Here is a 72,089-nt window from a genome sequence, read left to right on the forward strand (position 1 = left end):
TTAGATGCTCCATAACCAGTTGGTTAAACTCAGGGTTGCTTTAACTAATAGTTGCTTACTGTCCTGAAACTAATAACTCAGATTTAAAACCAGGGTTGCTTTAACTCAGACAATCCTCAGTTTGCATGTACTGCTCTTCATGAAAGTTTCTCTTTAAAATAGTTTCAATAATTTGTCAGTCAAGCAAATAATTAGTCTTTTTAATATTAAAAATATGTTTACTTCTCCCCTTCTTTATTGCCACAAAAACAGATTGTTGCAGGTGCATTTTCTCTCTGTTATATAACCATCCATCCATCTTCTGCCACTTACCTGGGTCGGGTCGCGGGGGCAGCAGCCTAAGCAGGGAAGCCCAGACTTCCCTCTCCCCAGCCACATTTGCCAACTTTGCGGGGGGGATCCCGAGGCGTTCCCACGCCAGCTAAGAGATATAGTTCCTCCAGCGTGTCCTGGGTCTTCCTTAGGGTCTCCTCCCCGAGGGACGTGCCTGGAACACCTCACCAGGGAGGTCCAGGAGGCATCCTGACCAGATGCCCGAGCCTCTCGATGCAGAGGAGCAGCGGCTCTACTCTGATCCCCTCCTGGATGACAGACCTCCTCACCCTATCTCTCAGGGAGAGCCCGGTCACCCTGCAGAGGAAACTCATTTCAGCCGGTGGTATTCGAGATCTCATTCTTTCGGTCACAACACACAGCTCATGACCATATAGGTCATGGTCTGGTAAATAACATTTTAAAATAAACAGTCTCTGTATTGAGGTATTTTGGTGAATCACTCATGTTTCCTCAGAGACACTAAAGCTGACAGATTGTGAACAATAAAAGTGAATGAATGATATCATGTTGATAAATCTTTTGTTGTCTGATGTGCGTTTTATGCTCAGTTTTCTTTCCCGTACAGCAGCGTAGGAGGCATTCTTTTCTTTTCCCTGTAATATGGTTGGTCTCCCTGACCACCTTATCAAGCCACTGCTTGAGTCACTTCATGTTTTCACAAAACCGTTAGTAAAAAAAAAACGCTTTTTGAATATCACTCACCTGTAACTAACCGCCACACGGCAGAGTTTGGGAAAAGCCCTGGCAGAGGCTGAGCTGTTGTGTATGTAACAGATACAGAAATAAATCATCAACTTTTTCCTTCATGTCACATAGATGAGTGCAGAGATGACATCACATTATGAAATAGGCACAGTTGGTGATCTAATTGCCAATGGAGATGCGACTTGGTGTGATACGCACAACCTCAGATGCTCATCAACTTCCAGTTATCATAAGCGATTTGGTTGGTGAAAAAGTTCAGGGTGCCCAATTCTATCTGAGCGATGACCTGACCCCCACTGCTGCTGTGGTCAGAAAAGCTGTCATGCGCTTATGGAAGAAGGCTTCCCGCTGAAGAAGGAATCATAATCCGAGGGTTTATTTCACAACTGGAGGAATCAGTAACTGGATACGGCGACGGACTGGTCACTGCTGAGGAGGAAGGAGTTGGTTTCAAAGGCAGGTGCTGGTAATTGTGAGCAGGTGTGTTCATTACAGTTAACAGATAGATAGATAGATAGATAGATAGATAGATATAGATATAGATATATAAAATGTATGTATATAATTTTGTTTGGGGGTGGGGGGGGTGGCAGGCAGAATTAACTGGATCCACATATATATAGTGGGCATGGGAAGCCATGTAGACCGGTTATAACTATAAATATATATATATATATATATATATATATATATATATATATATATATATATATATATATATATATATGTATATATGTATATATATATATATATATATATATATATATATCTATGAAACTATATATATATATATATATATATATATATATATATATATATATATATATATATATATATATACATATATATATATATATATATATATATATATATATATATATATATATATATATATATATATATATATATATATATACATATATATATATATATATATATATATATATATATACATATATATATATATATATATATATATATATATATATATATATATATATATATATATATATATATATATATATATTTATAGTTATAACCGGTCTACATGGCTATATATATATATATATATATATATATATATATATATATATATATATATATATATATATATATATATATATATATGTATATATATATATGTATATATATATATGTATATATATATATATATATATATATATATATATATATATATATATATATATATATATATATATATATATATATAGTTATATATATAGTTATATAGTTATATATATAGTTATATATAGTTATAGCCGGTCTACATGGCTTCCCATGCCCACTTGGTCTACCTGCACCCTGAATTGGGCCCTTGAAGCCCACATGAGCTTCATATATGGGGTCCATTTAACTGAAACCACATGGGACCTAGAAAATTTGTGTAGTTTGAGCCCATGTCCACTCAGTATGCAAAAAGCCCAAAAGGAACCTTTATGGAACCCAAATGGGTATGTTGGCGGGGGTATGGGGTTACATGGGAACTGTACAACTCTCCAAGTTGGCTCCCGGTCAAAACCAGTCAGAACCAATTTTAAACCCATATGAGCAAACGCAGGTGAGGCTATTATGAAAACTGGAGATAAATCTGCAACCTAAATTTAACCCTAATTGCCCCCACATGGACATGCTACCTGGGAGTCATTAATAATGTCCATCTGAGAACATTTTTTAAAACCATAAATTCTGAATGTTGCCCAGTCATTGCAGTCTTTTTACATTTTCTACAAGTTTATGCAAAATTATTTTACACCAAGGACCCTTGGTGCATCGAAAATGGGATGACTAAAAGAATAATTATCCACAACCAAAGTAAAAATCAGTCCCAGCCAAAGGAGGAGGTTCATCTTATTTGTCATCCACACTTTTTCATACATGTACCTAATCACAAATCTGATGATTCTGGTTAAATGAAGTCACTGTGTTGTGATTTGTTATCTCACCTGCTTGCTGCAGATAAAATGCAGCTTCAGCAGATGTTTTCTGGAAGGCAGATCCTGCAGCAGTGTTGTAGCACATGAGTCCACCTTGTGTTCCAGCTGTCACACAGAAACACGCTGACATGATCAGAAAAGCAGAAGAACGCTGTGCACGGTCACAAACGCCTGAACTCCGAGCCACTAAAACGAAACACTGCATATAGGAGGTCTTTATACATTCAGTCCCTGCGATCGTATAAGCAGGATGCTGTGGTGAATGTGATGATTCCTCCAGACCGTCAGTCTGTCAGCAGCCTAGCATGGAGATAACACTGTGTGCTGTCATTGGTGAGTGCACCAGTTTCTTCACTCTGTCACCCAGTTTTATTCTAAAACTTGATTTTTTTTGTTTATGAGATATTTCTTTCAGTTTGTTTGTGTTTGTGACTGAAAACTGGATGTTCAGCAGGTGTTATTTAATCGGTCTTCTGAAATAAACTGTGAAGCCAACACAACAAAGCTAAACTGGCAGTTTTTATATTAAGATACACAGGAAGAGCTTCTGCACCAGCAATGACCTCCTTATCACCAAGTAACATAATAAAACCCAAACAGGTCATGATAAAAGTTTAATCTTCCCGCAAAACTGCACAAGAAAGTACCTCATTGTATGTGAGACGTAGCCTTATTAGTTGTTGTGTCTTCACACTGATAGCGGTTGTTTTCTTTAGAATCACAAGAGGAAAATATAAAAATCTGAAGCATGACACGGACGTGCTGAGTGTGAAGACAACAAGTTCTGCTTTCTGGTTGCATCTTTGTTCAAATTGATATTAAAACGTCACATTTCTGGTTTTTTCTTGCAGCCTCTCTGAGCGTCGTTCCCAACAGATCCCAGTTCTTCCAGTATGAGTCTGTTTCTCTGAGCTGCGAGCAGCATGGAAGCCCATCTGAGTGGAAAGTTAAAAGGAACACTTCCAAAAACAATGATGAAGAATGTCCTTCAGCCTGGAAAGAAGGAAATAAATCCTACTGCTTCATCAATAATATATTTCCAACAGATGCTGGAGTTTACTGGTGTGAGTCTGGAGCAGGAGCATGCAGCAACACAGCTAACATCACTGTGACAAGTGAGTTTAAACACATCACATCAACATATTTACATCAGCTAACTGATTCATCATTCAGAGAATAATGTCTGGATCTATCCATGGCAAACATCTACATGTATGACATTAGAGCTACTTGTAAACAGAGCAGAAAAAATTATGCAGGCCGTGGCCACGATGCCCACAAGACCACAGCTATTTTCAGAGAGGAAAATATAAAGCTTATTGTGTTTAAAGAGGTCAAAGCCCATGAAATATGAGGTTTTTGTTTTGTCTTTCAGTTGGTATGTTGATCCTGGAGAGTCCTGCTCTTCCTGTAAATGAGGGAGAAGCCGTAACTCTGCGCTGCAGACAGAAGCCACCTTCTTCCTCCAATCTGACCCATTTCTATAAAGACGGGCGTCTCATTGGGAGCAGCCAGACAGGAAACCTGACCATTGGAAGTGTCTCCAGATCTGATGAAGGACTCTACAAGTGCAGCATCTCTGGAGCGGGAGAATCCCTTCAGAGCTGGCTGGCTGTCAGAGGTGACACTGGTAAAGATCTTCCTTTTATCTGTGGTTTCCCATGCAAGTTGATTTTAAAGCAGTGCAATACATACTAATACATAAAACCGTCTTCCCTCACCCACCTCCCCTCGCCAGTGGGTGGACTGGGGACAGTTCATCTCCAGCTTAGTTCCTCTACCAGAGTCCTGGTGGAGGGTCCTACACAGTATCTTAGCTGTTCCAAGGACCGATTCCATCTGGACAGAGATGCCAAATGTTCTCCAGGTTATCTGTCGGAGCCACTTCTCCAGTATGGGGGACACGCCCCCCATTACTCAAATGGCTACCAGTACACCAGGCTGGCTACTTGCTTGTGGCGTTCCATGTATTCTTTGCCTGCCAGTATCTTCGGATGCTTTTAGGTGCTGCATTGTTTCAGTCTGCACCTGGAGTCTTGCCTGGTGTGGTGGAGCTGGACCTTGATTGTCCTGGTATTCAAGTCTTGCTTTTGTTGCCATGATTAGTGCCCAGCCCCAGTCCAACCCTCTCTAGTCATTAATAGGACCATTGGTAGCCATTGGTGGCCACTTCGGCGATGTGTTGATGGTACATCTCTCCTGCATGGGCTTTGCAGGAAGAGAATCGTCTTTCAACTGGAAAGTTGGGAGATCGATTCCAGACTTCCTCTGACTACGTGCTGAATGGTCATTGGGCAAGACACAGAACCCCAAGTTGCCCCCAGATGTGCCAGTCGGGATTGGTGTGCGTGTGAATGGGTGAATGTGCCACGAAGTGTAAAACGCTTTGAGGGGTCAATATGACTGGAAAAGCGCCATATAAGTACAAGTTAATTTACTTTTACCTCACATGATGGTTCCTCTATCATGATGGTTCCTCCATTTTGACTTCCTCCAGGTTCCAGTGCCTGAGACATTCAGTAAGTGCTTCGTCCCTCAGGGCCCTTTTCCTGATGTTTTCATGGAGTTTGGATGTTTCATCTTGGATAGTAGCCCTGATGCTAACTCGTCCTCGCCTTTCCTCTCTGCACTTAGTGTCTAGTCACTGGACACTGGACTTGGGGTGGAACCCTCCATGCATGGTGAACAGCTTCCATGTTTTAACATCTGTGGTCTGAACCTCCTCCTTTGTCCAGCTTATTATCCCAGCAAGGCACCTGCTCACTGGCAGGGCTTGGCTGTAAATAGCCTGGACCTGGTTCTTGACATTGAGCTGACTTCTCCGTGCTTGCCTCACTTGTTGCAGATTTTGACGACACAATTCCTTGTGTCATCTTTGTGGTTGCCATTTGCTTGTGGTATCCCAAGTTCTCACTGTTTAATCTAAAAGTCTTATGTCAACCATCATATACTTTTTCATTGCAGAATCTGCGTGACATTTTTGCTTTTTACTAAACTTCAGAGCAGCAGGATGTTAGCCGCACTGCCTGCTAACCTTGTTGGTGGGGCTCTCATTTTGTTTTTAGGCCAACCTGTGGTCTTTCTGTTTTCAAACAGACCATCCTGAAGTGCCGACCTCTCAACTTGCTCACATACTACTTCCTGTGGTGGGCGTCTGCCTTGTGCTGATGCTGCTGATGCTGCTGTGCCTCTGGAGAACCCACAAAGGTCAGCCTGTTTTAAAGTAAACAGAAAACAGTTTCGCATCCTGCCCTTTTCTTTGCTAAAGGTTGGAGATACAAGGTGCAACTTCTTGAACTTGAAAACATATGTCTAAAGTAAAGACAGCAATTCCTGACAAGTCTGCAAACTACCTGAGGTGATTGGGTTGGTTTTCTCTCAGAAATGGGCAATTTTTTCAGAAGCCGGCAAAGATGCACCCTGTAAGCTCATTGTGATTTCAATATTTCCTGCAAACTGCACAATGAACATATTGTTAAAACCAAGTGATGATACTACAAACAGGTGAGTCCACCTACACAACTATGTCTGCAGTTTTAAAATAAACACTGTGACATCTACGAAGATCTTTTATCAGGTCATGAATAGTGAAACAAAAGGAGCTTTGTTTTGTTGCTGTCTGATACTGTCTATTTTCATCGAGGTTGAATACCGCAAGATTGTAACGTCACAAGTTCACTATTGTGATGTTTCTAGTTTGTTATAAATAGATGTAAGATTTACTGATCAGAGACGAAACATTTTAGGTCAAAGCTGGTAAGAGACAGCAAGTAAAACATGAACTGTCAAAAAATGCTTGTTGCAGCTCAGAAGAATTAAGGTTAGTTCATTATTATCATAATTTCCTTTCATACAATAATCAAATAGGGTTTTCTTTAAACTCCATTTTATTTACTGGTAAGCTTGACAAACACATTAACTGCCCATTTTTATGGAAGACACACGATTTTTCCAGCTTAAAACACATGTGTCATCTACATTTCTGGAGTCACTGCGATCCAGCAGCGTCCCAACGCTAAAAGACCAGACTATACAACTTTTCCTTCCAAGACGGCGCATGAAATTGCAGCCAGGTTTGCTTTACATGCCGGATCAACAGCTTATAAACACACAGGTGAATGGCAAAAGTGCTTCTTTAAACATAGTGTCTCAGTTTAAATGTAACTATTTAACGAAAACAACATTACAGTTAAAACGCTTTTAATGACATTAAAACAGGATATTTAAACAGGATATTTAATCCAAAGTTGAAACACATAAGCATCTCACTGCACCACTATTACTAGTTTTTACAGGAACTCAGAAGGGACAATATAAATGCTAACTTTAGATATATGATTGATTTGAGTGAATTAGACTAAATCATGTGGTTCTGATTTGGATTAATTTGGTTATTTATACTGGATCAGATTAAAATGAACTGGTTGAAATCAGATCATAATGACCTGGTCTGTTTAATTTTTCCTACGATAGTTTTGGAGTGGAAGTTACGATATAAACAAATCAAAACCTGAAACTTAACACAAAAAGTAAGGACAATTGTGTTTATTACTTCTTAATTACGCCTGATTATCATGTATCTGTGTTTCGCTTTTTTAAGTTAAGCTGCTAACACCAGCAAGCTCTGTTTTTCAGGGAAACTGGACCCTGCTGTTTCATACACGGATGTCACCATCACACAGGATATCGCACCTCAGAGGCTCAGAGGTAAAAAAGAAACAACACTAAGTTCAAGCTCATCGGCCAAAAACACTCAAAACGCTGCAGAAGTGAGATGAGAGTGTGTGTGTGTGTGTGTGTGTGTGTGTGTGTGTGTGTGTGTGTGTGTGTGTGTGTGTGTGTGTGTGTGTGTGTGTGTGTGTGTGTGATAGGAAGGGATGGGTGATGTTCATGTGTGCCCATGTGTCTGATGTGACTACTTAACACTGTAAAACATTTGGCTCTTGGTGTCTGACTGGTCGGCCTTCCCAGAAGTAGGTTTTATAGCTTTATTAACAGAAAAACACAAAAACATAAACAATTAACAGGCCAAATGATTAAGTTTATACACATTTTACTGCCACAGATCATCAACAGGGTGTTAAATGTGTTGCTGAAAATATTACCGGCAGTTTTATCTGACTTCCTTGTGATCATATGCCAACTTTACAGGACTTTATTTTTCCTGAAAAGATCAAAGTCTGAGTGTCAGTACTTTATCAGACGATATTCTTCCTGATCAAAATGTTCAATAATTTGAGCACAAACAAAAATATAAAAATGGTGTTGTGTTGTTTACCTTCCTCTAAATGAGTCACTGTCAGTGAAATCACCAGACAGATGTTCCAGACGTGATTTTCCTGAAGTATCATCCTCATTACATCCTCTGGATGTAACGGTACTTTAATGGGGATTAACTCTCACGTGGCTCTCTCGTTGTCCTGCAAACAGCCTCATACTCTGGTTTTCCTCCCAACATTTCCTCCTTCCTGCTTTCTACTGAGGTTACTCTGTGCTTTATCAGTTTGTTCCATTTAATCTCAGTAAATTGCCTAATTCCCATAAGGAAAAACCATCTGGAACACCTGCTGAGGCCCAACAAGACCATCATGGAGCTGGTTTAAACCCAACATGGCTGCCCAATCTGCAGCGATATGCTCATTGTTTAGCTGATGATGTCATCAGCTTGTTATGACTATGACAACCAGCTTTAACATGTAGAAAGCTCGCATGTGATTCCCCACACAGAGTTTGAGCCTCTAAGGCATAAAAAAAATAAAAACAACACCCAGATGGAAACATAAATACCGATCTGTATCGGGGAAATGACTGAAACTAAATATCTGACTCAGTCTTGCAGGGAAAACACCTTAAAAGTCGTGACTTTGGATGATTTTATTCTAATATAAAACCCTCCTTTGTTCAAATGAAAGGTTTTTAATCATTTTGACCTGAATTATGACAAAGATGCAGCTGATTCAGAGTTTTTGTGCTTATTTTCACAGAGATGGGAGCTGAACCCACCTTCTACTCGACACTCAAACTGGACATGAGCTGACCAAACACGAGTTTTAATGCACATTTACATGATGTGAAGTTATAAAAGAAGAATGTACAGCATTTTGTTTCCACAGCTGCTTACTGGAAATCCATAGAAATGTCTTTTCTTAGTTATTCTCTTAAATAATACCAGCTGGTGTTGGATCATGAATGATTGGAAAGCCTGATTAGCTAAACATGGAGGTATAACTTGTAAAAATGTTGGATTTGTGGAATGAGCCACTCAGCTAAACATGGCAGTAGTTCCACCATAAAATGTGAATATTGTAAAGTATTTTGCCTCATTTTTTGGGGTGCTATCCACACGTTTAGCTGAGTCCCTCATTCCACAGCGGCATGATCTTTACAAGTTTCACTTTGCTGTAAAGCCGACTTTTCAATCTTTCCAACAATGTATAAAACAACAGCAACTGGGATGAAGGAAAAGAGATGATCAATTAAACAAAAACTTTATTGTGTGTTATGTTTTTATTTTATGTTGTTATGTCTGTAGTCATCTTGATTCTTTGTGTAATACTGAGGTTTTTGTGGATTTCTGAGACCCTTTAGGAGATCATTTCAATCTGTCCTGTTATATTTTGAGTGTTCATGATGGATTTGAATAGTTTTTTCTGAATCATGTGTGTCTGCTTTTAGGTGATGTTTTATTATTTGAACAGTCACTTATTAAGTCTGCTTTGAGCTGTTCCTCTAATAAAATGAATGGTCTGCTTTGTTAAAGAGGTCACGCTATCATGAGTCAGAGTTTTCCTGAAAGCCATCTGATCTGGCTGAAGTAAAGAAAACAAGTTCCTGAAACATGAGACATATTCGGGCTGCATGGTGACATAGTGGTCTCACAGCTAGAAGGTCGTCGGTTCGATCCTCAGCTAGAGGTTTGGACAGTGGCCTTTCTGTGTGGAGTTTACATGTTCTCCCCGTGTATGCGTGGGTTTTCTCCGGGCACTCAAGCTTCCTCCTACTGTCCAAAGACATGCATGTTAGGTTAATTGGTAACTCTACGTGTGAGGAGTGTGAGCGGTGAGTGATTGTCTCTGTGTGGCCCTGCGATGGACTGGTGAACTGTTCCCAAAGACTGCCGGGATAGGCTCCAGCTTCCCCGCGACCCTTAATCCGACTGATCGGTTAGATAATGGACATGATGGTGGATGAGACATATTAATGTAAGGCAGCAGCAGTGAATAAAACAAAAATGAACTTTCTTGGGAGTGGATTTTATTTGAATTGCTGACGTTTCTGTGCAGATGTTAGAAAATGACGAGTTCAGTGATTTTGTTTGTATGTAAACAAAAGCTTTAACGAGGAAATGCTCAAAGGGGAACTCTCCATCTGAGTCACATGAACAGGAGCCTTTCTGTGTGGAGTTTATACGTTTACTCCGACTTCCTCCCACCAACCAAACACACGTTAGGTTAATCAGTCACTGAAATTCTCCACCATGTTGGCCCTGGTAACTTGTCCAGGATGTGCCGAGGCAGGCCGTTGATTGCTGCGATAGGCTCCAGTTTCCCTGAAACTGTACTAATAAATAATATTTCCAGACATGTGTAATACAGATGAAGGACAAATCTGTGGAAACAGCAACATATATGACCAACGACTTAGAGGAAAAAGTGATGACGTGAACCCCTGCATCATGGTCAACGCTGCCTTGTAGGTCAGATCAGCTGTTTGCCTTGTTGTTGCTACGAGGTGCTCCTGGTGTTTCCAACAGGTCAGTCATGTGTTGGCATGTTGCTGCCAACGGTTGCTTCTCAGGCAGACAAAACAAAGCTAACAGACCGACGCTGACCCGACCTGCTGATCCGGGACGTTCGGTTGACACCAGTTATCTGTAGGTCTACCCTGGTTGGTCAACCAGAACTTTTTCTTTAAAGTCAACAAAGACACCAGTCATAGTTATATTGTCCTGTCAAATTCATCTAAATTCAGTTAAATTATAAGGTGAAATTAAGCAAATTTGTAATGATTAAAACTACTTTAGCCATCTGGAGGTTATTTTAAACTACCGTTTAAAGGTAGAGTATGTAAAATTTTCAATATTTTCAAAATAAATTAACTAATAAAATAACTACAATCATAATTAGGTAGTTTTTTTGAACATGTAGGTTCCAGTCTGTCCATATTTGATGTGTTATTAAATTACAGGTTTAATTAATGACAAATGACAAAAAGCACTTTTTTTCTACTGGTAGGCAAACATTCAAAAAGGGTCTTTGTCATTAATTAAACTTGTAATTTAATAACACATCAAATATGGACAGACTGGAACCTACATGTTTTTAAAAAACTATCTAATTATGATTGTAGTTATTTTATTAGTTAATTTGTTTAGAAAATATTGAAAATCTTACATACTCCACCTTTAAAGAGTTAAAATCATTTCAATAATTTCACATTTTGTATTTTTAAACAGGACTGAAGTAAATTAAGTGGTTTGAGCAAAAGAATTGGAAAAGGATTTCTTTTTCTTTTTTTTTATAGCGATTTATGGAAAATGTTTTTGACCTCTAAAAGGTAGAAAGGCAGAAAAATATAATATTTTTTACATGAAGGACTGATCTTTAAATAAATTTCATACCACTATAATTACATAAGACGTATTCAGGACGTCTTCAGCAGCACACGTGGAATGAGGACTCTAAATGTTGCTGCTTTAGCGTCAACACAAGGCTGTAAATAATATCCTGTTTATCTTGTGAAATCCAGTCATTTTCCTTGTTCCTCTGGAGATCCTTTTGTACAAAGTAAAATGATCCATGTTCCCGTCTTTATGGAAACTTCTGTTGCATCACAGCAGCTAGAAGGAAGAACTTTCTGCCTGGGGAGGCTCTTCCTGCCTGAACGGATCCGTTTCCTCCTCCAGTTTTCCCGGTGTCTCATAGCCATGTCCTCATGATGAAACCTTTTCATAAGAGCTTCTTATCCAGACCGCATCACATTTCCTTTCATACTCCACCAGATAATCTGCTGACTGGAAATTTAGTGCTCTGGAAAATCCCTGCATGTCTCTTATTTCTCTGTTATGTCAGAAGTCATGCCTTACAGTGATTCAGGAGGTTGATTTGAATCAGGTGTGTCGGTGCTCCAACACACCTGATCCAGATCAAATGGATCCAATAGCTTCTTGTCGACCTGTTCATTCATTTCAGTCAGGGTTGTTGGAGCATGGAGACAACAAAAAACCTGCAGGATTCTGGCCCTCGAGGACTGGAGTTTAATACCCCCAATCTAGATTATAGGAGGCTTAGAGAAATGAAGATGCCTCACAGCAAGAAGGTCGCTGGCTCCATCCTTGGGGTGAGGTTTGGAGAGCGGTCTTTCTGTGTGGAGTTTGCGGGTCCTCCGGCTTCCTCCCACCGTCCAAAGCTATGTTAGGTTAATTGGTGACTGTAGATTGCCCATAGGAGTGAGTGTGAGAGGGAGTGGTTGTTTGTCTCTGTGCGAGCTGTCCAGGGTGTGCCCCGCCTTTCGCCCAAAGACAGCTGGGATAGGCTCCAGCTTCCCCGTGACCCTTCATCAGATTAAGCAGGTAGGATAATGAATGAATACTTCTAGTTAGAGTCTAACTGCATCAGGTTAGTCAAGTTGAAATTCATGAAGAGTATATGTAGAATAACTTGGAACACAGTGCCCCCACCCCCGCACTTGTCTCCATGGCAACTTATAAATAAAAATGCTTGTCTCCATATTTTCAGTTTACCTGCAATAAAACTAGTTTTACTGTTTTCCAAGTGAAAACTTTTTGTTGATGTTATAAGATTGTAATTTACAGGGATAAAAGTTCTGGACAGTGAATATCACAGAGAAGCGAAACATAAAACCTCAAAGAGCTGCACAGTTAAAAGAGCATTTACAGTTGTTTACAGTATATTTACCACCATTTCAATTTAAAAACAAAAGATGGTGAAGAATTACAAATTACCTGAAAGATTAAAACGTATTATAAATTAATAAATATATACATATATATAAATATATAGTTCACCACTACCTTCCAATGATGTCTACTGTTTGATTTGGTGCTTGTGTTGTTCTCACTCTCATGTTTAAGTTGCTTTGGATAAAAGTATTAACTAGGTGACTGTAGAGTAGAATAGAATAGAATAGAATAGGAACAGAACGTTGCCATGACAACAAAAACATCTGTGTGATGGTTGGAAAATGTAATTCCTACTTCCAGCTGGTGTCACCTCATTCCTCGATAGAATTCCATGTTGCTATTTATGTTCATACACACACTCAAGACACACCTTTTTACACACATAGATGTAAAAAAGAAAATAGTCAGACAGCATGACAGCTGTGTTTGCCTTTTCACACACTTCAGCCACTATGATTATGGTATTCAGGACGTCTTCAGCAGCACACGTGGAATGAGGACTCTAAATGTTGCTGCTTTAGCGTCAACACAAGGCTGTAAATAATATCCTGTTTATCTTGTGAAATCCAGTCATTTTCCTTGTTCCTCTGGAGATCCTTTTGTACAAAGTAAAATGATCCATGTTCCCGTCTTTATGGAAACTTCTGTTGCATCACAGCAGCTAGAAGGAAGAACTTTCTGCCTGGGGAGGCTCTTCCTGCCTGAACGGATCCGTTTCCTCCTCCAGTTTTCCCGGTGTCTCATAGCCATGTCCTCATGATGAAACCTTTTCATAATGCAGATATTTTATCTCATTCATCTTCTCCAAACATCTTAATGAAGTGTTTAATGTACACATGATACCTCCAAGCTGGTGTCACCGCATTCCTTGAGGGAATTCCCTGTTGCTAACTCACACACTAAATACACACCTTTCTACACACATGGCTGTAAAAGGAAAACAATCAGCATGAATGAACTGGGTTTGCCTTCTGACACACTTCTGCCACTATATTTATATAACATGTATTTATGACGTTTGCAGACGTGGAATGAGGACACTCTAATGTTACTAGTTTGATATCAACATGAGGCTATAAATAATATCCTGTTTATCTTGTGAAATCCAGTCATTTTCTTTGTTCCGATGTAGATCCTTCTCTACAAAACAAAATGATTCATGTTCCCGTCTTTATGAAAACTTCTGTTGCATCACAGCAGCAGAAGAAGAACTTTCTGCCTGGGGAGGCTCTTGTGTCGGTGCTCCAACACACTTGATCCACATCAAATGGATCCAACAGCTTCTTGTCGACCTGTTCATTCATTTCAGTCAGGTGTGTTGGAGCATGGAGACAACAACCTGCAGGATACTGGCCCCTGAGGACTGGAGTTTGACACCCCAGTTCCAGATTAAACAAGGCTTTGCTGCCTTTATGCAGAAACTTCGATAGAAGATGTTTGTAGCCTGACTTTATCAGGTTAGTCTCTCAGCATCAGTCCATGGAAAAGCCAGCAGCTTATTCATGTTGTTGGTATTCAGCAGCTGATGATACATCAGAAAACTATCAGAAAGCTGCAGCAGAAACATCTGGAGAACATCTCAAAGCCACAATGCACAGAGTAAAGAGAAAAGAATGCAAGTTGACTTAAAGTAAATGATGTGAAGACTTAAAGTCTGGAAACTTGCAAGAACAAAAAGAGCTTTTTTTTTTTCATCATTGCTTGTGTCATAAAAAAACTGATTTTCCAACATAACCGATTATCATTCAAGATTCCTAAAATAATGTATTCGCATAGACTTCAAGTATAAATTCATTTAGAATATATGTAGAATAACTTGGAACACAAAACCTGACAACCCCCAAATACAACAAATTCTTTCTGACATGATAAAATGGTGCAAAAGGAGTTTTCAGCTTGCAGTGAAACACAACAAGCCTTGTTCCTGCTGCAGCAGCAAGCATCCCTGTAGTAAACTGTAGGCTCTGGTGGTCGACGCTTACCTGGAAGTGCTGAGTGACAATACCAAAACAGAGTGAAATGCAGAAAATCTGTGCCTTCGCAGACAGCAAAGAACGTCTGACTGCAGTGATGCAAGCTGTGACTTCACCTACAGACGCCTGCGGTCTGCTGTGGAAGATTTTTTCTGAAAGGAAGTTTCATAGAAACAAAAGCAAAACAATAACAAGAATGCTGCCAGGCTAAACCTGTTCAAGTTTTATTTATAGAGCATTTTCCCTACATGGAAAAGCAACTCAAAGTGCAGCTCCGCCCCATCCTGACTCATCAAGTCTCCCAGACCGGAAACCTACACACTGAAACTCACGTTTACATAAAAAACATCGTCCTAAATCTCACCAACTAGATCAGGGAAACTGCAACCCTGCAAATCTAATAAAAGATGTTGAGGTGAGATGAAAATAAAAATAAAGAAGTCGAGAAAAATATTTAATTAAAAGCTTAAAAAGGTCAGACTCAGAAATAAACACTCCAGCTGCTTTCGGGTCGTCTGGAAGGTTGCTCTACAGACAGGGAGCATAAAAACTGTCATTTTCTAACCTAACATGACATATCCACCTGTAAAACTACAAGTAGAAACTTTTTGTCCTCATTATTAGACTGTAATCCACAGTTTAAAAGTTCTGGACAATTAATATCACATAAAACCTTTAAAGAGCTGCAAGGTTAAAGGAACGTTTACAGCATGTTTAGTATATTTACCACCGTTTCAGGTTACAAACAACAGATGCATAAAGAGTTACGAATTACCTGGAAGAATAAAACATACTATATTATTCTCAGCCTGGAGGCACACACTCCGAGAGGCAAATTAAAATGACCAGGTCACATGACATGCATGTATTCGGACAGTGAGACATACACAGTGCTGACCACTGCTGGTCCTTACACTGCCATTTAAATGGTTAAAATCATTTACATTTTTACATTTATCATGAGCAGAAGAAGTGGTAAAAAATCTCTTTTTCTTTACAGCTGGTTTTGGGACAAGTTGGTTTTGTCTTCCAAAGGTGAGAAAAGGAGATAAATTGACTTTCAAATAAAACATAATATTTTTTCACATTAAAAACTGACCTTTAAATAAATTTCCAAGCCACCCAAAATCTATAACGCAGATATTTTATGTTTTTCTTTTAATTAAACGGTGACATTACATAAATAAATAGGTATTTAAAGGATTAAAACAAGTAGAATAATTCCAGTTTTGGTCGTTTAGATGAAGAAGTGAACAACCAAAAGGTGTCAAAATATATTCCATCATGTTTTACTGCAGTTTGGGGGAGATGTCATTTTACCCGTCAATAACCTGAAAGACCATAAATTCTAATGAAGGGTTCAGACTCATACTCATTCATCGTCTAGACTTCTTGATGAAGGGTTTTACAAACATGTTGCCATGACAACAGATACAGAAAACCTCCAAGCTGGTGCCACGCCATTCCTCGAGAGATTTCCCTCTTGCTACTTATGTTCCCACACACTAAATACAAACCTTTCTACACACGTATGTAAAAGGAAAACAATCAGCATGAATGAACTGGGTTTGCCTTCTGACACACTTCAGACACTATAATTATATAACACCTATTTATGACGTTTGTAGATGCAGATGTGGAATGAGGACACTCTAATGTTACTGTAGTATCAACACAAATAATATTATGGTGTTTATCTTCTGAAATACAACAATTTCCTTGTTCCTTGCTGTTCTGGAGATCCTTGCAAAACCTCTGTTGCATCGCAGCAGCAGCAGAAGAAGAACTTTCTGCCTGGGAAGAGTCTTCCTGTCTGAACGGACCAGTTTCATCCACAGGTTTCCCTGATGTGCTTGATGATGATGACATCATTATGACACCTTTTCATAAGAGCTTCTTATCCAGAGCGCATCATATTTCTGTTCATACTCCACCAGATAATCTCTGACGTCACCGTGAGGGAGGACAACAGGATGGACTGTTCCACGTCACGGTTGTTTAATTCTTACTTCACTCAGACGGAATTATCTTAAAGACCTAAAAATAACAACAAAACAAATAAAAAAGATAACAGTCCCGCCTTAGCCTTCATTTGCATTTTATTTTTCATGAAGAATAGCCGGTACAGTAAATAGAAAACATAGTAAAAAAATAAATAAAAAAAAAAGATACATACACACATATAAACACACAAAGACTTATCTGAAAGTTGACTGATCGTGTGTGTGTGTGTGTGTGTGTGTGTGTGTGTGTGTGTGTGTGTGTGTGTGTGTGTAGATACCAGACAAACCTGTTGACTTGGGTCGGAAGCTTGAGGTTTAGTTGTACTGACATCTAGTGGAGATGTTGCAAACTGCAGCACCATAAATGTCCTCATCTTTCCCATCTGAGCTGACAGACTACAGCAAAATCATCTGAAAACCACTGAAGTTTACACACATGAGGTCAGTACATTACAGTTCAACCATAACAATCAGAAAACCAGTGAAACATCCTGAAGGAGCAAGTTACAAGCAAGAAGTTGGTGTGCAGAACGGAAGGTAACATCTGAACAAACAGGGAGGCGACCTGTACAAAGTAAAACAGCGAGTGAGCAGAACTAAAATATGAGCTGAACTAGAACAGAATAAAATAAAGATAAACTAGAATGAACTAAACAGGCGAAAATTAAGCAGAAGACTGAAATACAACCACAGATTACGGCCTTGAAACAGAAATCCTGAAACCAAAAAGGTGAACAGAAAGAAGAACTGAAAACACAAAGACAGCGATGGGATGTCCCAACATGACGTCAGAGTCATTTCTAATGGAGATCTCAGTGTAATTTCCTTTTGCTTGCAATGTAAGCAGGTACAGAACCGACACTGAGACTGCAAAGCATACTAATGTACAAAACAGTCTGAAATATAAAATATTTCCACGTTACTTTGTGACCAATTAGGTTTTATTGAGAAAAAAAATCACTATGTGCAACTTTACGTGCATGTAAAAGGCAAGCAGGCAAAGGTAGTGAAAATAAAGTGTTTAAATGATGGTGACCATACATAACTACTGCTATTTCCAGAATTTTCTCTTCAACTTTTAAGTTTAAAACATTTTAAGCTGCAAACTATCAGAAAAACATGGAAATGGAAAATATTAGGTTTAGATATTCCTGTGATTCTAACATGTAAAGACCATAAAACCCACACGCAGGTCATGTGGTTCACACGTAAATCACGTGTTTGGGTGAGTCACATGTGAACTATATGTAATCTAGTGTGGTTGTCATGTGTAAATATACCAGAAACAAAATATTGGTAAAATGAGGGACTTAAAAACATTGGCTGTGTCGGAATACCCACCCTGATCCCTCATCTCCAATTTACTACATATTATATAGTGAGTTGGCGATTCAGACACAAAGCTGACTGTTTTCTCCTCGTCGTAGATCATGTGACTAGCGGCTGTCACCATAGCAACTACGTCGCGTCATTCCAGATCGAATCCAAACACGTAAAAAAAATTGTATTTTATTCTTTCTTTGTTGCATATTTATTCAACATATAAAGGTATAAAATGAATTATGGTCTTTTTCTGGACCTGCTTTGACATTCGTGTCACTTGCACCACTTTGAGCTCCTGTTTGCAATGCATTGTGGTCTATATTGACCCATCCAGTGACCATTGATGCTCACTACTTTTCGAGAAGCATTGTGAGTGATTTTGAGTGCACTACATTTTTCTCTTTAGACATTCGGACACCCGTAGAAAATGGCATGAGCGCTATATCGGGCACTATGTAGGGAACAGGGTGGTATGATCAGACAAGATGGCTGCTGAGGAGGAGAAGAAAGTAGAAAGTTTGTAATGGATGAATGTGAGGACCCAGAAATTCAGCCACAAAAAAGGAGTCATTAAACAAAAAATTAAAAAAATAATTGAAAGTGGGAGTTCAGAGATGAGGGTAAAGGCAAATAAAGCGGCTTAGAGAGTCCAGATTCCAGAAACAAGGCAAGAGGTCAAAAATACTGAGAGAGCGGAGGTACTTGGCATGGATGATGGGCGGGACAAAGCAAAAAGCAAAGGGAGGGTCCGTATTCAGTATACTGAAGGACAAGAAGAGACAATGCAGGGGAGGGAACATGGCAGAGGCTATTAGGAAGCTCCAGGTAGGCTGAGTTCCCCTGATAAGATAAGATAAACTTTATTTATATAGCCCTTTTCATAGACACAAGGTCACAAAGTGCTTGACAACAATAAAACATAAAAAACCTGCAACGTGTGGAAAAATAAAGAAATAAAAACAGTATAAAGAGGTGTAGAAGTAGAAGTAGAAGTCCTGTCCAGCAGCTGTTCCAACCAGTCTTTAAACCAGCTGAATTTAATTAGCTCAGCTCTACTGCAAGGTGTTAGTGAGAACTCCTGTGTTACGACCCAGCGGTCTAGGGGTAAGAGCTGCAACTTAAAACAAATGTGCACGACCAAAAAGTGTATCGGGCAACTTTATTGTCCCACCGAAAAATAAACAGAAATCAATACAGGCCCAATTGGAATAGCAGGGCAACCAAAATATAGAACAGAGGTGGTTCTAAACACAAACAATCAAACACCTGTAAACTCAAGTCACTAAATAGTGAAAACAGCAAAGATCAAAAGCTTCACAAAAACCAACAAAATGGTAGACAAGGCTGTAAAACCAGCAACCGAAAAACCCAGTCTCAAAGGGGGCAAGCTGCAACCACCACACAGCTGCCCCAGAATGAAGAACTTGGCGCTCTTTTATCCTGATTGGAGAGGTGTTGAATCCTCACTGGAGCAGAGGTCAGCCACTCAGAGATGCCGACGAGACCAGATGATGTGGAGGATCCAATCCAAGCCAAAGGGAGGCCAGATGGTTTCCAGGCTGAATGAAAATGGGTTGATGGGCAATTGGGGGCAGCTGGAACATCCTGTTCTAAATGCTTCGGTAGAACCAAAAACATGGCAGAACTTCTACTTTACTTCTACTTTACACAATTCTGACTTCAAAGGTTCGATGTGGAACAAGCTCCGTCTTTTATCATGTCGATCTTTTCCACTTAAAAAGCAAAAAGTGAAACACAGCGAGAAGAGACTGTTGTTATGATTCAGACTTCACAGAAACAGGAAATGAAGCGACCGCATGCAGACACCGAGACCTCGCCTTCACATGGACGATGTACACCATCCACTGACACAAACAGGTCATGGTTGCATTTCTAACCAGTTCAGGTTGTTTAAAGCCTTCAGCATCCGCAACACAGCTGCTGCAGAGACTAAGCACCCTCTCAACATGGTGGTTTTCATGTTTTCATGTTTGGATTGTGTTTTATTTTTTCGTTATTATTGTGATATACAATACAATACAATACAACTTTATTTATAAGGCACTTTAAAAACAACAATGTTGACCAAAGTGCCACATTGTGGGGGGTTAAAAAAAAAAACAAACAGAATAAATAACATACATTAGGACAACTTAAAAAAATTCAGACATCTAAAAACAATTAAAAAAATAAAAGCAATCAAATTAAAACAATCAAAATAAAAATCAGATCTAAAAAGTCAACTTATTGTGTGGAAAGCCAGCTTCAACAAACAGGTCTTCAGATTTAAAAGCAGATACAGTGAAGGCCTGTCAAACCTGGAAAGGAAGCTCATTCCACAGTTTAGGTGCTGCCACCGGAAAGGCCCGGTCCCCTCTGAGCTTCCGTTTTGTCCTCGGTACTGACAGAAGTAGTCGGTCAGCTGACCTGAGAGACCGAGAGGGTGTGTAAGGATGCAGGAGCTCAGAGAGGTACAGCGGGGCAGCACCCTTCAGACATGTAAAATCAAATAAAAGCAGCTTAAAATGGATGCTAAAGTGCACGGGCAGCTGGTGAAGAGATGATAAATCCAGGGTAATGTGCTCATATTTGCGTGTGCCAGTTAAAAGACGTGCAGCTGCATTTTGTACCAGCTGCAGTCGTATGCATCCTGCGTGGGTTCACATCATATACTATTTACAGTATATAGTCTGTAAAAAAGCCCTGCGATGGACTGGCGAGCTGTCCAGGGCGTACCCTGCCTTTCACCCATAGACTGCTGGGATAGGCTCCAGCTTCCCTGCAACCCTTCATTGGACTAAGGAGTTGGGAAATGGATGAATGAATATGTCAAACAAATAAAAAGTACAATAATAATCTACCTTTGTAAAAAGAAATTATGTTCTTCATAGCTACATGTGTCTTTGTTTCTGTGGGATTGGGCCGATATGCAACAGATTTGTGCTTTCCAGGGATAACTGAACCCACATGTTTTAATAAAGTTAAATCTTCCAACTTCCACATGGACTGAAGCAGCAGTTTTCTCCCATGATGCATCTCTCCTCAGCAGCTCCTCTTCATGCTGCCTGCAGGCTTCTGGAAGAACCTCTCGCTCCGGTTGGGTAAGATAACTGGCTTCATGTCAGTGGTTGCCATGGTGAATCCAGTGACTGCTGCTCCATGGACAATGATCCCAGCTTTGGGGGATACTCAGAGTTGACTGAACCAACTCAAAACAGCTGTTTCTGGAGCCGAACTGCTCAGAGTTGCTCAGAGTTCATGAACCCAGAGTTTCTGACGAGACTCAGAGTTAGTTGAACCGCCTTGCTGGAAAACTTTTCCTCTTCATATTTTCACTTTGCTTGTTCCCAACTTCACCGTGATGGTCCACCTGCACCCACGCATGTGTGTTTACGCCTCTAGTACTTCAGTGAATCTGGGAGTACTGGTTTCTCTCTATAAACTGGCTTGAATTGATGTGTGTTTACTGTCACAAATAATATGTTTTGAAATGCATTTCACATGACAATAATGTGAAAATTTATGAGGAAAAAACACACTAAGTAGAAGAAACAGCTTTTATTGGTAAAATCTTTGAGCCTGAACTTGGTAGAAAAGTCCTGTCGACTGTCAGCGTGAAATCATTGCTACTGTTTCTCTATGTAGTTGTTTCATTTCCTGTAAAGCCTCCATCATAAACATGACCTTCTCATGCTGACTGCTTCTCTGCTTTTCAGCACTAACACAGAAACATCTGCGTACGAAAATAAAAGAAGGAACTTTAATCACTTTTAATAACTTTTGACGGCGTTTTTGGGACATAAGCAGGAGCACAGGTTATATAAGTTTATTAAAAGATCAAAACTTTATTTTTTAAATTTCACCACCAGTTGTGATGATTTCCTGTGTGTGGTAAAGGTGTAATAGTTTGTTATAAGACAAGGGAAGACAGCAGTAGACCAGCATGGCGGTAACATCCTTCTGCCTCCTGATCTGTAAGTAAAGTCACTGTTTCACAATATTCTGCTTCCTTCTGCTCGGCATGTTCAACTCCATCCTTCTTCCTCTCTGTTCTTTTTTAACAAGTTTTCTCTGATCAGATGTGAAGAGACCAAAAGTTCTTTTGTGTGTCGGAAACAGTTTTGTTGTTTTATGAGTCTTTCTATCAAATGATGAAATTTTCTTTTTTCTTTTTTTTTTTTTTTAAACCAGATGTTTAGATGAATTTATTTGGATACCAGGTTGTGATAATTTTCCATTTCCACCATTTTCCAACTGCTTATATCTCCATCCATCAAAATAGGTTGAAACTCGTGCTTTTACTTTGGTTTACAAAGACTCAATTAAATTAAAATAAGTTTGTAATTTGTGTTTTGATTAGTTATTCAGATTTTATTTTCATTCTTTTCTTACTAGTTCAGCTCATATACACATAGTTAGTCTCAATTCTTGTTTTATTTGGTAGCGGTACTCCCTTTGTTTATCCCGCTGTCTACATGTCCTGTTACTGTGTCCGAACTGCACCGTGCTTGTCTTTTCTCCATAGTGACTATAAATATATTTTCCAGGTTTACTTTTGTCAGCTTTTCTCATTCAGAATTTCTCTTTTAGTCCCTGTGAGTCATAGCTGTCGGACCTGTGCTATCCTCACCTCTAGTTACCACGGTAACCACAGAGTCATAACATATAAAAAGTTTCTCCTTCACCAGTCATCTGTAAACATTAAACATTTAAAAGTTAATAAAAACTGTGACAGCAGGGAAGCGCTTCGCAACGAGTGTTATTTCCTTTTTCAACTTTCATTCTTTTCTTTTTTTTTTTTTAAATCCCTCTGAAGACCAAGTTAGTTTTCTCTCCTCTGTGAACCACATCCTGAGTGGGTTGGTTTCCTCTCAGCAGCATCTCTTCAGAGAAAGGCTCTTTAAAAAAAAAAAAGAAAGAAAAACAAAAGGCACCCATCAGCTGAATGTAATGAGATTAAAAATACAGATCAGGTCTGAAAAAGAAGAGAAAAAAAAAAGCAGTTGTTTATGTCAGAGTTAGAGGAGAATGGGCAGACTGGTTGGAGATGATGGAAAACCAATAGGAAGTCAAACAAGCACTGGTTCCAGCCAAGACATGCAGAGCATCATGTTTGAACCCACGACACGTCCAGCCTGGAAGCAGATGGTCTCCAGCAGCAGAAGACCACAGCGGGTTCCCTCCTGTCAGTAAGAACAGGAAACAGTTCACACAGACTCACCAGAACTGGACAATAGAAGATGGAGAAACTGGTCTGATGAGCCTCCAGTTCAGCTCCACATTCACATGGTAGGATCAGAATCTGCTGGAAACATCATGACAACATGGATCCATCCTGATTGGATCAATGCTTCAGGCTGCTGCTGGTCCACGTTGGGCTCCTCATGGTTTAACCAGCACAGCCTACCTGAGTCCTGCTGCTGACCATGTCCATCCCTTTCTGAGCACAGTGTAGCATCTTCTGATGGAAACTTCCAGCAGGATGATGCACCATGTCACAAAGCTCACATCATCTCCACCATGACGATGAGTTCACTGTCCTCCAATGGCCTCCACAGTCACCAGATCCACATCCAGCAGAGCAGCTTTGGGATGTGGTGGAACGGGAGATTTTCATCATGATGTGCAGCAACTGTGAAAATCAGAAAATCTCTGAGGAATGTTTCCAACACCTTGTTGAACTCATTAAATGAACTATTGAGACAGTTCTGAAGGAAAAAGGGTCCAACCTGGTACTTGCAAGTTGAATAATGAGCCTCTGAGTGTGTGAACATACATACAACACCGGCTGTCATTGTTTCGGTTTGTGAAAAAATAACATTTCTGTTTTGTTTTGTTTAATTATAGATTTAATCACAGATTGTATCTATTAATCATCCAGACATCTAAATCCTGACTGAAATATTCCCTCTCAGGCGGCTTCGTTGCAGCCGTTGCTTCCGTGCAGATGATCGTTACTCCAGACCGTTCTCAGTTCTTCAGATATGACCGCATCCAGTTTAAGTGTGTGGGGAACTCCATTGGATGGACAGTAAGGAGGAACACGATGCAGCAGACTGCTCAGGAGTGCAAGTTTGGCTGGGCAACCCCACGCGAGTCCTCCTGCATCGTTGACAACGCTTACCCAGAAGATACTGGAGTGTACTGGTGTGAATCTCCAGAAGGAAAGAGCAACACCATCAACATCACAGTGACCGGTAATGCTGCATGTACATGCATGTTCATGCCTATTGTAATGAGATAAAATCATGTGAATTCTTTCCTAAAATGTACATTTTAGCTAACAAGGTGACCGTCAAGAGCCCAATGTATCCTGTGGCGGAGGGAGATGATGTGAGACTTCACTGCTTCTACAAGGAAGGCGACGATATCGATGCTACATCCAACTTCTCTGCAAGTTTCTTCATAAACAATTCTTTCATTGGGACTGAAAATGAAGGAGTGATGGTTCTAAAAGAAGTGTCCAAGTCTAAGCACGAAGGTTTCTACAAGTGTAAGCATCCTTCTGGAGATTCACCACCGGCATGGTTGGCAATAAGAGGTAAGGCCCTGATTGTCATAGAGGTTGTTTTTCAACCCTTTTTTAAGCCAAGGCACTTTTTTCCACTGACAAATGACAACGCACACCACAAACCATAATGTTTTGTTTTTTTTTTGAGAAAAAAGTTTATATTATTCATACAAAGTCCATCTCGTCAAAGCCTCTTGATTAGAAATCATATAAACACAAAGAAGAAGGCATTTTATTATCTTTCACTGGGGCTGTTTGGATGAACACAGAGATGCTTTTTAGACCAATTACGTGAAATTGGGTAATTTCTCAGAGCACACCTGATAATCTCTCACTGCACACTAGTGTGCCATGGCACAGTGGTTGAAAAACCCTAGTGTAGAGTGTAAAGTGTCAATGGAGGCTTAAAGGGGTCCTATTATGGTATTTCAAGTTTTCTGAGCTTTCTACAGTGTTACAGTGTTGAATCCTCATCAGACATGTGAATGACACTGTTTTTTATCACCTAAACACATGTTTGAGTTTGAGTTTGAATTGCAGCACTCTCTCCGTTCGGTTTCCATGGCAACAAAAAACTTGTCGTTTTAGAGAGTTTTTTTCTACTTGGAAATCCTTGTGACGTCTCGGGGGATAAGGTTCGGTGATTGGTTACCTTCTACTGGTTAACAAGGGCATGTACAAATACATCAGGCGGGTGGAAAACGTGGGATAAAGTTATTTCCAACGATGGCTGGTGAGTTTACCAAAGAGAGACATCCTGCTGCATTCGTTGCTGTGGGTTGCTGTTTTCCACTTCGTTTTCAGGCTCTGATTCAGGTTCCAACATGTAGGGCTGTATGCTGTGTGTTGACATTGTATTTTGTTTTTTTATTGAGTTCATATGAGCCTAATCCTTCTGTTTATGAGATGTTACAATGACGGTGAAAGCAGGTGCGGTGAGCGCTCCCGATGTAGTGCAGTGGCGGGAGGCGGGGCTTAATGTGGAAGAGTCTCAATCCACTCGTTTTGGCCGCAGGCTGATCTGACAGCCTACGGAGAGGGTCGGTCTGAAGTAAATAAAGGAATTTGTGGCAATAACTCCATCAATCCCAGCCCTTCTGGGCTCAGAAATAAAAATAAATTAGCCTGAAATGCATATAATAGTTCCACTTTAACTTTGCATAGGCTCCTCCCCCTCTCTCTTGCGGTGCATCAGATTTACTGCACAGCCAAAATAATGCTTGGTATGTGGTTTTGCACATGTGACACCAGTGTTTTGCACATGGGAAACACATGGAAATTTCATGTGAGACCCACATAAGCACACGTTAAACCTACCAAACTACATGGGAACCAATGTATGGTCATGATTCAAGTCATTTTAACCAGTAAACTGTGATCGTATAAACATAAAACCACATAGGTTCCACACACATGTGGTTAAATGAGTTTCCTCCTGTTATTCATGTGTTTTCACTGTGTCCACATGTGCTCTGGAGTCAATGCTGTGGAATATTCTATGCTATTGATGCTACAGAGTGGACACGGCAGCCGATGATGGCAAGGAGATTACATTTATTACAGACTGACACAGATTTAGAATGGACATGGGGAAGGCCTCTCTTCAGGAGAAACTCTCTGCTTATATTCGATCATCCCTGCAGCAATACTTCTTCACATGGGAAGGCATGCCACAAGTTGCTAATCGTACACTGTCCAAGCTGACTGCTGGTGTTGAGAGAGTTGCTATGTTACTTCAACAGATATCATTGTTTACCAGGTGCAGAAGTTGACCTTGGATCAAATCTAACTTTCACATCGTGTTTTTAGTGTTATTTTGCGTTATACTCTGAACGATGGTAAACCGTTGCTATGCAAAAGCGCCATTCACAATCGCCATGGTGAAAAGATCGTAAAAAGGTTCATTTTCACACTTTCCTGCTTGGAGGCGCAACAACACAGGAATCCGAGACAACAAAGAATAGTCAGCTTGCTTGGATCGCTGCTGAAAGACAACCAAACATCTTTCATATTTATTTATATGATAGTTAAGTTTAATAACTTAATATTAGTTTAAATAATTTAACTACACATTAGAAACACATTAAAAGCATGTTTGTGCTGCTACAACCTTAGCAGTTATGGTGATAAAGCTAGGTGGAGCGCGGCTTATCTTTGACAGGATTACTGTGTTCCCAGTGTTTACCAACTTTTAATCTTAATCTCCAGCAACCATCCATTTGCAGAAGGAACATGAGACTCCAATAACCTGTAAGTTATAAGTTATAACTACAGGAACTGCTGGGAAGTTTCGGCGCTCAAGCCGCAAACAATGTAGCTGAAGATGTCAGTTGTGCAGAACTGTGGCCGCGTTCAGTTTGATGTTTGATCCAGAATCTTAAGTCTTGGTTGGAGACATACTTACAATCTTTAATCATTCCAGATCATTTATCCCATTGTTTTATTTTCTGTTTTTAATGGAGTTAATTTCATTTCGTTACAGTCCAATCTGTTTGTTTTATTGTTTGTTCTTATTGCATCAATTTGGGTTTCTTGGAAGGCGCTCTAGATAAAATGTATTACTGTTATTATTATTAATATTAGTAGTAATAGTAGTAGTAGTAGTAGTAGATCCAAACTATTCATGATTTTTATCATGACTTCCTTGTTTAAATTCCAGTTCCTTCTCAGCACTGTAACATCTTTTTATTCGTCACTCTCTCGTTCGCCGTCCACTCGGTGCTTCTATGCTGCTGTTTTATTACATTCATGAGCCGCCACGTCCCAGAATGCAACGCCATGCCCAGGCTCTATCGTGTGTTCCAGTTGTCCTTGGAACTCAGAATTCCAGGAAATTTTTCCAGAAATGACAAAGCAATCTCGGAATTTCAAGCTGGAAACTTCCATATTTAAAGATAGCTACACCCAGTGTCACTTGTTGTAGTCCATTGTTGTGTTTTATATATCTTGTACATCAGTAATCAGTTCTCTGAGCCTGACCAACTCAGTTCACCACATCCAGCTAGTGGTACTTCATTTTGCTCCTTCCGCACTCTGAATGAGAGTGAAGTCCTAAAGCTTCTACAAAACTCTAAACCCACTACCTGTGCACTTGATCCGGTCCCTACCAACATCCTGCAGAGCATTTCTCCTACGATCAAAACTGCAGTAACTCATATTATCAACTCCTCTCTTGAATCTGGGGTCTTTTCCTCTGTCTTCAAGCAAGCTCGGGTCACCCCGCTGCTGAAGAAACCCACACTCGACCCAGTCCAGGTTGAAAACTACCGGCCAGTCTCACTGGTGCCTTTCTTATCTAAACTACTAGAGCGTTCAGTCTTCAGCCAAATCTCGCAATTCCTCCATGATGAAAACCTTTTTGATCCATATCAGTCTGGCTTTAGGCAAGGCCATTCCACTGAAACTGCTCTCCTGTCTGTTACTGATTCCCTCCGGCTTGCCAGATCCACTGGTCAATCCTCAGTCCTGGTCCTGCTGGACCTGTCTGCTGCTTTTGACACAGTAAACCATCAGATTCTCCTCTCCACATTCTCTGAGCTCGGCATCTCTGGATCTGTCCTCTCCTGGTTCTCGTCCTACCTCTCAGGAAGATCCTTCAGGGTATCCTGGCGAGGAGAAGTGTCCAGCTCACATGAGTTGAAAACAGGGATGCCTCAAGGGTCGGTGCTCAGTCCTCTTCTCTTCTCACTATACACCTCCTCACTTGGTGCAGTCATAAGTTCTCATGGCTTCTCCTATCACTGTTACGCTGATGACACTCAGCTTTTCCTCTCCTTTCCTCCAGATGACACAACCGTCTCAATGAGAATATCAGCCTGCCTTGCTGATATCTCGGCATGGATGAAGGCTCGCCACCTTCAGCTCAATCTGTCCAAGACAGAGCTCATTGTCTGCCCAGCCAATTCTTCCTTACATCCGCAATTAATTGTGAAGCTCGACTCTGTCACACTTGTTCCTCCGCCTGCTGCCCGGAATCTTGGGGTCATGGTGGATGACCAGCTGACCTTTAAGGTCCATGTTGCCTCGGTTGCCCGTACCTGTCGATATGCTCTCTACAACATCAAGAGAATCAGACCGTACCTGACAGAACATACGACTCAGCTTCTGGTTCAGGCTCTGGTCATCTCACGCATCGATCACTGCAACTCCCTACTGGCAGGTCTGCCTGCATGTTCTGTTAAACCTCTGCAGATGATCCAGAATGCCGCAGCACGTCTGGTTTTCAACCAACCCAAACGAGCTCATGTCACTCCGCTGCTAATCGCTCTACACTGGCTCCCGGTTGCAGCACACATCAAATACAAAGCCTTGCTTCTGGCTTACAAAACAATAACTCAAACGGCTCCAGTCTACCTTCACGCCCTAATCCAGGCCTACACTCCCTCTCGACAGCTGCGTTCCACCAGTGAAAGACACCTCGTGTTACCACCACAACATGGGACTAAATCACTAGCCAGACTCTTTTCCTCTGTTGTGCCACGATAGTGGAATGATCTCCTAAACTCTGTCTGCTCTGTCCCTGTCTACTTTTAAGAGCAAGCTGAAGAATCAGCTCTTCAAGGAGCACTTCAACACTTAGTATGGCTATATTTAGTCTAAAGTTGGTGAACTTAGCCCAGTTCTTTCAACAAACTTTATGATATTAATTCTTTGTATTGTAACATAGGTGACATTATATGGTGGGAAGTGAGTAAACAAGAAGAAACAAAACAAAACAAAAAAAAACAAAACAAAACAAAAAAAAAGCCTATAGCACTTCATGCAATGATCTGCATCCAAGTGGACAGTCCACTAGCATCTTCCTACGATGTCCTCTACTGTTTAATTTTGTGCTTGTGTTGTTCTCACTAATATGTAAGTCGCTTTGGATAAAAGCGTTTGCTAAACGACTGTAAAATAAAATAGAAAAGAATATACATATCATATATATATATATATATATATATATATATATATATATATATATATATATATATATATATATATATATATATATATATATTATATTTTGTGTGTGTGTGTGTCTGTTAGGTCTCCAGTGGAAATTGCTTGTTTATAAAAAAAAAAAATGTGTCAATATGTTTGGTTTATTAATCACCTGAACTGACTGGTGTTGTCATGGTGACATTTGTAAAATGGGTTTGTGAATTTATTCTTTTAAACAACATTTTTAGATGCTCACAAATCGGTTGTTTTGTTGGCGTTCTTTTCTCTAAGTTAGTGCAACTGGCAGGAAAACTTCCTGGTTTTGACGTCCCCTACTCTCGGACGCTTGGAATTCCGAGACAACTGAACGCACCACGATTCATATAGTTACCAGCCAATCACAAATTAGCAAACTAATTATTTCTTTTTGTCTCTCCAGCTGGAGCCAAGCCTGATCCAAGCGCCTCTCCTCCTCCTCTTCATCCAGATGTCATATCTGTGACCAGGATTATTTGTGGCATTCTGCTCTTCATCCTCTACAACTTAATCCTCATCCTTTGTATCTACACATACCGCAAGTGGTCTCGAGGTAAGAACACCTGAGAGAACCTTTAAAGAGGTTTGATATTTATCAGAATTTTATTTTATTATTGATGAACACTTAAGTTTTCACCTGCTGTGCTGGAAAGAAAACTAATCTGATACTCGTCTTCTGCCCCCTGGTGGACGCATTAAGAATACAATTTTACACTACAACCCTTTTACATGTTAACACGCAGTAATAAATTGTCAATAAGCAAAAGAAAGAAATTACTTGTAATTAAGCCAAAACAGACTTCAGTTTTAAAGAATTAAACTTTCTCCCCATTTATTCCTTCTGTTGGATTTTAGAGTGGAAACACGTGCAGGTCTTGCAGCTTTCCATCTAATTTTATCTTTATTAGACCCTATTTCTGTTCTATTCTTGAATATATAATACTTGTTTTATCTTTAAATATTTTGACTTTTGATCTTATTGCTCATGTTTACCTATGAAAAGTTGACTGGACCAAAAGAAAAAAATTACACATTATGTTATAAAGGACATAAAACTATGAATCTTGAATCTGAAAAATTAAAAACATTATTTTCAATGTATTTTCAATCTTTCTGACTTCAAAGCTTTTAATGTAGCAAAGTATCTCCACATCATGATACCACCTCCACCATGCATCACAGTTAAGTTTCGGTCTGAACTTTTGTTGCATGATATTCTTTAATTAACACAACCTTTTTTCATATACAGAGTTTATGTCACCTTACAGCTCCTTTTAGCCTCTGCCAGGAGATAATGTCGATATCTCACTTTAGTTTGTTTTTTCAGCACAGAAGCAAAAATTTGGATCTTTTTGGCCTTTCTTTAATACAGTTTCTTTCTTCATATGTGTTTAACTTTTGGGAATAATCAACTAGAAATATATAGACATATTATTCTCCATTGTAGTCTGAAATCATATGAAACAATGACTTATTGAATTTCTGTGAAGTTTGAATGAATAATTTCCATTTAGGGATCGTCTACAGTTAAGAGCAATTGCGTCTACTATTTTCTACTTTAGCTCAGAATGGACACACTTTAACCCTTTATTGGGCACTCGTTGAAATACTTGAATATTTCAGTTTCAGCCACAGTAAATATAATACTTGACATTACAAGACTCTAAAATTCTGATACTTTTATCTAAAATAAAAAGGTAAACATCAGTAAGTGGTCTGTTCAAACTATTTTTATCCTGGAGACCTCAGTGAAGTAGCAGCAATGTAGTCTGATCTTTTCCAGTTGGAGTGGAGAACTCAGTGTGGTTCTGATTTCATGGATTAGCGTTCATTTCTGTAATTCGCCCATGGGGTTAATCGTTTTCATTTTATTTGTGGTCACCGTAGTTTTCCCTGTAATATCATATGACTAAGAGGAGGTAGGTCGGAAGTATTTATGGCGATGTGATCTGCAGCATTTCCCCAGAAGTCAGAGCAACAAAACCACAACCGTCACTCTCATCATCATCACGCTTTTATGCTTTTTAATCCTGAACTGGGACTGATTTTTGTTTTCCTTCTACATTTGTTGCCCACATTAGATGATCTATAAGAGGAAGACTTTTTATTTTAATTGAATTATAAACATTTTACTTTTGGAAACATAAAAAGCTGAAAGTCTCGTCCGTCTGCTGCAAAAAGGAAACAAAGTATTGAATATTTTATCAACCCATTCTGCCCTCAAAATAGAGACATTATTAGACACAGTAAAGAAATGAAGTCCATCTCCTCTTTATTACATGAAGTTTCTTTCAGATTCAGTTGAGTGGCTTCAGGAGACAGAAATGAGCTTAGCTGTCAGTAAACTCTAAAATCAGTGAGTAGAACCATTTCATGCCCTTAAAATGATTATTTTTTTAATGCTAAACACAGTTTTTTAATTTCTAACTCATCAGCTGCAAGAAAAACAGTTTTACTTTTCACAATAAAACCTTTTTAGAAAGCAGGAAGTAGTTTAATGTGCAGTGTATGGAAGAATGGGTGATTATAGAGGGAGCAGGGATGTGTGTGTCAGGGGGTGTGTGTGTATAAAGAACGGGGGTAGGAGAGTGTGAGTTTGAGCGTGTGTAAGAGAATGGGTGTATAGGGTGTGTTTAAGGAGGAAGTGTGGATGCGTGTGGGTGTGGGTGGGGGTAGGTGGGTGGGTGCATGTGTGTGTGTGTGTGTGTGTGTGTGTTTGCGTGTGTGTGTGTGTGTGTGTGTGTGTGTGTGTGTGTGCATGTGTGCGTATGTGTGTGTGTGTGTGTTTGTGTGCGTGGGTGCGTGGAGGGTCTTGGTGCTCGGGGAGCGCTGCTGGTGCACTGGGGTGCGGCCTGGCTGCCGCTCGGTGGCGGTCTGGGGATCCCGGCCCTCCGTCGGTGTGGGCTGGGCCCTCTGCCTGCGGGGATGGGGGGTTGCTTCTGGGCTCTTGGGGCCGTGGGGCCCGCGCTCTGTCTGCCCTGGGTGGCCGGTGCCCGGCGGGGCCGGTCCTCGCTGGTCCGGGCCTGCTGGGGCCTGTTCCCCCTGACTGCGGGGGACTCTGGCTGGGACCCCCCTCTGCCGCCTCCGGGGTCGGTGCATGGCTGGCTCCGGGGTGGGGCGGTTGGGGTCTGCGCCTGGGGATGGCTGCCGATGGCCCTGGTCTCGGGGGTACTCCTGGCGTGCCTCTTACCTTTGTGTGGGAGGGGTCACACTGGCATGATCACCTTTTCCGGAACACGTTCCACTCTGCATGTTCTGCATGTGACACAGTCACCGAGTCGTCTGCAGGTTTATTCACTAACAGCAGCTAGTTTTCTCATTTCTGTTTGTTTCTCATTTATATTTAACTTTTTAGATTCATAGTTTAGTTACTATGATCTAAAGTTGGCTTGTATGTGTATGTATATGTGTTAATACTGGCAAGTGCGTATATGTTTGTACGTATGTATGTGTGTGTATGTGTGTGCATAGAGGTGTGTGTGTATATGTATGTATGTGTATATGTATATGTGTACATATGTATATATATATGTGTGTATATATATATATTATGTGTGTATACGTGTGTGTATATGTATGTGTATGTATGCGTGTGTATGTGTGTGTATATGTATGTGTGTGCCTGTATGTGTGTATGTATACATCTGTAGGTTGTTTTCTTTCTTTTTGTTTTTGGGTTATTTTTTAGTTGTTGTTTTTTTTCTCTCCCTTTCTCTCCCTTTATCTCTTTCCCTTTTCTTATGAGGTGTTTCTTCTCCTTTCTCTTTCTGTCTTTTGTCTGTCCTCTCTGGTCCAGCAGTACAAACTCTACAAGTCAAACAACAATACAAAATAAACATAGAAATAAAATAAAAATTCAGAAAGTCAAGGGGATCATTATATCTATAAAGCTTCCCTTGGCAGAGAAAATTTGCTCAGCAGAACACAGCATCCAGACCATCATTCTGCTGCCTAAATGCTGGACAAAAAAAAAAAAAAAAAAAGTGCAGTGAACTCTGGCGCCCCCTGCAGGAGAAGCAGCTCATGAGACGATGAAGGGTCTGACACAGTGGGGATGAAATGGGACAAATATGGATTATTGATCGACCTGTGATGGTTTTTCTGCTTCTGTTGCAGCCCGAGCTAAGGCTAAGAGGACTCCTTCTAATCATGGACTGATAAGAGGAAGATGATGATGAAGAGGAGCAACAGTCGGTCCTGATATTAAATAAGCTTGTTCATATATTAACAAAACAGCTTTACATGTTGCACAACTGTGGATGCTTATTCTCTTTTATATTAGCTAATTAATATGTTTCTAAGATATCAGTGCTGTTTTGTGTCTATTTACTGTTTAACCTGCATACTGTGAAATATTAAAACCCTCCTGCAGCTGATGAGCTTCATTTAGATCGATTACATATGTGAAGCTTCACTCTGTAAATCGTAAAGTTTATGTATATTCTAACTTTTTTCAATAAAGACTTTTTGTTTCCTAGACATGAATGGGATTTACATATTCTGATGTGCTGATTTCTGATTTTTTTTTAGATTAAAATGTTTTGGTGTAGAGTCATGACTTGAACATGTAACCTGCAATATTATCTCTAATATAAGGACAGCTGTTTATTACAGCTGACACAAGCAAACAGAATTAAAGTAAAGAAAACAAGACAAACTTAAAAATACAACAGCAAAGAATGTAAATATAATATGTTAAATGCATATAATGCACAAGATTTAAACATATTGAGATAAAACAGCATTTATCACCATATATTTTTCTTATTTTCTGAAGTGTTGTATCCCATGCATGAAAATTGTTTTAAAAACATGGGCTGTTTCTTTCTTGTTCTCTTTACGATGAAGTTGTCGTTCATTTCTTGCATTTTCAGGATTTTTTTCCATTCCTTTCACCTCAGCTGCACTATAGTTTATACATTCACTCATATCTTTCATTTTTAACCAGGTTTTTGCTTGTTTGTTTACATATAACTATTTTGTATTTTTTTAAAAGGTTGTTACTGTTGTCAGTTCCTTTATTACATTTCCAGACTCGCAGTGTGACCAGCAGGGGGCGCCATTCTCCCATTAATACTGTACACACCCAATGAATCAAACTCAAACTTGAACTTATGTTATTGATGTGATGTCTGTTGTGTTTACCCATCAGTTCGGATTATTTAGACCCTCTTAACTCTTTAAAAGCTTCCATCAAGTACTAGTAATCAAACGTTTGGGCATCTTAGAGAAAGTAGGTGTGGCCAAATTGTTTACCTGCAGGCTACTGCAGTCCAGCGTGGAGAAGGAGAGAGAGTCGAAACCTAAAGTTAAGCTTGCTTTGTAGACAATGGGTGTGTTTTGTGTAGAAACTAAATTTAAGAATTTTATAGTGTTTATTTTGCTGTTTGTCTGCTCTGTGCCTTCAGACACGGAAGGTAAGTTATAACAGACCACCAGCCAGACCTAGTCTGGTCTGCTCAGGTAGTTTCTGCTCTTTCACTGCTTCCTTCTTGTCGGTTCGTGGGTCTTTGGCTCTGTCACCAAACATGTTTATGGCGTTTGTTAAGACAGAAGCAAGAACAAGTTGCATCTCAATCCAAAAAATCTAAAAATTCTTCTAAAATCTCAGAATAATACATTTAACAAGTTATGTTTATATCGACGCGAACAGGCAAGAATATCAAGAGAAATGAACGGAACATTTTTCTTTTCACAAGCAGCTTTACAGACGAGTTTTTATCCAGGAATGAAAAGACCCATTAATGTCCTAAGTTCAGAAAGCATACTGCTTGTTTTAAACCTGGTAACTTGAAAGGCTTTTATGTTAGAATGTGTTTTCCATTTTTTTTTTTCTATAGGAATTGGCACTATTAACCCCTAAATCTACGAGGCTGAAGTTCGCTTCCGATTTGCAATATGTGTAAAGGGCAATTCCACTGAATTTTTCGGAAACTAGACCACATCAGACCTGGTCCTGACAAAAAACCTTCAATACTTAGACTCTTCAAACCTGGACAGAAATATTCCACATACTATGCAGATTCATTAAAACATTGTGTCTGATTTATGAAACCTTTATTCTATTTGTGAAAATGCACACTCCGCTTGTTTCATAATATTTTTGGCATCTGGACTTCATTAGACAATAGGGGTGGGAAAATCGAATCGAGAAATCTGGATTTTTTTCTTCACAATTTTAAAATGGATTTTTTTGTTTAAAAAAAAAATTTAAATAAATAGAATTAATGCACTATAATATTTTTGTCATTTTTACTGTTTTTATTGAACTTTTTACTTGTGTTCTTGGGCATTATGGCAGCAAAATGTTGGTCTAGCTATTGTGTTGTTTTTTCCTCATTGAAATCAAGAAAAATGACGAGCAAAAAAAAAAGTTTTATACATTTTTTTTTTGTTTTTAATCTACAAAATTCAGCAATATTGGAGAATTGTGAGAATCGGAATTTAAATCGAATCGGCACCCACAAAACTGGAATCGAATCAGGAAAAAAGCATATCATCACACCCCTGTTAGACAAGGTCCTGAAAAAAATATCTACAACACTTAGACACCCCAGACATTAAAACAAAGTTTTTTCCTGTCAAAGTGGTATTACATGAAATTCTCCTGTTGCACAAATCCAACGTTAGGTACCTTTTTTTTTTTTTTTTACCACTGAAATAGAATAGAAAATAGAAAAACAATGGGGCTTGGCAACGTGAAGTCACGATGCTGGCCCCGCAGTGGCTGATGGGAAAAGCTGCCATTGTTTGAGGCCATAGAGAAGGATTGCAGTAAATATGGGGAGAACTTGCTGTGTAGTCGGCTGCAATGTTCAAGCACACGATCGATCAGGAAAAAAATGGATAACGGTTTGTCTTTCACTCGTTTCCTACATGGAGGCAGAACCAAGTGAGTCTTGTATCTGATGTAACACAGAGGAGACTGATGGATATCTGCCTCTATATATATATATATATACTATACTATATATATATATATATATATATATATATATATATATATATATATATATATATATATATATATATATATATATATATATATACAGTGTGTGTGTACTAAAACTACAACAGTCACAGTTTGTACACTGCCTGGAAATGACAAACAACTAGGGCTGTGATGATATACTTTTGTCCGGATTCGATTCGATTTCGATTTTTTGGGTGCCGATTCGATTTAAATTGTGATTCCCAAAATTCTTCAATATTGATGATTTTTGTAGATTAAAAAGAATTTTTTTTTTTTTTTTTTTTATAAAACTTCTTTTTGCACTTAATTTTTCTTGATTTCAGTTAGGGAAAATCAACACAGTAGCCAGACCATCATTCTGCTGGTATAATGCCCAAGAAGACAAGTAAAAAGATCAATAAAAACAATGAAAATGACAAAAAAAATGATCGTGGATTATTTTATTTATCTTAAAAAAATCGATTTTTTTAACAATTGTGAAGAAAAAAAATCCCAATTTACGATTTTTCGATTCGATTTTCCCACCCCTACAAATAACGTACACTTAGTGACAGTAGAAGTATTTATGAATAAAAAGTGTAATAGTTGCAAAACAAAGTTAAAAGCTTGCATTCAAGTTAATTTTACTCCCTGGGCTCCACAGCCTTAGTATAATATTTAGCAAGTAACTCTGGCAAGCACTCCCTCTTAAAGAAGACTTGTGTCATTACGTCATCACGTCCGTTGCCAAGCCCTATTGAAGTTGTATAATTGTATTTTCTGGTTATTTCGGATTGGATCAGAATACCCATGAATGTACTGTTTCTCAAATGGGGGAAATGGTACCCCTGGGATACTTCAAGGCATTCCAGCAGATAAGTGAATTTTTTTTAAAAACCTTTGTATTTTTATCTATTCTTTAAAACATCCTTTTTTAAATGTATATAAATATATTTCAAATTTTTAATATGTTTCAGTAAATGTCAGTGTAAATTTATAAACTGAATTTAAATTTAGATTTACACCTTTTCATTCCTCCCAAAATCCCACATTCTGACGTGACGTGAACTCCACCCGTTACGAGCCAAATCATATCCTTCAGTCACTGTCGCCTTGACAACGCAAACAATGGAGTCCTGGTTGAAGCTTAGTGGAGATGTGCAAAACAATTGTCATTGTTTTGCAAGGTTAAAGTTTAATGAACCAAACACAAATGTGTTGTATTTCATGTTTTTTTTTTTTTTTACCAAAATACTTTGCAGTGGTTCGGGGCAACTTGGCTAAAAGATATTTGACAATTGGCACTTTGTTGCACAAAGTTTGAGGACTACTGGCCATAAGACAAACCTGTTGTTTAGTTCTCATTAAAATAAATCTTTTGCCTTTTGCCTTAAAAGCCTTATCCAAGTAAAATATAGATATCATGCTGGAATTAAATGATATTGATACAACCCAGGCGATCTATAATATTGATTTAGGATCAATCTGCCCACTCTTATGAGTCACTGCTTGCTAGGAAAAAAAATCTCAATAAGTGTCTGATTACAGTATCAGATCAATTTTATAATCTGTTTCTTACACAGAAGCAGCGTTGTTGAGCTGTAAGTGTGTTTTCAAGCCAGTGAAGATTAAATGCAAAATAAATGCTTAAAATGATTTCAAGCTCATTTCCAAGGAACCAGTTGTTAACCCTGTATGCCTCTGATCCTGTAGCATGTAGGCTCACCGACTGCAGCTCTAAGGATAAATAAAAGAGAAGTTTTCATATGTTACGGTTCCAGATATACTGGGGCAAACAAGTAAGATTGACATTTGACTCATATGATTTAGTGATAACATCAGTTGCCTCATACAGCTACTGTGTGTTACACAGTGGAATAAAAAGATTACTTATCGTATAAAAAATGACATGCTGGCTAATGGGGGAATTATTTCAAACATGTTTCAGGATTAACATAATGTAAACATTTACATTTGATTTTCTTGTTTAAAAAAAGAGTAAGGAAAAGTATGACTGTCTTGTATTACAAAACTATAATTGGATACTGCCCAGACAAGATGATAATCTGCAAAACAAAATATCATATAGGTTGAAGTTTGTACAATATTTAAAAAATCCATAATTTGGCTTGGAACAAAATAAATAAAAAAAAGAAATGTTTCACAAATCAGAAACTATGTTTTCATGAATCTGCATAGTATTTAGAATATTTCTGTCCAGGTTTGAAGAGTCTAAGTATTGTGGATTTTTCTCAGGACCTGGTCTAATGTGGTCCAGATGCCAAAAATATAATAAAATGAGCCTTATTTGCGTTTTCACAAATAGAATAAAGGTTTCACAAATCAGACACTTTGTTTTAATGAATCTGCATAGTATGTGGAATATTTCTGTCTAGGTTTGAAGAGTCTAAGTATAGTAGATTTTTGTCAGGACCTGGTCTAATGTGGTCTAGTTTCTGAAAAATTCAGTGGAATTGCCCTTTACACATATTGCAAATCGGAAGCTGCGAATCAGAACTTCAGCCCCGTCCTTAATCATATGTTTCATTTCGGCCTATCCTCTTAAAGCTATAGGAGGTATAATCTTGCCCTGAGACATTTTTTACTCTGGGTGAAGTGGTTCCTCGTCCTGATAGTAGTCTATACATTTTGTAATAATGAACAATAAGAAATATTGTTAGACCCCTCAGTTAATTGTAAATCTTTAAAAACTCTGACCAATCAAAACGTTCAGGCCCAAATGGAGTTTTCATTCCTTATATTTTGTAAGCTTCTTCTCCCGGCTCCCCCTCCTGCAGTGTATACCTTATAGCCACCATAAACATCACATATACATAGACGCCTCATTGAATGCTGGAGAATGAACCAGCGTCGCCGCCATATTGGATGGGTCTCCGCCATATTGGATGGGTCTGCTGCTCATTCTTTACTATCAGGAACGCAATGGATTCTGGGATAGGAGAGGGCGCAAAGGATACATCTCTTGTATCCTTCGTTTTAAGCTAATCTGGAGTCAAACGAAGTGTGCATTTGAAGGGTGGATTCGAAGGAGCCTTTGAATTGGGACAGCACTTGGCACGCCACGATGACGCATGCAGCCGACGAATCCACACTTCGAAGTGTGCAGGCCCTGAATTGAGAAACGCCCGTAGTTTCTCCACATAACTGTTTTCTGTGGAACAACGCGTATATATTACACACAAACAAAATACTTTTCTACATAACTGGTTGATAAATAATGCTAACACAATTAATAATCTACCAAAATGATAGATATTACTCATATGAGGTGTTTATGGAAAAATATGATATTGATGCTTCACAAAGAGAGTTTTACGTGGTAGCATAATTACCTCCACCAAGGAGGTTATGTTTTTACCAGCTTTATCTGTTTGTGTTCAAGATAACTAAAGTTATGGACGGATTTTCATGAAATTTTCAGGACTTGTTGGAAATGTGAAAAGGAAAAACTGATTTAATTCTGGTGGTGATCCGGATCACCGTTTGGATCCAGGAACTTTTTAAAGGCCTTGGCGGAGGTTTACGTTCTTCAAGTGTTTTACTGGGTAACTTCTGAATTGTAGTTTTGATACAATACTTTATTTTCAGACTTTGTACAACCGTATATCTATTTTGATAAATTAATAAATGTAAATAAAAGAAAGAGTGCGCTGTAGTTAATAGAAAACCAGCAACTATTCCCGTATTTTCTTCAGCATACGGTTGCAATAACCGGCGAAATATTGAAAGCAGATTGTGTGGAATTACATTTTACAAGGTTGAATAATAGTTTATTTGACCCAATAAAAATTGAGAAATCTAAATGCATCAATAAACAATCAAACATGTTAGTATCAAATTCATTGATACATTTATTTATATTGTAGGTACCTGATGTCTCTGCTAAATAGCATTATAGAAATTTTTTAGCATAAAAGCACATTGTTTTTAATGTTTTACGATGATCTGTATCATAACAATATCTTTGTAACAAACTAAACTGTGAGAAAAATTCGGTAAAAATTTGCGAAGTTATTGTGGTTGGGCCGACACCTTACAAATAAATGCATTGGAGGCACATGGAGACCCATCCAAGATGGCGGCGTGATGAGCCGTCAGCTCGTATAGGCAACGCGATATGATGCAGCGTCTGTGTATATATAATGGCAATGATAGCCACACCCTGCATATAAACAGCGTGTTGGGATGAAAATACGAAGTGGTGAAGAAGAAAGTCGGAAGACAAACACGGCTGAGAAAATGCAGAAAGTATTTCCCCGACCCGGCTCGGTTTATTTGCCTCCTCCTGCTAAACAACCGAGAAAGAGAAAATCGTTGGTGGAAAAAGCTGCGAACTAGAAAAGCCTTGGGGAGCGCAAAGTTCCGATAAGGCCTTTAAGAAATTTCTGGATCCAAAAGGTGATCCAGATGACCACCAAAATTAAAACAGCTCTTCCTTGTCACATTTCCAACAACTCTTGAAAACTTGAGTAAAATCCGTCCTTAACTTTTTCAGTTATCTTGAACACAAACAGATAAACGCCGATAAAAACAAAACATCAGCGAAGGTAAAAAAAAAAAAAAAAAAAACTTGAATCAAGCAAGGAGGGGGAGGAGCCAAGACAGGGTGCTGCTTTCACAATGCTAGCTCCCCAACAGTACTTATCACAACTTTCAATAATAATAACTTAAGTATTTCCAGAGACAGGCTATAAAACCTCAAGTGATCTTTCATCTTATTTTTTCTGGCATAGATTTCTTGAAAACTTCAGCTCTGCACAAAACTAAACACTGAAGTGATTTTAAGTATTCCTACCATTTTAATTGCAGTTTGATGTTGTGGTTTTAGGACAGAAATGTCCTATTAAGTCACTTCGAACCCACATTTTTAAAAATTTAATGTCTATTAGGTAAAATGATGCATTCAATTAAGTGATGATCTTTATATTAAGAGCAACAAGGATTTTTTTTTTTTTTTAAATTTACTGTGCGTGCTGGTCAGAAGTTTGTCCGATTTATATGAAATATATGTTTTTTCTTCAGGTGAAACAGATATTTTGCTTCTTTGAGCTGATAATATCACCCTGCGGCTCCACCGTTGTTCTGCCGTGTCGCCTCGACCCCCAGCAGGATGCAACACACACCACAGTGAAATGGACTCAGCAGGACGATGTCGTACACATTTATAAAGATGGAGAAGACGTTACTGGAGAACAAACAGAAAGGTTTGAAGGACGTACATCTCTGTTCTCTGAAGGTCTCAGAAAAGGAGATCTGTCTCTGGAACTTTCCTCTTTAAAACTCTCCGACTCTGGAAGATACAAGTGTTCCTTTCAGGACGGATCAGAGGAGAAGAGTTGTTATGTTGCTCTCATTGTTGGTAAGTCTCTAAAATATTCTCCATATAATAAACATTGTAATGTCCTTGTGATCACACCTCCTTAACTTCACATGATTTTTCTCAAGTCCCTAAAAGTCATCGCTACAACAGCCAAGTGGGCTACATGGTATTGGTAATGTTAAAGGAGCTAAGTCTATTACTGAGCGACTGATATTGGAGGAGGTTGTTGCACCGCTTCTCCATACACTGTCTATAATAACTTGATGTCCACTCAGATTCTTCTTGCTGTAGGTTCAGTCATTTATTCCTTTGATTGTCCATAAGAGTAACGTTGTTGCCAAATAAACAGTATAAACTCTCGCTATACTCAACAGCCTTTGCCCTTCTTGACCAATCACTGAATGACCCAGTGACATCTTCTCCTAAAAAACTCATACACATTACCTGCCCAGGTAACAATACTGCACCCTCAGAACAGGAACAATGTGAACCAGTGTTACAAACCGCCAGCTCGCCAGTGAAAAGGGGGAGAGGTTTGGAAACATTAAACCCACAAATAAAAAGGTGTTTATTTGCAGGCATGATTGTTGTTGCCCGTGACAACCAGGCAGGAATAAAGAACCAAAGCAAAAGTTGTAACAGGCATTGGGTCACACCCTGAACAACAAAAAGGGTGACAAGCTACTCACAATCAAACCACTGCTTTTAAGACAGTTTACAAATCACCCCTACTGGGCTCACAAATACAAAGATTCAAAGTACAAATCCGTACTACAGCACAAAACCACTGTCCCAGGCTGACAACCAAGCCAAAGTGAGGCAAACTGAGCCATCCACACTCAGCTGCCCTGAATGATTGCCAGCCTGCTCCTTAAAAAGGGCTGACGAGCTGGTCCTGCTGAAGATGATGATGATGAAGTGGATCTTGGAAGGAGCCGTGCAGCCAGTTGCAGGGTGGAAACAAAGCCATCAACCAATAGTCTAGTGGAGATCACACAGTCAGATGTGCACAAGAAGCCCTGGGACGTAACAAGCAGTCAAACAATGGGCTCTTATAGGTATTAAGGTGCAAGTCAGAGTTAAAATGTCCAGATATGCTCAGGTTGGAGCATGTTAGAAAGCTGTTAGAAAGTGCTGCTGCCGCAGAAGAGATAAGGACACCCTGACACCACAAAAGTTCAGGTGATTCGGTTTAGATGTTCGGAGAATTCTGAAAACCTTTGCACTTCCCATTGGTTTGCTTTCACTCAGCGCATTAGTCAAGCAGACTAAAGGACCCGGACAATGTGATGCAGTTACAACAACGGACCACAAGGGGGTGATATTCCCCAAAACCAACACTGACTGATATATCATCGTGAAGGCAGCTGCTGATCTGAGGACAGTAGATTAAAATAAAACAACGCCTTTAGTGTAGAGGTGAAACTTTATTTTAACAGTTAAATTATTCACAACATTGTAATGAATAATTAATGTGGATTATTGCTTTTTCATCACACTAAACCGCATCGTCTTCATCTCATTTTTGAAAAGCTGAACAGAACACAACTGGAGTCATTTTATCTCTCTGAGATGTTGCGGCTCATGGCAACATTATTCTGAATCCAGATTACTTTGCCAAAACAAAACATCTGCACTCTGCTTTAAACCCTGTTCCTTGTAGTTTATTTGTTTTTGTGTTCATTTTCTCACATGTAAAGTCTCAACCTGTTTGAATGAAATTTTGTCTCCATATTAGTTCATCTTCCATCATTTGTGTTCTAAATAAATCACAAACTGGCTCAGGTTACATATGGCTCATCTAAAACAATTAAAATATTCATTCTTCATTATTCTAATACAAATACAACACCTGAAAAAGTCTCGGTATTTGTTTTTAGTCACTTATTACCTTCGCCAAGGATGTTATGTCGTTGCCGGAATTTGTCTGTCTGTATGTGTGTATTCAATATAACTCAAAAAGGTACGGACGGATCTTGATGAAATTTTCAGAGTATGTTGGGAATACAATAAGGAACAAATAATTAGATTTTGGTGATGATCCGATGCGCCAAGCATCAGAAAGTTACAAAGCTCTTAGCTGGACTCTAACATGTGCATCAGGAAATTGTTCACTGCATTCAATATTTTGGTGATTAATTAATCGTAATTAACATGTTTGAAGTCCCACCCCTCCCTTATTGTCATCCCATAACAAGGAAGAACAAAATTACCCTTGCTACTGGAACAGTGGCGATGTAGTACGTAAAGAAGAAAAGACAATGTGGACAAATAAGTTTCACCCAGAATAAACAAGGTTCAAATGATAAACAGAGACTAAAAGTCTGATTAACATCAGATGCTTTGATTGGATGATTTATTGCACAGAAACAGTTTTTGCTACTCAGGCAGAAACAGAATTTAGACCTTGACTCAGATTTGTTTGTTTATTTGTTTACATAACTAACAAAACACCCTTTACACATTTCTGATGTAGCAGCTGCTGATCGGAGCTTTTTTATTTGAATAAGAAACAAAGTTCTCATCTAAATGTTGTTGTTTGTTTTCCAGAAAAGTCTGAAGTGATCGGATCACATGATCCAATCACAGCAGAGTCGGGTCAGGATGTGATTCTACCATGTCACCTGGAACCTCCGTTTGATGTGTCCACTCTGGCAGTGGAGTGGAAACACAATAATACTGTGGTGCATGTTTATAGACATTCTAAAGACGATCCAGATGTTCAACACCAGAAGTTTAAAGGCAGAACGTCTCTCTTCCATGATGAAATGATTCATGGAAACATTTCTCTCAAACTGAGGAAAGTAACTAAAGATGATGCAGGAATTTACACCTGCTTTGTTCCTAAACTCAACTGTCAGGTGAAAAGAGGAAACATCAACCTGATAGTTGGTGAGTATCGATGAACACACTTCACAAAAGGAAAAAATGTTTTTATAAAATATTTACATCCATATTCAGTTTGTATTTTCTGTGTGTGGAACATCATGTAAACATGTTTCTATTCAACCTGAATATTTAGTATTATTTTCTCTTACAGTGTCGAACGATGAAGAAACAAACAAGAAAGGTCAGATTTTTGTTTTTAAAAAATGCAACAAAAAGACTTTTTTATCTTTAAGTTTGTGCTCATCTTTTGTATTTTCAGTGCAGTTAAATTAAAATCATTCAAAGTTCTGACTTTTATAAATCTGTAACTTGTAAATGTAAACTAACTTTTTACTTTGGTGCAAATCAAGAAAATATTTGCTGATAAACTTCCAGTTGTTTCTGACTTCATCTCAAGTTTCTGGGTTTCCTGTTTTCTATAAATTCAGGTTTTCATGCAAAGCTTTTGGCTGCATTTGATATGTTGTGTGGCTGTTCACATTAGCAGAGTAATTACAGCCCTGAAGCTCTCCTTGTGCACAGGAGATCAGTAACATGACGCTTCGACCCCCCCAACTCGGAACAAAAGTGACCGACATGCTAATTATAGATTGGAACTCTAATCTTTCACAGTCGACTATTTATTTTTCCTTCTCAGTCTGATTGATCTCTTTTTTTATTTTGCTTAAAAACTATGAAATAATTCCAACTGATAGGTGATTATTTTTGTTTGTTTGCTTGTTTTTTTTACTGATGTACATGAAACATAACTTTAATAATCACTTTAAGATACTGTATATTATTTTGTGTTGTTGCAGATGCAGAGATGTGACGAGGCGGGCAGGATGACATTCAAAGAGAAAAACTCCTCGACGGCATCTGGTCTGACAAAGATGACATATAATATACAAAAGATGTTCACAGAGTGCGGTGTGCAGCCAGAGAGGTAGAGCTATGTTCCAGAAGCCATACGCACGCACCGCCCTACAAAGCAGATGTGTTTCCATTTATGGAGTAACTTTAAGAAATGGACGAAGCTATGATTTAAAATTATGTGACAATATCATCCAGTTTTTAAAAAAAAAAGTACAAGAAATTGTTATTGGATAAATATAAAAAAGAAGAAAATTCATCATTTATTTTGCAGCTTCTGACTGATGACTTTCAGCAAGTAAAGGTTGCCATAGAACTGTGTAAATGAAACAGTCGTAGTATCTAAATAAGCCTTGGGCTTCCTGCTGCTCCTTCTCACACAAGCTCTGATGTTTCACATATGTGCACCCTTGTTTTGTATTGGATTTGTGTTGGAGATAAATAAATAAATAAAAAAAACACTTAAGGCTCTGGGACGGAACAGGAGCAAGATAGTCTGAAGCAGTTTGACCTGGAGCAGATGGAAGGTTTGAGAAAAATGAGTCATTATTTCAGTAAAAAAACATTTATGTATTGATAATTCTTTGATGGAGTTCTTTTTATATAGTCAGAAGAAGGAGCTCTTGATGTATAGTTACAGCTTGGAATGGTGGAAAGGAGCCTTCTGCGTTGTTAAAACAAACAAACAAACAAAAAGGCAGTTTTCAGAGGTCATTTCTTTTTATTTTACGTTGTACGAGTGTTATGAAACGCAGGGCAAGTTTATCTGTACAGCACCGTTCATGTACAAGACAATTCAAAGTGCTTTGCATGAAACATTAAAATCATTACAGATGGTGGAAAACAAACAAACAAAGCAGAAAAGAAAATAAAAATAGCAAAATCACAATAAAATCTTAAATGATATTAAAAATAATTTAAAGCTAAATTAATTAAAAGTTACTGTGCAGATGTCATGCGTTGAAATGTTTTTAATCTGGATTTAAACGTTTCTACATGTGGTGAAAGTTTAATCTCCACTGGCAGTTTGTTCCACTTGTTTGCAGCGTAACAACTCAATGCTGCTTCTCCATGTGTGGTCTGGATTCTGGTCTGGATTCTGGTCTGGACTCTGGTCTGGACTCTGGCCTGGACGCTGGTCTGGACTCTGGTCTGGACTCTGGTCCGGACTCTGGTCTGGACTCTGGTCCGGACTCTGGTCTGGACTCTGGTCTGGTCTCCGGTCCGGACTCTGGTCTGTATTCTGGCCTGGACTCTGGTCTGGACTCCGGTCTGGACTCCGGTCTGGACTCTGGTCTGGTCTCCGGTCTGGACTCTGGCCTGGACTCTGGTCTGGACTCTGGTCTGGACTCTGGTCTGTATTCTGGCCTGGACTCTGGTCTGTATTCTGGCCTGGACTCTGGTCTGGACTCCGGTCCGGACTCTGGTCTGGACTCTGGTCTGTATTCTGGCCTGGACTCTGGTCTGTATTCTGGCCTGGACTCTGGTCTGGACTCTGGTCTGGACTCTGGTCTGGACTAGTTAACCTGGTTTATATTCTCTGAACATGTTCTGATCCTACAGAAGCGTGGCGCTGTCACCCAAATACAAATCAGGGACCGGATCAGGTTCTGACTGCAGGCGGGACTTTATAAAAACAATTTATCGGATTATTTACAGGCTTTGTCGTTTCTTAATCTCAATTAAACAAATATCAATGTTTGACCAAACAGCAGCAGTATAGAATACAGTTTATATTCGACATTTTAACCGTAACATATATCATGTCATCAGTTTCACGTGATAAGGTCCCCTTTTTCTATGTTTTTCTATGTTTTCTATGTCTATGATAGACGCTTCTGTATAATCCAGTTCAAACAAAATCAGGATGTTTTTTTGTTGTTTATTGTTGTTTTGTGCTTCATTTATTTGGCTCGTTGCCGTGATTGAACTGTTTTTATGCCATTTTGCATCCTTTTTGCTTATTTTATTTTCATATTTCATTGATTGTGTGATGATGTATGTTTCTTTGTAATCTTTAGATTCTTCATTGAACTGACCGAAGGAAGTTCAAGGAAGCAGCAGTTGTTGTTTGAGAGTTATTTAACTAACTTGTACAAGAAAACCAGAATCACTCAATGTAGTTGACTTGGTCCTCTTCTGTTTTCTGTTTCCATTCATGATTAACCTCACGCCCAGCGCTGAACAAGTCGTCACTAATAATGTACGCAGACCTGGAGTGGTGCAAAAAGCATGGTTTCTGTTCCCTATCACGGTTTCATCATGTTACTTTCTTGTGTTAACTCCCCGTGTTCCTTCTGCCTTCCGTTTTGTTTTGGAAATTAAAAACCTCATTTATGCAAGTCTGGCTCCACTCTCCTGCTTCTGGGTCCATATCTCCGCCACCAGTATGACACATATGCAACTGACGCACCAGTTCAATGACATTTTAATAAGACAAAGTGTAAAACCTTTAGTTCCAGTCACACAATAACTATAAGCAACCTGTATCTCTGAATATTAAAGGTGCAATTCTGGAGCAAGTGCATGAATCATGCTTGGAGTAGCCTACATGACAGCTAAACTGGTCCCGCCATATTACCAGTATCTAACTAAAATGGGAAGAGCTCTGTTGGGTGCATATGACACAATATGACAACTTATTCAATGTTTTGTGCATTCAGGAAAATTCGGCACAATCTCCATCTTGTGCAAAAAAACTGGTCATTGAGATCTTCCCTGTCCTTTTAGATAATGATATATATTATTAAATACATATTATCACAGAATAGGCCTACATGTTATAGAAATATTATGTAGCATTATTTTAAAAACATTTTAAAACCCTCTGATGTATAAATTATGTATAAAAACAATGTGACATTTTCCCACATACAATACTGTACTCCTCCAGACACTTTCCTATGTCTTTAACAGCATGTGACATTTTATTTATTTTATCTATTTTACAGAAAGATGTATAAAATATATTAATCACTGAGGTAAAGTTTGTTATTACATATAGGCTATATGTATGTGAAATCTAATTTTCTATTTATTCTTCAGTGAGTGGCAGTGTGTTGGGTGACTCTCCTGTTGTACATTATAGTGGCAAAAATGAGAATATACCATCCTCACTTGTGGAAAATATAGAAAACGGGCTTTAAATAGATGTCTGAGTGGACACGATGCATTAAATGGATAGAGGACAAAAAAGTGAACTAACCATTCTTCTGTCAGTCACAAAAAGAAACTTGGTCAAGTGTTTCCCTTTTATGGTTCATCTTCTCCACTTTTCCTTTTGGCTCAAAAACATGGCAAATAAACCGCAACAGGATAAATAAATACACGTAAATCTTACAATGAAACTGTACTTAAGTCGCCAGAGACGATCGCGGGATGAATCACTCATTTCTGCTTTCTGTAAAAGTCTCAACAAGCAGAACATATGAAATATATCCGGAGCTTTTCCTGAAAATGCTGCTGCAAACTGCATAAATGTAGTTTCTGTAAGAAGATGAACTGGTTCAGTTTTTATAGTTTGGACATCTCTGAACATTTGCCTGAGGAACATGTTGATGTGAGGAAAATATAGGATCGTATGACAAGTTTTACTGTTCATATGTGGGAAAAACAGCAGATAATCTTCCCGGAGAGGTAACCTGAACAGTGTTTTCATATGATTTCTTGGTAACACTTTACAATACGGGCCACAAAACTTGCTTCGTTACTCAGGAACTACTGAGGAACAAATAATAAGGGACTAATGTTTCAAAAGTGATTAACGAAGTTTCTATTCCCGTCACATCAAATTGATTAGCTAGTGATTAGTGAATGATTACATATTGATCAGTTAATCATAAAAAAAAAAGACAAAAACCCGATCAGGGACTAATGATTTATTAATGATGACTTAAGCTTTGTATCCCCATCACATCTGGTTGAGTAGATATTACTGATAAAGAAAAATAGTCATGACTAACTAATATCATTAAAAGTACAACAAAACATAATTTGACAGGTGTCGGCCACGACAGTCAGTATGGGTCGTACCACGTCTGATTTATTTTATAACTCTAAAACTCAGATAAAAGCAGATAAGAAGCAACAAGATGACAGAATGTCATGCTGAGACTGGGAGGCCAACCACTCACCATGCTGAATGACGGGCAAGACCCAGAACCACAAGTTACCCCCAGATGTGCCAATCAGGATATGAGTGTGTGTGTGAAGTGATTGTGTCACATCGTGTAAAGCAACATTACACAGTAAATATTTTACAACAAATGTTTATTTCTTTTTTACAACACTTGTTAAATAAAGTATAGGAACTACTTTATGTTGGCCTCGATGTAGTTTTTATGTTAAACAACGCATTTCTCTCATTCACATGTTAAAAGATCTGAACCAGCTGATTAATGCGTTGCTATGGTGACACCATGTAACGGAGAGGCGGTCACCACTCCTCTTCCCATTAATAAAATGTTTTATTTTGGCCAAAATATTTAAATTAACCTCAAAATCCATGACACAGCGCGTTTCATTCACCTGTTAATAAACAACTGACCCGAATCAGCTGATTAACGCGTTGCTATGGTGATGTACCGGAGGGACAGCGATTTAACCTGCCAAACTACGTCTGCGTTTATACAAAAATATTATACGCCAGTTGTCATTAGGAATCTCGCTGACCATGGTATAAACTTTTTAATATTTTGTGTCTGTTAAGTCTCCAGTGGAAACATCAGTTATTACGTTGTTGCCACTGCTTGTTTATAAAAAAAAATGTGTTCATATGTTTGGTTTATTAATCACCTAAACTTACTGGTGTTGTCATGGTGACATTTATAAAATGGGTTTGTGAATTTATCCTTTTAAACAACATTTTTAGATGCTCACAAATCAGCTGTTAGGCGTCCTTTTCTCCGAGTTAGTGCAACTGGCAGGAAAACTTGCTGGTAATGACGTCCCCTACTCTCCGACACTTGGAATTCCGAGACAACTGAACGCACCACGATTCATAAAGTTACCAGCCAATCACAAATGAACAAACTAATTATTCCTTTTTGTCTCTTCAGCCAAATCCACATCTCCTCCTCCAGACGCCATATCTGTGACCAGGATTATTTGTGGCATTCTGCTCTTCATCTTCAACAATATGATCCTCATCCTTTGTATTTACAAATACCGCCAGTGGTCTCGAGGTAAGAACACCTGCGAGAACCTTTACAGAACAAATTTTGAAGAAGAATCTTTTACACATTTTCTAATTAAACAGAGCTTTGATCTTCATTAGAGTTTTATTTTATGATTGATGAACACTTAAGTTTCCACCTGCTGTGCAGGTAAGAAAAACCTGATCTGAGACTTGTCTTCTGCCCCCTGGTGGACGCATTAAGAATACAATTATACACTACAAATGTTTTTACATCATATCACTCAGTAACAAACTGTCTATAAGCAAAAAAAAAATAAATAAATAAATAAATAAAAAAAAATATATATATATATATTTTTTTTTTTTTTTTTTTTAATTAAGCCAACAAAGACTCCTGATTTAAAGAATTTCTAATTAAAGACTTTCTCCCCGTTTATTCATTGTATTGTGTTTTAAAGTGGAAACGTGCAGGTCTTGCAACTCTCCACCTTATTTTATCTTTATTACACCTTATTTCTGTCTTGTTCTTACATACATTTTATATATATACATTTATATATACATTTATATATATATATATATATATATATATATATATATATATATATATATATATATGTAGAAACTAGTGGGTGTAGTATGGATGCAGGGTGTTCCAAAGGATGGACTGAACCCGATGTCTTCCCTTTTTAAGATTTAGTGAAGGTGCTCAGGTTCAAGTTTTCGGATATATGTGCGGTTCAAAGAAAATACAGAAAAAAGAAGAAACACCTAAATATACAGGTAAACAACAAATAAGGCACACAGTCCTCAACTGGGACTGATTTTTGTCTTCCTTCTACATTTGTTGTTCACTTAGAGTATCTATAAGAGGATGAGTTTTTATTTTACCTGATTTATAAACTTTTTACTTTTGGAAACATAAAAACAGAGACATTATTAGACACAGTAAAGAAATGAAGTCCATCTGCTCTTTATTACATGAAGTTTCTTTCAGATTCAGTTGAGTGGCTTCAGGAGACAGAAATGAGCTTAGCTGTCAGTAGAAGCATTTCATGCCCTTAAAATTATTATTTTTTAATACTGAACACAGTTTTTTAATTTCTAACTCATCAGCTGCAAGAAAAACAGTTTTACTTTTCACAATAAAACCTTTTTAGAAAGCAGGAAGTAGTTTAATGTGCAGTGAACTCTGGCGCCCCCTGCAGGAGAAGCAGCTCATGAGACGATGAAGGGTCTGACACAGTGGGGATGAAATGGGACAAATATGGATTATTGATCGACCTGTGATGGTTTTTCTGCTTCTGTTGCAGCCCGAGCTAAGGCTAAGAGGACTCCTTCTAATCATGGACTGATAAGAGGAAGATGATGATGAAGAGGAGCAACAGTCGGTCCTGATATTAAATATGCTTGTTCATATATTAACAAAACAGCTTTACATGTTGCATAACTGTGGATGCTTATTCTGTTTTATATTAGCTAATTAATATGTTTCTAAAATATAAGTGCTATGATGTTTTAAGAACCAGGAGAAATAGTTTGAACATGTCTAGAGAGAGTAGGTGTGGCCAGAGAAAGAGGAGAGGTTTTGGGGAAGGGCAGAGAGAGAATCGAAACCTAAAGTCAAGCTGGTTTTGTTGATGCTGTTTGTGTGTTTTGTGTCGAGATGATGTTAAAAACTTTAATCACGGAGTCGGTTTTTCTCATTGTCTTCTGTTTACTTTCTCACACGGAAGGTAAGTTATAACAGAGACCACCAGTGAGACCTGGTCAGGTAGTTTCTGCTCTTTACTGCTTCCTTCTTTGTCTTGAGCCTTTCGGTTTGTCACCAAAACATGTCGGTGTCATGGTGTTTGGGTTAGACAGAAGCACGGATGGAGTTTTATTTTTTTTTCTTTTTAAATCCAGCATCATAGAATAATCAATGTAACAAGCTAAATTTATATCGACTCTAACAGGCTTCTGTAAATGTTTGGCAATAAGATTTCAGCTGAGCAGCTGTCGTTATAATTCTGATTTGAGGAAACATTGGATAGATAAAATATCTAACAGCCATATCAAATAATTATATGTTGTTTGTCAATATGTGTTTGTTGATGGTCTTTCTTTTATTTATATTAAATACACGGGACGTTTTTCCTTTTCACACGCAGCTTTACAGACGTTTTGTTTTTATCCAGGAAGTGAAACAACATTTAACCCTTTCATGCATAGTAGCAGGATCGTGGATCCCTCTGCAAGTTTTCTTCTTCCAAATTCATGAACAATGTCGGATGGTGTATTTGTAAATAAACCACCTCAGTGAATGTTAGTGAGTCATAAGATACATTACCACTCACTGAAGAATAATTAAATATATGATAGAAATGAACACAAATGCATCCACTCTAATTACATAGATTTGTCTTTGTGATAAATAGGAAAAGAAAATGATAGTTTTATTTTAAAATATTTACATAATATAATTATTATACATTATTTCATAAATATTTTGTGGAATGCGTTAAAATAAAACATAAATATCAATAATAAACATAGTATCATTGCATATGTCTGTAGAGGCAAAATACTGTATTTAACAAATGTTGCATTGTTTGTTATTAATTCCTGCATGAAAGGGTTAATGAACTAAGTTCAGAAATCATACTGCTTGTTTTAAACGATGTAACTTGATAAGTTTTATTGTTAGAATGTTTTCCGCTTCATTTCCACAGTAATTGCCACTATCAACCCTTATGCATCAGTTTTATTTACTGCCCTCTTTAGTAATAATAACTTAATTAATCTCACAAACAGGCGATAAAACCTCAAATAATCTTTTTTTCTGGCATAGATTTCTTGAAAACTTCAGCACTGCAGAAAACTAAGAAACTCTGACATGATTTTTAGAACTCTTACCACTTAAAATTAGAGTTTAATGTCGTTGTTTTAGGAGAGGAATGTCCAATGAAGTCACATTAAAACCACATTTTTTTTATTTAATAGCAACAAAGTAAAATGATGATCTTTATATTTAGAGCAACAAGGAATTTTTTAAACTTCACTGTGGAGTGCTGATCAGAAGTTTGTTTAATTTATATCAAACATTTGTTTCTTCTTCAGGTGAAACTGAGATATTTTGCTTCTTTGAGCCGGTAGCATCATTCTGCAGCTCCAAGGTTGTTCTGCCGTGTCACCTCGACCCCCAGCAGGATGCAACACACACCACAGTGAAATGGACTCAGCAGGACGATGTCGTACACATTTGTAAAGATGGAGAAGACGTTACTGGAGAACAAACAGAAAGGTTTGAAGGACGCACATTTCTTTTTCCTGAAGGTCTCAGAAAAGGAGATCTGTCTCTGGAACTTTCCTCTTTAAAACTCTCCGACTCTGGAAGATACAAGTGTTCCTTTCAGGACGGATCAGAGGAGAAGAGTTGTTATGTTACTCTCATTGTTGGTAAGTTCATAAAATATTGTCCACATAATAAAAACTGCAACGTTCTGCTTTCCACACCTCCTTCTTTTTCCATTATTACCCTTAAATCCCTAAATATTATTGCTACAACAGCAGCATGATGTTGGTGATGTTAAAGGAGTTAAGTGATAAACAGAGACTAGAATAAAGTATTGATGGACATCAGATGCTTTGATTGGATCATTTATTACACAGAAAGAGTTTTTGCTGAATTTAACCCTTAATTCAGATTTTGTTTGTTTGTTTACATAACTAATAAACACCCTTTCCATGTCTCTGATGTAGCAGCTGCTCGTCTTGGACTTCAAGTTCTCGTCTAAATTTAGTTGTTTGTTTTCCAGAGGAGTCTGAAGTGATCGGATCACTTGATCCAATCCCAGCAGAGTCGGGTCAGGATGTGATTCTACCATGTGACCTGGAACCTCCGTTTGATGTGTCCACTCTGATAGTGGAGTGGAGACACAATAATACTCTGGTGCATGTTTATAGACATTCTGGAGACGATCCAGATGTTCAACACCAGAAGTTTAAAGGCAGAACGTCTCTGTTTCATGATGAAATGATTCATGGAAACATTTCTCTCAAACTGAGGAAAGTAACTAAAGATGATGCAGGAATTTACACCTGCTTTGTTCCTAAACTCAACTGTCAGGTGAAAAAAGCAAACATCAACCTGAAAGTTGGTGAGTATTGATGAAGACATTTAACTAAATGAAACATTGTTTTATAAAATATTTACATAAATATCCAGTTTGTATTTTCTGTGTGTGGAACATCATGTAAACATGTTTCTATTCAACCTGAATATTTAGTGTTATTTTCTCTTACAGTGTCGAACAATGAAGAAACAAACAAGAAAGGTCAGATTTTTATTTTTAAAAATGCAAAAAATTAAAATAGAACATTTTTTTAAGTCCTAAAGTTTTTGCTCATCTTTTGCATTTTCAGTGGAAATGAATGAAAATAATTAGAAGTTTTAACTTTTAGAAATCATCAAACTGTAACTTTTCTCTTTGCTGCAAATCAGCTAAATATTCTGCTGATAAACTTCTGGTTGTTTCTTTCTTTAAATTCTGACTTTATTTCATGTTTTGTATAAATTTAGTTTTTGTTTTTATTTGTTCTTTCCATAAACATGTTCTTTATCTCTAACCAGCAGCTGGTCACCAGCCGACATCTTCACCTGAACCACCTGATAAAACACATAGCAGCAACGGTAAATAGTTTTATTTGCATGTTTTTGTTTTTTAATGGAATCAAATTAACCTTTTTTTTTTTTTTTTTTTTTTACTATTTATATGATTTCTCTGTTTTGCAGCACTTGACACTGGTCTTGGTGTTGCTGCTGCTGTCCTTGTTCTCCTTGCTGCTGTTGGTCTTTACAAGTGTAAGTCTCAGTTTTCTCCTCTTTTTATTTCCAGCAGATTCTTTCCTTCTGAACTTTCAGATGAAGTTAAACAAACTAAATCTACATCTTTAATCACATGTAGAACGTTTTCACTGGTTTATACAGAAATATCATGAAGTTTTCATGGATCAGTCCAACACAAGGTGTGTGTTAATAAGAAGTGACTGACTTATTATAAATGCAGAAAAGAAAAACAAACTAATAAAAAAATTAACATTAGCAGGGTGTTTCAGTGAAACCAGCATCTCTACAATGAAACACGGATCAAACACGCTCACTAGCAGTAAATTACTGGGTTCCTTTAATCAAACCAATTAAATTCTTGTCAGGATTTAAAGAAAAAAATGGAGATTTGACCAAAAATACAACTTGTGTTAAATCTGACTTTGTGATCTCTTCGTTCCTCACTCCAGTCTGGGCCTGACTGTAAAATATGTCAATGTGTGGAAAGTCCTGCTAGCATGATTAGCGCCAGGACAGTCTTTGCTACTTTTGCTGTTATTGTGTGAACAAATCAATGGAGTTAAAAGTTCATATCATGACACGAAGCTCAAAAGTAATAGAAAACAATCTGACTCTGTGGAGCGGTTATACTGTTCACAAGCCACAGGTAAGTTATCTGAACATTTTCACCATGAAAACTGCTTTTCTGAACAGTTTTAAGTTTCAGAAAACTCTTTTCATTTGGACTAAAGTTAGAAATGCCAAGAAAAACCCGAGTTTGTCACAATCATTGTTTCCATGTGGACAGGACCTTCCTAAACTCTGTTTGCTGTTTCCTGCAGGGAGGCGTAGAAGAAGACAACGACGTGAAGCTGGAGGGTCTTACCAAGGAGGTAGAAACAGAACATCTCACTTTAATTTCTCACCTAGAAAATATATAAATATCAAAGGTTTAGATGCACTTTCCCCAAAATAAATCCACAGATAAACACTGTAAGAGATAAGATAAGCTGGACTGTAAATGTTAGTAAATATAGAATAAAACAACTTTTTTTTTCCATTATTTGGTTTGTGTTTTGTGGATCTGATAAAAAAAAAAATCCTCCTGAAAGAAAAAATGTTCTTTGTAAGGAAATAAGCAGCAGCTTTCATCCTTCTTTAACCATTTCATCTCCTTTATCAGACATAAAGCAAACAAATGATACAAGCAGGGACTCAGTGATTAACTAACAAGTCATTTATTTGTTTTAGCTGCTGACAGGGAGGATGGACAGGGAGAAGAAGGGGTTGAACTGAACAATGACAATCAACCAGATCAAGGTAAAAACTGAGACTTCTGTTTCATTTATCATCTAACAAACCTGAAACCAAAACATAAACAGATGAAAGAATAAATCAGAAATATTTTTTATAAGATGCAGGGAATGAAAAATACTCCCAACCTTTACAGAAAAACACATGAAACACACGAGCAAACATGAAGTTTTGGAACATTTATATTTTCATGAACACTGGAACATGTTTACACGTGATTCACATGAAAATGTTCCACAAACACGTCCTTCACATGTGTACGTACACGTGTGTGTTATTTTACAGAACTGGATGATGATATTAGATAACTTAGATTTGTAAACATTTACACTGGATCATGTTTCCTTCTTACTGCAGACTTCATGCTGCAGACAGAAAGTTTTATACTTTAACATGTTATTCTTGGTTTCACTCCTAAATAAATCAGATCAATGATGCAGAAAAGCAAAATAAACACATTTTAAAACATGAACATGAGCAGAGTATTGAAGTGAAACTAATGAACCAAGTTACACGTGTTTATAAAGCTTCTTCATCTGTAACTTGATTCATAAAAGAGTCAGAAATAAATAAATTGATGGATACGGATCAATAATTTCACCTTTCTGAAAAAGAGCATCAACATAAAGAGTAAAAAGTGATCAAATCTGCATCAGATCAGTTTTATTGACTAAACTTAAAGAGCTCTGCTGTAATCCTCTGAAAAAGCCGTCCAGCAGACATTTTCCTCCAAAGTGAATTACACCTGAGACAGAACACCAGTATGACATTAAACAGGAGGAGGAATCCCAGTTCAGTGTTAAACAGACCTCTGGGGGTCCAGTTGGATACTGGTGCTGCCATGATTTCATCCCACATCTTCACGTTGGCATCAGAACACGCAGCTTATTCAGGGCTGAGTCGTCTCCGTCCACATTAAAGAAACAAAAAGTCTGTCAGGAACCAAAGTAAAGATGGAGATTTGGCTCCATCTCTAAAGCCACGTTTACCAGTCAGAAGACTCACAAAAACCAGAGACTTCTGTTAGACCTGGTCTTGTAACGCCTCTGTTCCAGTTAGAGACTGTATATTTACACTGTATGGAGACATGTGAGCATGATTAGCACCAGACCATGCTGCCGTTGCCATGTGAACAAGATGAAAACATGAACCACTCAGGTGGTGGTGGATGATCTGGATCACTAAAACAAAGATGTCTGTCATTCTGTCCACACGTAAACACCACAGATCATCTGAAAACCTTCACCATGTGTAATGGGGACTTTACTGCGCTGGTCTGGTTCAGTATTGTTGTGATCGCGGAGTGTGCATTGGTTAAAATGCAAGAAAAAATCCAGGGGAATCCTTCAGGCTCCTTTATTCCAAGGTTTACATACTATATGGAATATACATGTGTGGGTGTGGTTCTGCCTCATGAACACACACTTAAGATAAAAAACACACAGAAGAACACACCACCATCCCCGAAGCTTCGGACCAAACTAATAAAAACTATTACTGAACATTTTAGCTCACAAGCGGCCTCTAGTGGTCGGCCTGAAAACTGCAGCCGAGGTACAACGCAATAATAAATAGTCCTGATAGAGTCCTGTCTTCTTAACACCATGGAAACTGTTTTCTTCTACCTGCAAACATGTAGACGAGGTCTTAGTGATGATCTTTGTGTTTGTTGTTTCTGCAGGGAATCGTTCGGGACATGAAGCTCTTCCACAGAAACATGGAATCATCGAGACAGAATCCATCATGACGGTAAGGACTTGTGTCTCTTTTTTATTTCTTAACTGACAGTTAATTAATTTGACAACTTTAAGGGACTGATCATGATGCCGACAGATGTTTCTCCAGATGTTTGTGAAGCAATCCTACACAGTTCTCTTTGGCTACGTTCAGACTGCAGGTGTTTAATGTTCATTTCCGTTGTTTTTGCTTTGTCAGATCTGATATTTTGTGTGGCCGTTCACATTAGATAGATAGAATTATGTTGTTTTTTTTTTGTTTGCTTGTTTGTTTTTTTTTCACTAATGTACATGAAATATAACAGAAATATTCACTTCAAGATACTGTGTATTATTTTGTGTTGCAGAATGGTCATGAGACGGACCTGATGACATCCGAAGAGAAAAAACAACTCATCGGCAACTGATCTGACTTCACTTCACTTCAGGTTCTGGAAGAGAAAAGGAGCCAGACGGCCTGAAGCAGTTCGACCGGGAGCAGATGGAAGATAGGTTTGAGATAAATGAGTCATTATTTCTGTAAATTACATTTATGTAGCTCTTCATGTGTAATTACAGTGTAAATACACTCTCCGTGTATACGTGGGTTCTCTCTGAGTTCTCCAGCTTCCTCCCAGTTAACTAGTTACTCTAGTTACTGGCCTTAGGAGTGAGTGTGAGTGGTTGTTTGTCTCTGTGTGGCCCTGTGATGGACTGACGAGCTGTCCAGGCTGTCCTATCCCAGCTGTCTTTTATATATTTTTATATTATAATAGTTGTTCTATGTGGCTGGTTTTACCTGATTAATCTGTTACATGTGTTTGTTAAAATGATTTGTTTTATTTGTATGATTGAATTTATTTTTATGACCTTTTGGTGGCTGGATGAAGATGTCTGACATCTGGATGAGTTTTCTTTCCCTTCTCTTCTTTGCCATTAAATGCAAATTGTTTGTAAGTTTGGTGTTCAAGGTTTCATTTTACAACTTGATTGTTACATTGAATTTGATCGCTGCTGTGATTGAACTGTTTTTATGACATATTGTGTTGTTTTTGCTTATTTTAACTTCATATTTCATTGAACATGTAGCTGTAATTGTGTGGTCATATACATGTCATTGTAATCTTTAGATTCTTCATTGAACTGAGAGAACCAAAAGCCAAAAACTGTTTTAATAGACTATAAATACATTTAACAGATTAACACAGATTGTCATTTTCATTTTCCTCAAGAATAAACAGTGAAATATGATAATATGACAATTTTATGCACTATATTGTTATTTTAATGCTGTTTTTGATCGACCACTATCTACTGTTGAAAAGACGAATAATTTATGGGTTTAACTAACAGATTTCTTACTTGTACAAATAAACCAGAACATGGAATTACTCAATGTTCTCTTCTGTTTTCTGTTTCCATTCATGATTAACCTCACGCCCAGCGCTTAACAAGTCATGACTAATAATGTACGCAGACCTGGAGTGGTGCAAAAAGCAGGTATGCACTGAATGCAGGAATGCAAAGCAATGGAGGGGAATTATTTCTAGGATGAATTTTCTGTATACACCATCTTTACATGTGGAACTGATATGATGAATAACGGAGGCACGTTACTGATGAGGCATCCCCGCTTCTTCATCTCAGCCCATCATCCCTCCAGAGGTTCCAGTGCCTCTACTGGGAGCATGATCATGGGAGGGCGCTGGAGATTTAAGGTTTTCATTTGAGTCTTGTCATCTGGAGCTAAATATGGTGAAACAGGAAAGGAAGTTCTCCAAACAGGGAATGGAAGATGGAGAAGGAGAAAAGTTTTGTTGTGATGAAGACAACTTCTCTAAGCTGCAGAGGTTCGGTAAGGATCATGTTGAGCAGGCGGCTGGAAAAACAAAACGGGAGAGAAAGAAGGTATAAAACATGAACAACAAGCCTCTAGTTGGGAGTGATGATGATGATGATGAACTGTTCTAATGGCAGAGAGGCTCCAGCTTCACTATAAAACAACTACAGAACTGATAAAACAGAATAAACTAGAAAATCAGTCGGAGAGCTCAAACCTCCTCCAAGCACAATGTTCAAGATTCCTTTGAAAGAATTCCTGGATCCAAACAGTGATCCGGACCACCACCGAAATGAAATCGCTTCTTCCTTTTAACATTTCCAACAACTGCTGAAACTTTTAGAGATGTCTTGAACACAAACAAACATTAAAAACAACCTCATTGGTGGAGGTAACAACACTTTCATGTTTAATATAAAAAAGTACAGATCCTAAAACATTGTGTATTAAACAGTCAGTATGCAATCATCCTGATGACTTCTCTGCATTCTGAGTTCATCTGCTTGCTATCTGAATATTATTTAATTGTTACAGAAATACATCATAAAAAGTAAAAGTACTGCAGTGATTAAACTTTATCACCTTCATTCTTCTCTTCCAGCCTCTTGTAAAGACAGCGAGGTGGAACATCTCTAGAAGCTTCTTTTCAGCACATCTGGACAAACACTCATTTCTTATATATGACTGTATATCAGCAGCCTATCCTTCCAATAAACAGAACATTTACAGAAATACTGCATTGCTAATGCGGTTAGAAAATGATTAGGTCATATTAAACTTTAACATTTAGTCATTTTGACATGATGTCGTGCATGATTTCTACTGGTTTAATGATGTTGTATATATATTGTTGTTCAGGTAAAATGTTGTCCAAGCAGCCTGCTGGTTCTTCATGAACACACCAGACAAACCTCCAGTTTTCCTGTTTTCCTCCTATTTCTTCCTGTTTTCTCGAAGCAGCACGTGACGACTCGGAGTCTTTTTATTCTAAACTTTTAAAATAAAAAATAAAAAAAAGATTTTCTTGATGTTGACAGCACGAGAAGCTCCATCATGAGGAACCTGCATCCCCCCCCCCACTGTGTCTCGCTTTGCGGCCTGCAGCAGCAGCAGGAGGCTGACATGCCATGTAAAGATGCTTCTTTACAGAACATTGGAGCTTCTTTTAGTTTAGTTTCTCATATCTCTAAAATATTTCGTTGAGATATTTACGGGAAAATGAAATGGAAAAGCAATAAGATTTTATTTAGACTTTTTATCTAGTTTATTTGTTTCATCTATCCCATGGAAATATGTAGGCCTATAAAATAATACACTGTCAGATTTATGTAGGTTTATTTATAAACATAATATGGTCATATTTATATAACAGAAATACTTTATAAAAACGGACTAGTTTTCTTGTCATGTTAATCCCTGAGGTAAAATTTGTCGTGATGTGTATGTATGAAATTCCTTTCTAGTTCAGGCTGTCCTTCAGTGAGTCGCGGTGTGTTTGGTGACTCAAATTTACCATCCTCACTTATTAAATGGGTAACAAGGAACAAGGAAATGACTGAATAAAAATGAAAGGATATCGTGGAAAGAAAGACATGATAAATCCCGCGATCGTCTCTGACGACTGAAGCACTGTAAAGATTTACGTGTATTTATTTGTTTAGCCTGTATTTATTTAACATATTTTCGAGCCAAAACGGTGGCAGAGAAGATAAACTAATAAAAGAGAAAACACTTGACCAGGTCTGATGGTGGACTTTTTCTTACCTGTAGCTTGTTTAGTGCCTTTCAGAAGATCGATTAGTTTTACAGCCCAAAAAAGCGCCTTAAACTGCATCATTCAGTCGCAAAAGGAAGAGATTTCTAATCCGCTGTTTCTTTCTTTGATTTTTTTTTTTTTTTTTTTTTTTTTTTTAAAGAAACACAGTTGTTCTCCTCCCAGTCTGTTAAAAGGGCCCGGTTTGCTGCTGTTGGTGCGGTTTGGCGCCACTTGGTGGCGAATTAATTAATGTGGTTTCGTTTTAGTCAGGCACGTTTTTGGCCACCTAAGGCAAGGACCACGCTACTTTTCTCACGAAATTTAGACAGGTGTTTGAAGTGGAACTATTATGAGCATTTCAGGCTAATTATTTTTTATTTCTGAGACCAGAAGGGCTGGGATTGATGGAGTTATTGCCACAAATCGCTTTATTTACTTCAGACCGACCCTCTCCGTAGGCTGTCAGATCAGCCTGTGGGCAAAAAGAGTGGATTGAGACTCTTCCGCATTAAGCCCCGCCTCCCGCCACTGCACTACATCGGGAGCGCGCACCGCACCTGCTTTCGCCGTCATTATAACATCTCATAAACAGAAGGATTAGGCTAATATGAACTCAATAAAAACAAAAATAAAATACAATGTCAACACATTGCATACAGCCCTACATGTTGGAACCTGAATCAGAGCCTGAAAACGAAGTGGAAAACTGCAACCCACAGCAACGAATGCAGCAGGATGTCTCTCTTTGGTAAACTCACCAGCCATCGTTGGAAATAACTTTATCCAACATTTTCCACCCGCCTGATGTATTTGCACATGCCCTTGTTAACCAGTAGAAGGTAACCAATCACCGAACCTTATCCCCCGGGACGTCACAAGAATTTCCAAGTAGAAAAAACTCTAAAACGACGCGTTTTTTGTCGCCATGGAAACCGAATGGCGAGCGTGCTGGAACTCAAACTCAAACTCAAACATGCGTTTAGGTGATAAAAAACAGTGTCGTTCACATGTATGATGAGGATTCAACACTGTAACACTGTAGAAAGCTCAGAAAACTCCAAATACCATAATAGCACCCCTTTAAGTTTTCCCCAAAGTTGTCATTCCATGATTTGTGCGTGCAGTAGCAGTGCAGAACTGGAAAGTCATTGGTGATTGTATGTTTCTACATAGAGATTCTTGTTAATTTAAGTTGTTAACTTTATGCTGCTACTTCAGCTAAATAGCACTGCACGAAAGAGATATCACATGTAAAAATTAGGCTGTTTACTTCCTTGTATTTTCAGAAACCACAATTGCATGGTAACGTTTGAAGGACTAATGGCCTGGATTTTTCTTGAGAAGATTACATTATGTTCTAACCGGACATACTGCAGCGGTTATCACCTTCAGTCTTTCATACCAGCAAGTTAAAATACATTCCTCACGCCAAGTAATCACTGCCCCCCCTTTCCGACCACATCTGCAGCGCTGCAACCCAGCTGGGACACACAAGAACACCAGTATTTTAACAATAAATAAACTGGAGTCAGAGTCGTCTCATTTACATCCGTCCATTTTATAATATGAAACAAAGGAATGAACCACTTTCAGCATCATCTAGCGCATTTTGTTCCAGCGTGTCTTGTGGACTCGTTCATTTTCCCCGCCAGCTTCGAATCTGTGGCAGTGGGCAGCACCACCTTCATCCCTAGTGAACATCCTCCTCCTGTGGATGAAGATGCAGCTCTCTCCCTACATTTTATTGTCTGACCACTTTATATTTACTTTCGGGATAAGTCCGGTCGCCGATGAGACAAGCTGATAGCATCTGTCCCCTGCTGACCTCCTCTGCCTTTCTGGTGGTAGTGATGTCCATCCGTCTCCAACAGATAAAATAGTTTTACATTTTACAACCTCATCGATTAGAATTTCTACCTCATTTTCCAGAAAATTGATCTCTTTTGCTTTTTTTCCTGCTGAACAGTCATGGAAATGAGATGGATTAATATTTATCAAGGGTGTTCACCTGTCGTTTTATGGCCAACATGTAGGCGTGACAAGATGTTCCCTTTCGTGCGCAACATTCAGTGTTGATCCTGATTTATAAAGCGAAAAAGGTATGGGACGTGCAAGCGCACTGCTTTGGAAATCATGAAGTTTTTTTGCGCCGCATTTCCTGTTTTCCGTACGTACACCACCTGTAATCATCGTTGCAATGCACAGTTTGATAAATGAGGCCCCAGGTCTTGATGTCTGTAAGACATTTTTGTAATCTAAGAAACAGATTGGTTTCATCTGGCTTCTTGGAAGGGTAGATCTGAGTGTCATCCACATAGCAATGAAAATTTATACCATACTGCCTGATGATGTTTCCCAAGGGAAGCATGTATAATGTGAAAAGTATTGGTCCAAGTATAGAACCCTGAGGAACTCCATGACTTACCCTGGTGTGTGAGGAAGACTCATCATTTACATTTACAAACTGAAATCTATCAGAGAAATATTACTGGAACCAGTCTAATGCGGTCCCTTTAATCCCAATAACATGTTCCAGCCTCTGCAGCAGAATATTGTGATCAATAGTGTCGAATGCAGCACTGAGGTCTAAAGGAATGAGTACAGACAGAAGTCCTTTATCTGAGGCCATGAGAAGATCATTAGTGACTTTCACCAGTGCTTTCTCTGTGCTACGATGAGCTCTAAATCCTGACTGAAACTCTTCAAACAGATTGTTTCTGCTCAGACAGGCGCATAGTTGGGTTGAAACTGTTTTATCAAGAATTTTAGACAAGAAGGGGAGATTAGATATTAGTCTATAATTAGCTAAAACTCCTGGATCCAGAGTTGGTTTTTTAAGCAACAGTTTAATTACAGCTGTCTTAAAATATTGAGGTACATATCCTATTAATAGAGATGAATTGATCAGGTCTAGTACAGATGTATTGATTAAGAAACATATTTCCTTAAATAATCTGGTTGGGATGGGGTCTAAAACACAGGTTGAAGGTTTAGATGAAGCTATTATGTTGGTTAACTCGGAGAGCTGTACAGGCAAGAAATGGTCCAAATGACAATCAGCTTCTAAAGACGTCTCTAAGGCTGCTGCAGATTAAATATTATTAGTAGTGTTAAGGTTATTACTGATTTCCTTCCTGATGGAAACTATTTTGTTTACAAAGAAACTCAAAGTCGTCACAGCTGAGGTTGAAAGGAATAGATGGCTCAACGGCACTATGGCTCTTAGTCAGTCTGGTTACAGTGCTGAAAAGAAACCTGGGGTTGTTCTTCTTCTCCTCTATCAATGATGAATAATAAGCTGTTCTAGCCACATGCAAGGCTTTTTTGTACACAATTAAACTTTCTTTCCAGACTTTGCAACACTCTTCTGAGCCAGATGAACGCCATTTTCTTTCCAAACGTCTTAGTGTCTGTTTTAAAGCTTGAAGCTTTAAAACCATGGGGGCCGCTTCTTCTGACTGTCTCTCTTCTTCGTGAGAGGAGCAACATTATTTAGTGTTATACGCATTAAAGCTGTCACTCTAGCAACACATTCATCGACCTGTGTCGGAGTAAAGCTCCAGTGTGATGATGAGAATGAGTCGGTCTGTGGACATTTTGGGAAAATCCAATTGAACTTAATAGCAATGCAGTATTTGTGTAAATGTTCTGTTTATTGGAAGGATAGGCTGCTGATATACAGTCATATATAAGAAATGAGTGTTTGTCCAGATGTGCTGAAAAGAAGCTTCTAGAGATGTTCCACCTCGCTGTCTTTACAAGAGGCTGGAAGAGAAGAATGAAGGTGATAAAGTATAATCACTGCAGTACTTTTACTTTTTATGATGTATTTCTGTAACAATTAAATAATATTCAGATAGCAAGCAGATGAACTCAGAATGCAGAAAAGCCATCAGGATGATTGCATACTGACTGTTTAATACACAATGTTTTAGGATCTGTGCTTTTTTTTTTTTTTTTTTACTAAACTTGAAAGTGTTATTACCTCTGCCAATAAGAGTGTTTTTTATGTTTGTGTTCAGGATATCTCTAAACCACATTATATATATATATATATATATATATATATATATATATATGTAATAAATTTTTTTACTTCAGAAAATTCATCCTAGAAATAATTCCCCTCCATTGCTTTGCATTCCTGCATTCAGTGCATACCTGCTTTTTGCACCACTCCAGGTCTGCGTACATTATTAGTCATGACTTGTTAAGCGCTGGGCGTGAGGTTAATCATGAATGGAAATAGAAAACAGAAGAGGACTAGGTCAACTACACTGAGTGATTCAACATTCTGGTTTCTTTGTACAAGTAAGATTTGTTCGTGAAATAACTCTCAAACCACAACTGCTGCTCTCGTGAACCCATAAGCCATTCGTCTTTTCAACAGTAGATAGTGGTCGGTCAAAAACAGCATTAAAATAACAATATAGTGCATAAAATTGTCATGTTATGATATTTCACTGTTTATTTCTGAGACAAAAAATTACAATCTGTGTTAATCTGTTAAATGTATTTATATTCTTTAAAAACAGTTTTGTCCATAGCTTTTGGTTCACTCAGTTTAATGAAGAACCTAAAGATTACAATGACATGTATATGATCACACAATTACAGCTACATGCTCAATGAAATATGAAGTTAAAATAATGGCAACAAGCCATTTCAATAAAACAATCAAGTGGTAAAATGAAACCTTGAACACCAAACTTATAAACAACCTGCAGTTCAACATTTTAATGGCAGCGAAGAAAAGGAAAGAAAACTCATCCATCTTTATTTATGAATCTTTATTCATGAATATACCAGAAAAAAGCTTAAAAATAGGTATCCACTACATATTTTTTTCAGTGTTCAGACCAGCAAGACTGAATCTTCTACATGTAAGATTGTAAAACATGTAAAAAATAAACAAATGTTGTAAAATGAAACCTTGAACACCAAACTTACAATTTGCATTTAATGGCACAGAAGAAAAGGAAAGAAAAATCATCCAGATGTCAGACATCTGGATGATTTTATTTGGATGATTGAAATAAATTCAATCATACAAATAAAACAAATCATTTTAACAAACACATGTAACAGATAAATCAGGTAAAATAAGCCATAAAACAACTATTACAATATAAAAACAAATATGAACGATGGATGCAGTACCTCCAGGGTCACTGCAACAGACTGATGACATCATTCGCTCTACTGGTGTGGTTGCCATGGCAAACTGGGGAGCAGGGATCCTAAAGGCTTTATGTTCATTCTATGTTCTTTATTTTTCTTAATAATATTTGATTTAATTACATAAATGCTGTTATATGGTTAAGATTACAGAAATTCAACTAAATGAAAAATTGTCATCTAGTTGAAATTTGTAAACTTTTACCGTTTCATGCATGAATTAATAAAAAAAAAGCAAATTTTTTTTTAAATACAGTATTTTTCCTCTACACATATTCAATTACATTATTTCATTTATTAGTGCTATTCAGAATTCTTCATGATTTATGATTTATTTGAATGTATTTCATAAAATATTCATAAAATGACATATAATCATAATTATATTCTGTAAATCTTCTATAAAATATAGCTGTCTTATTGCATTATGTTTAATTATATCATATATTTATTTATTCTCCAGGATATGGAAACTTATTGGATGACCCACTAACATCCACTGCAGTGGTTTATTTTAAAAATATAATCTTTATTCATGAATATACCAGAAAAAAGCTTAAAAATAGGTATCCACTACATATTTTTTCCAGTGTTCAGACCAGCAAGACTGAATCTTCTACATAAGAAACATGTAAAAACCAAACAAAATAAAACTCCTGGTATTGTTAGAACTGGATTATACAGAAGCGTAGAAGCTGTCACTCAAACATAAAAAGGGACCATATCACTTTACAGCAGGATAGTTTCATTGTGAAAACGTGAAACTTGTAACGTGATACGTTTAGTGGTTAAAACATGGAATATAAACTGTATTCTGCATGCAGGGATATGACTGATTTACCAAACAGGATGAATTTGTAGGCTACCTAAAAGGACAGACAGAGATGGTGGTGCATGGACGACACTGTGACACACCAGACACGACTTTGTCTTCATGTCAGCAACTTCATTCTCCCAGTCCAGCAGGACGTATTCAATCATTTTCATTTTAGCTTTCAGAAGAAAGCAGAGTGGTGATCCACAGACACCAGGGCTTGATGTCACATGATTAAATTGTCACATTGCAATTATTTTCTCAACTAGATCCATTTAGCATCTTCCAAAGTAAATACAGGAATATTCCAAACGGTAATAAATGCAGACTTGTAAGAGGACACATTCAACATTATCTTGTCATACTTCATCCGCTACAACTGAACGTAATGTAATTACACAACGCTTGCCTTTGCAATAAATAGAAAAAAAAAATTATCAGCAATATTGTACAGAAGATTTGATAATTATGATTGTATGTTATTCTCTAACTATTTTTTAGAGTACAATAGAACAAATAAAAAATACTAAATGTCACCAACAAAAAGTATCATTGCATATTTGTTGAGGTAAAATACTGTATTTAGAAAAATGTTGCATTTTTCTAGATCCATTTAGCATCTTCCAAAGTAAATACAGGAATATTCCAAATGGTAATAAATGCAGACTTGTAAGAGGACACATACAACATTATCCTGTCATACTTCATCCGCTGTTAGTTGTTAATTTTAATAACATTGTTGATGTGGACGTGCTTTTTTGAAATAAACCACTTCAGTGGATGTTTGCGAGTCATCCAATACGTTTTCACTCACGAGAGAATAAATAAATATATGATACAACATAATGAAATTACACAAAACATGAACAGGAACATCCAGGAAATAAAACACATATTAAGTGTGTTCATTCCCCTCCATAGCTTTTTCTCCTTCTTAAACCAGTCAGTAAACTTTAAATGTTTTTTTTTTTTTTTTTTTTGTAAAGACATCTCTCTTCATCCATAACTTATGGCAACTAAAGGCAAGTTGGACACTTATAAGGTAGTAATGTAGAAAAGGCTGCCTAAAGGATTGACACGCTGGCTCTTTAAGGGGCGGAGCCTGGACTACGTGAGCAGCTTGCCAGGCCAGAGGGGAGAAAAGGAAGAGATGAGAAGAGGATTTTCTTCCAGTTAAAGTGTAGTTCGGCACTTTAAGACTTATTTTCAGTTTGTTTGTAACCCCACTTGGATGTTTTTGTGCGTGAAGTCCAGTAAGTCAAGTCTAAGTTTGTAACGCAGTTAATTTAGTGGAAGTCGATATTCTTTTGCTTAATTGATGCCATGCACTGTTCACATGAGCAAATCATGCATGGCACAGAGGCAGCTTCATGCACATATAGAAAGCCTGTTTGTGAATTTATGCTAAAACTGTAATAATTTGCATGATTATTTAGTTGCTGATATTTAATTTTGTCCGAGAACCATACAAGACATGTCAAGTGTAAAGAGGACAAACTGGAACCTTCAGTTGGCTTAATAAATGCCGTTGAAGTTCAAGTGACTCGTTCTTTGGAGTTCTAACCGTTAGTTCTAATAGTTAGTTCTAACTCACAACAGTGGGTTGAACACTCCAACCAGCCCAGCACCGTCACTATCTTTCAAGTAAAGTAAGCGGATTTGTCCTGTTGGATCCGGGATCCCTCCTCTGAGGACTCAGACACACACATTCATACAGTCATGTTGCTTACTTATAAAGCACAAGAGACATATTATGTTGCTGCTAACTTGCTGCCTGATGCTCCTTCCCTCCCTCAGCAAAGCTGCCAGAGATCCTTTAGCTAGAGGAAAGAGGTCTCACTCTTTTTACTTTTTTAACTGGCATGAAACTGAAACTTACTCACTTGCGTACAGAGATTGTCTATAGCGACACACATCTCACTCTAACAAGTATAATGGATTTAAACATATTACCATCGTGTTTTTTTTTTCTTTTGTAATGAATAACAACGCAAGACAGTAAAAATCTTTCAGAGTAAAAGTATCATCGTGATCCAAAATATGTAGTGGAGTAAAAGTAGGAGAGAAAAAAATAATACTTCAATAAGTAGAGATACCACCTTTTTTTTTTTTTTTTTTTTTTTTTTTTAACCACATATTCTTCATTTTACTACTTAAGTACAGTAGTGAAGTTACTTCGAACTTTGTGTTTCACATTTTCACAATAAAACAATCTGGTTATAACTGGAATGAGAGTTTAACACTTTCAGACTGATGAGGGAAAAATGAACACATTTAATCACAGAACGCAGAACGTTTGTCAGAACACTGAAGCACATGACTTCTGCTCATAACTTTGCGACTTTGGCGCGATTTTTCAGACCCCTCTAGACAAAGACCATCAACCAGTTGGGCAGCTTTATCTGGTGATTCTGGAGACTTTTGGAGACGAACATAAACGCATGTATAGTTTACTTTTCTCCATTAGCAGCGGCTACTGTGTAAGCTCCACCTGAAATGAAAAACTGCTGCTTCTTGGGGGACATACTGCTGTTCGATTCATCAAGATTAAAAAATTATTATTAGATAAATTGTTTTTATCAAGTCCCGCCCATAGTTATAACGTGATCTGGTCCCTTATTTTTATTTGGGTGACAGCGCTACGCTTCTGTAGGATCATAATACTCCTACAAAGTTAAATAAAAAGAAAGAAATGAGTGTTTGAGCTCTGAAAACTGGTTTTTGTTTGGTTTTTTTAAACAACCTGGAAGTCTCCTTTCCACCCTTCCAAGCTGTAATTATACATGAAGAGCTACATTAATGTAATTTACAGAAATAATGACTCATTTATCTCAAACCTATCTTCCATCTGCTCCCGGTCGAACTGCTTCAGGCCGTCTGGCTCCTTTTCTCTTCCAGAACCTGAAGTGAAGTGAAGTCAGATCAGTTGCCGTTGAGTTGTTTTTTCTCTTCGGATGTCATCATGCCCGTCTCATGACCATTCTGCAACACAAAATAATACACAGTATCTTGAAGTGAATATTTCTGTGATATTTCATGTACATTAGTAAAAAAAAAAAAAAAAAGAAAAAAAAAAAACAAAAAAAAAAACATAAATCTATCAGTTTTAATTATTTCATAGTTTTTCGATTTGGACCTCTTTTATTAGTGGTTTTGAATCTGATACAGATCAGATTATTTTTGCAATCTAACTGCAGTCTGAGCAGCAAAGTGGTTTAAAATAATAATTAATGCGACGATGACATCACTCTGCATCGACACAGCAACAGGCGAAAGGTTAAATTAGAGGGAGACGCTCCGGGAATACTTCCACTGCTAAACAGCTTGAACTGCTGCCACTGTGGGACACGTTGGTTATTGACCTGCAGTGCATGTGGGTCTGTTCTAAGTGGGGGGGGGGGGTGAAGCGTCATGTTATTCATCTCCTGTACACGAGGAGAACTTCAGGGTTTTAATTACTCTGCTAATGTGAACGGCCACACAAAATATCAGATTTGACAAAACAAAACAACGGAAATGAACATTAAACACCTGCAGTCTGAACGTAGCCAAAGAGAACTGTGTAGGATTGTTTCACAGACATCTGGAGAAACATCTGTCGGCATCATGATCAGTCCCTTAAAGTTGTCAAATTAATTAACTGTCAGTAAAGAAATAAAAAAGAGACACAAGTTATTACCGTCATGCTAGCTTCTTCCAGATCATCTCCATGTTTCTGTGGAAGAGCTTCATGTCCCGAACGATTCCCTGCAGAAACAACAAACACAAAGATCATCACTAAGACCTCGTCTACATGTTTGC

The 72,089-nt window shown here is 38.1% G+C and overlaps 2 protein-coding genes across 2 annotated transcripts in view; one reads left to right on the forward strand and one right to left on the reverse strand.

Moving 5' to 3' along the window:
* Positions 1-3,301: 3,301 nt before the first annotated feature.
* Positions 3,302-9,033, forward strand: LOC306769295 (uncharacterized protein; the record flags this gene model as incomplete). The annotated part of the gene is made up of 7 exons (XM_079257861.1): positions 3,302-3,329; positions 3,848-4,111; positions 4,372-4,617; positions 5,732-5,893; positions 6,093-6,203; positions 7,632-7,703; positions 8,981-9,033. 7 exons carry the CDS (start codon positions 3,302-3,304, stop codon positions 9,031-9,033), a joined length of 936 nt encoding a protein of 311 aa, XP_079113987.1.
* A 62,177-nt stretch (positions 9,034-71,210) lies between these two features.
* The window catches only part of LOC306768994 (uncharacterized protein), a gene marked incomplete at its 3' end in the record, with an annotated part of 4,159 nt that continues 3,280 nt past the window's right edge, over positions 71,211-72,089 (reverse strand). Inside the window, exons 6-7 of the mRNA XM_079257494.1 lie at positions 71,968-72,035; positions 71,211-71,270 (exon numbers count right to left, since the gene is read on the reverse strand). Of these exons, the coding sequence (XP_079113620.1) occupies positions 71,211-71,270; positions 71,968-72,035 (128 nt within the window). The remainder of the gene's footprint in view (positions 71,271-71,967; positions 72,036-72,089) is intronic.

Source organism: Telmatherina bonti (assembly GCF_933228915.1).
Source record: "Telmatherina bonti genome assembly, chromosome: 18".
Taxonomy (NCBI): domain Eukaryota; kingdom Metazoa; phylum Chordata; class Actinopteri; order Atheriniformes; family Telmatherinidae; genus Telmatherina; species Telmatherina bonti.